We start from the raw sequence: 72,089 nt of genomic DNA on the forward strand, positions 1-72,089 counted from the left end.
CCTTAAACCGAAAAAAAAACTAAAAAAAGAAAAAACTTTATCGATCTCCACATATTTCGGCTCCAACTGTATAGTTACTTGTTAACAAAATCTCCAAAGTTGTTGCACCAACAAAACATGGTGGATGATTTCACTTTCTCCTACTGTTGTTTTCTGTATTTCTTGCCTATATCCTACTACCTATTCTGTCCTACAAACATTATGATCCACTCCAACCCATAAACTTTTTCACCTCATCATACAAAACCAAGATCGCTGCAGCACCAGTACTCCTAAACATATTCGAGAGGGCCCCACGATAAAACGACCTAAACCCCTCCGTTTTGTAAATCACTTTCCAGCAATCCAATGTGCTGCTGTACATAGGCCGGTCAATACCCGACTGCATCATCATTCGTCTCCTGACCGTATCCATAGGATATGAAAACAATCCAGCTGAAGTTGTAACTGCTTGAGCTACAATCCACCGCTTCCATAATGCCACGTCAGACGGTGGACCGTTTGACATTTTTTTCTTTTATTGCTGTCGAACCCCCCAAAATAGAGTCCTCGATGGACCACCATGCTTGTAGGGACGCCGGGAGACCTTTGTAGACCCCACGGATCCCGTTTTTGGCCCAGATGGTGGCGAGGAAGTGACGGATGCCTTGGAATTGGCGGGAGTCGGTTTTCCCGAGGTCGGCTGCGAGACGGGTGTGTGCGATGTCTAGAGGATAGATTAAGACTAGTGTGGTGCACCCGGCTGCAGCCCCGGCTATGAAGTTGGCAGATGGTCCGGATATGAAAGTCGACTGTTGTGAGTTGTTGCCACCTCGCAAGATGCTTTGTAAAGATCCTACAGGGTGTAGATATTTATGATTAGATAAACAATTTTGTTAAAATATAATGTTAGATTATCTGATTATTTGGTTATCTTTAATGTAATACTTTCTTGTAGAATCAGAATTTGACAAAACACGCAAACAACTAATTTGAACAGCAAAATGTCTAAACACTATCTCCAAAAGCCCGCTTTATTATGGCTGATTACCATATTATGATTATTCAATATCGCATAATACTTTCAGAAGCTAGAACACACATCCAAACGCCGTATAAAGGCATGTCCACTTCTAGAAATAAATGTTATCTTCCGGTCATTTATTTTGTTTCCAATTTAGATACCATCAAAACAAGTGGGATTACTGCATATGTTTAAATGTTAAGAAATATTGCCAAATTATGTCATCTAGGGTCTAGTAGACACACAATTAACACACTCAATTTTGGTTAGTATATCCACAGCCTGGTACAAAGAAAAAAACATTAAAAAAAAGATTTCACATCCCCATACAGATTAGTCAAGCAGATTTACCAAAATGCCATTTCTGTAAAGAGTCCCGACTAACTACACCTACAACATAACAATTCTACCTAGCTCCTCTTATATACTTCATTATCCTGCTTGATCATTATCACACAATACTCGAGTGATCCTCACCACTTTGACTAGTAACTAGTCTTTAATAAAGCATGCTTGAGGTGTATCTTGAATCTTTTTTGAGTAATTTCATCAATGGTACAATGAAACTAGACATTTGGAAAGGCAACTGCAACATAGTAGCCTATGTTGTTAAAATCCCTTCAAGCATGCACTTAGGCCCTCAGGCGAGGTGAGGCGCAGGAAAGTGCCTAGTTGCCATCCAGGCAATCTGAGGATCTTTGGGTGAAATTCCGGCCAGGTTTTGGTTAGATTCTAGTGAGATTCTGGCCGAATGCTGAAAATTCTAGCAAAATTCTACAAACTCCAGGCACATTGGTCTAAACATACACAAATGGCATGGAACCATTATAAACTATCCCTAAACAAGCCTAAAACCTGTCTAAAACCACCAAACCGTATGCAATGAGCCTTGTTTATCTTGGGCCCTTGCTTTTGAAGCGCCTTGCGCCTAGATCCTCTCTTGGTAAGAATCTTTCAAAATGGTCCTTATATTCTTAACGCATAAAACTACCCATAAGAATGTCACCTAGCATACACACTCAATTTTGATTCATAGATCCACTGCCCGGTAGAAAGATAAAGCCGTTAAGTCTGACTTCACACCCCCAAACAGATGTCCTTGATATATAGCTAGTCAAGCAGATTTACAATATACCCCATATTTCCGTAAACATATAGAACACACGCATCATCATCTTGCTTGATCATTATCAACACAGTGCTTAAGTAACCTCACCACTTTAATTAGTAACTAATTGTTGAATAAACGATACTTAAGGGTAAGCTTGAGTATTCTTTGAGTAACTTCATCATAGTACACTGAAACTATACATTTACAATTTAGAAAGTAACACCATTTAAAGAGCAAAGATGGTCATACTCTGCATATGTAAATGACCCGTTTATGCTTTTCGTTAATCCCATTTTTGGTGACTAAGCTCTTTTAACACTTTTTTAAGTCAACATTATCACGTAAACTTCACAATAGATTCTACCACTATGAGAACATTCACTTAAATGCTATGCTATAAAAGGTACAAAAAAAAGGCTTCAAAGTAAGAAAACTTGTCTTCCTCTTGATAGATACTTATCATTCCCGCTTATTAATATTCTTGAAGAGCTTGTCAGTTAACAATGATTAATAAGAGAAGTCAATAAAAATTCCTAAAGTGATTTGTATTCAACAATAATCTTTATCTTCATCATTCACCAAGCATACAACAGTAGCACCGTGAAACTAATTAATAACGTGAAAACTCTATATCATAACTAAATGGCCACGTAAACTGCATCTAGTTCTTAGAGAGCAAAGACGGTCATACTCTGCATAAGTAAATGACCCCGTTTAAGCTTTCTATAATCCCATTTTTGGTGATTAAGCTCATTAAACACTCTTCTAAGTCTGCATCATCTTATATACTTCTCTATAGCTTCCACCACTATGGAAAAATTCACTTAAACGTTACGCTAAAAAAACCCTTCAAAATCTGAATACTCGTCTCCCCTTGACAGACACTTATCTTACCGGAGTCTTATTAATCTCAAATTCTCCATGAGTTTTGTCAGTTAACAATCACTTCCTAAAGTGATTTATGTTCACCAGTAATCTTCATCTTCACCAGCTGACAGCCGTAACGTGAAAACTCAATAACATGACAAAAACAACCAGAATAAACGCATTTCAACCGATGTATCCATTTCCAGAAAATCCTAATGACACGCTAAATACTGAAAATTCAAACTAAAATGCCCATTAAACCACACCTAGGTCTTACAGTCTTTCACTTTATTCCTTAAGAACCTCAACAATAAGTCAATAACTACCCTGTTTATCATCTCGGTTTTAAGCACTACTACTAACTACCTTTCCTAACACTTGAGAGTTATTGTTTCATTTATCACGCACCAAAGAACGCCCAATCCCTAATACGAAACAAACCCAATTCATGCTTCCAGACACAAAATTAATTGAGCCAATAAGTCTAAAACAATCACATCTACAACAACTTCATTCTCGGGGATCAATGTTTAAACTTTTGATAGCCTATTCCATACTGTTCATACATACTACTAGCCCTAGATACCAAAATCACTTATAAAAACAACAAAATCTACAGTAAATAAATGAACTTTTAACCACAATCTAGTATGCAAGAAACAAAAACTCAACAAAAAAATGTTACCTTGAGCGAAAAATTAAGCGCAACAGACGGATAACACCGAAGAACACTACTACCGTATTTATCATCTCGGTTCTAAGCTACTACTACTACCTTTCCAAACATTCGAGTTACCGTTCACTTAACAAACAATACGCACTCCCTAATAATAATAATGTACATCAAAACCATTTCATAAAAATCAAAAACTTTAATGAAAAGGGCGTACCTTGAGCGAAAAATTAAGCGCAACAGACGGATAATACCGCAGAACACTGCTCCCATTACCCCTCCAAAGCGACAAAACCCCTTCTTCCTTAACAGTACGCACAATGCAATCGATCATACCATTAAACCTCCGATGACTGCCAGCAACAATGGCGATATTACTCTCTTGGGTCTGCAAGAGCAGCTTGGTTCTCTCAATTGGAGCGACGACGGTGTGCACAATCCCACCATGATCGCACCAGCCATTAGATCTCTTGGGAAATTGGTTAACCAGTAGGACGACTGAGAGTGCATCATTACCATTTCTGAATTTGAATATGGGGGTTTTGAATTTGATCCACCACCACCACCATCATCTTCCACCGCCAACGCCGCCGCCGCCGAAACGAAACCCTCTGTTAGATAGATTAGATAGATTCTTGGAATTGATTCCACAATTGTTTGTTCGATTGATTGATCGATGTTTAATAATAATTAAAGAAATATGATTCGTTTTGTTTTATCAAGTGTGTTCTGAGTCTTGATTTATTTCTTTAGCTGTGTTTTACCACTCATCCATCCCAAACTTTCCGTCTTATGTTATCCATATTTATTGTATTCAATAAATATTTATTATTATTATTATTATTATTATTATTATTATTATTATTATTGGGTAGTGTATTAAGTTTTCTAATTTTGTTTATGGGTTATTTAATTGCTATAAAAGAAGTAATGAAAATCTCTCATTGTGACATACTAATAATAGGCTTGGGTTATTTGATGGTGATCTAAGTTTGATCTCAACTTATGACATTTCAGATAGATTTGAGTTAAGCCTTGTGATGTTGTCAGCTTGAATCTCCGGCGCATCCGGGTTTTTGTCTCACCGTATGTTACGCCAGATAGTTCTGCTTTTGTGGTAGCACAACAAATGTCCGGTAGTATGGTTTCTCGGGGAATGCCAAAGCCAGACCCTGAAAGCCAACGTGGACCAGGTTAAGAAAACATATTCTGATTAGAGTGGAGCAATGAGGCTTTCCAAATGGGGAAGTGCGGTGGCTTAACACATAAGAAAGTTGTCGTTCTAAAAATAGTTGTTGGTGGAGAGGTAATAATATACTTGGTGTTCCATGTGACAAGGTTTGATTCCTGCCTTCAGTTAGGGGTGTAGACAGCTTTAGAGGAACGGGTTCAGCCGAACCCGTACAAAATTCTGTTTTATTGTTATATATTAGTGTATTTTTGACATCGAACATGTAGAAATTTCAACATCGAACCCCTAGAAAACCCGATCTAAGCGATAAACAATCGGTTGTCCGTCCCTCGAAATTTCCGAACTCGTAGGGAAAAATTTATGGCTACGCCACTTCAGTATTTAGTTTCAGCGACATCAGGGTGATGATGAGAGACTAGGCAGTATGTGGCGCGCTCACTAGTTGGTTCCTTAAATTGAACGGATTTTATCTCATCGCATTGTCTTGCATTCAAAACGAGTTTTCACGGATAATGGCCTTAGGTGTGGGTTTTCTCTGGATTGAAAGACGAGTGTATCCCGCTATGATGAATTAACTCGTAACTTAATTTGGAGGATTCGTTGACCGTTAAAAAATAGTGTATAAAATATTCTAATTTTTGTTTATGGTTATTTAAATGCTATAAAAGAAGTAAGAAAAAGGTTAAATGCATAACGTAGATATCATTTCCACCACAATTTTTAAAATGCTATGAATACCTCTATGTTACACTTTTTTTTATATTCTTATTAACGTTACATGTTTTTATTATCTTTTATGTCTAACCAGCAATCTTTATTGTTGACGAGTTTCTGCCACCATCGCCGTCCCTCATCGCTCTTCCTCCATCATCCAACGTCCGTCCTCTTTTGACACTCACGATTCACCACTAGAGCAACAAGAATTTAAAGGGGGTGGGAGTGAGATTAATTCCTTTTATATAACTTAGTTTATTGTTTGGAAGCAATATTTTGATTTAACGAATTTGAGGGAAAGTATCAAATCTTAATTTTATTCATCCACTGTCAGATCATGTTGTCATTTGATTTCAATTTTCATTTCTAGGGAATTTTTAGCTATTGAAAATGTTAGGATTTATATTCTATTTTCATTGAACCATAGTAAACCAAAAATCCCTTCATAACCGATTTCGATTTTCCTCATTAACCTTCGATATTAAATTCAGTTATATGCTTTGTACAGATAACAATTTAGTCTTTTACGCTTTTAACAAAAACTAAACTGTTTACAAAGTTAGACATTAAAAGCGGGAATCGTCTCTCTCTACTCTCTTTTTCTCTTCATTTAAAGGTTAAATAATTAAATCGTCCTCATTTGTTAAACTTAAACACTTAAATCTAACGTTCATTAGACCAAAGAGCGAATGATTGACATCATACATTCATCCAATCATCCATATATAAAAGATGATTGATATATGTAGTTTTTTAAGTTTTAAAAATGAGATTCAATTCTAGTATAAAACTGAAGTACGAAAGGTATAGTTTACTTTATTTTTTTAAGTTCCCATTAACTATAATAATCTTCGAAAAGGTATAGTTTACTTTATTATTATTTTTTAATTTCAATTAAATATAATAATCTCTTACGTCACTATGAATTTTTAAATAGCCAATAGGTCCAAAATGTAGTACAAATAAAATAACACACAAAAAACAATCTCATACTCATTACTCATGACCTAGCTAATTCTATATAAAAAAAAGGTATCGTATTTGATTCTTGCTACCTTCAACCATTTGTATGATCATGCCTTATAAAAAAAAGGGAAGAAGGAATACTATATTAAATAGAAGGTCTTGTATGATTTAAAGATTTACACTGAGCCTATTTTAATGAGAACGAGAGAAAGGAAAGGAAAGAAAAGTGAAAGGAATTAAGAAAAAAGGGTGTTCCAGAGTTGTTTTAAGGAAGGAAACAAAAAGAATTGAAAGGAAAATTGACTCATATCTCTTTCCTTCCAAATCGGGAAGAATCCAAGAGAAAGAAAACAGAACAAGTTTAACCTAACTCAAATTCCATATTCCTTATTAAGCTTCGTTGTTTTAGTAACTATAAATCAAATTGCCGTCCATCACCACCCTATTCCGACGCCACCTGCAACTCCATTCTGATTTCTGAACGCCTTTTCTTTTATCTGCTACTCATTTGTAGTTTATGCACTTTATTTAAGATTAGGATTGTAGTTCTCAGTTATATTATGTAAGGCTTAATACTAGAAATTGAATTAATAAGTATGCAATTCAATAGCTTGGTTAATGCAAATTTATTTATTACACTTTGATTATGGAAGAGTAATTGATATATATGCTATTAAAATAACTTATACAAAGGGTTGTTTTCCTTTTTTGGAGTAAGATATGAGAGACTTTTTATTTAGAATCCCATTTATAAGGTTACAGTGAGTGATATTTTCTTTTAAACAGCTTATGTAGGAAGGGAAAAATACTAGTATTTTAAATTTATGGCATACGTTTCGGTTATGATAAAAACCATAACCGTAACCGACCCACAGTTTCGGTTAATCGATTTTCGTTTAACCGAAACATCGGTTAATTATTCTGAATAAACTGCAGCTGCATTGAATTAATTTTCCGCATCTCAAAGAAACTTATGCTGGCTGTCAATTTGCAGCAACTTGGTTTTTTTTCCTGTTAGATTGATCTAGCAATGAAATGTTAGCCTATTACATTGCATGCGATTAAATTAATTTTCAGTTCATAATCATGTTAGAATCAAGTTTTTAATGCTTAAGTGAATGCAAATTTCTTGTTGAATTCAACTAACAGACATCCGTCATATGGTTGCATATTGGATATAAACAAGGGTAGCCAAGAAATGTTATCAAATGCATCTTTTATTATAATTAGCTTAAAGGGTATAATAGTAAATTTGTAACTTTCTTTTCTTTTTCACCAACTCAGGAACACACAATATGTTTAATTTCCTTTCATTTTCATTGAACTCTGGAACACAAAAAAAATCACTTTTTTTCCTTTCATTTCCTTTCTTTTCTCACCTAATTTCCGTTCCTTTATTTTCTCTTGTTAAATGAAACTCGAGAACAGAGTGTTAAGGAAGTTAAAGTTTATTTTCTCTGGACCATTTTTTTATCCTTTAGCTTTACTTGAACTTTATTTTGTTTTGATGTGGCTTTCCTTTAATGTAGTTTTGATGTATAGATATTAAATGAGTGTATTAAGTATTTTCAAGAGGGTTTTCGCTATCTTATCTTTCTCTTTGCTTTTATTCCTTTTTATGGTATGCTATTAGTCTTTCATAACTTTTCGTTATTCGTAGTTTACTACTATTATTATCAACATTTTTTTTGTTCTCTTGTTTTGGTTTCCTTAGCGATAGAGGTGCACAAAAAATCCGTACCCGGAACCGGACCCGAAAAAAATACCCAGAACCGGTTTTTTTATACCTGGGTATTCTATACCCGAAACCGGAACCGACCCTACCCGCAGGGAATGGATAGGGTATGCATTTTGAGGTCAATACCCGTACCCGGAACCGTACCCGATTTATACCCGTAAATACCCGGACCCAGTCATACCCTATACCCGATACCCGATACCAATTTTCTAATACCCGAAATAATACATGAGTTTTTATAGTATATTTTTATGTTTACTTCACAACTTTTATGTTTAAGTTTTTGTAAAATGCATATTACTAAGTAAATAATTTGAAATTAAGTGGATTTATGGTTTTTGTAATATAGTTTTAAACAAATTATAAAATGTATAAAAAGTTACAAATTCAAAACCGGGTATTAATACCCGGTCGTATCCGGTTCCAATACCCGAACCCGATCATACCCTACCCGGGTATATAGGGTTGAGTTTTTCTCCTCAATACCCTACCCGATTTATCTCAATACCCGATTTTCCAATATCCGATCATACCCGGAACCGGTTCCATACCCGAACCCGGGTATAAATAAAACCCGATTTGTGCACGTCTACTTAGCGATACTTTTTACGTAGATTACTATACGTTAAAAAACTTTTGAAGCAGGGGATCTCAACAAGAACAGCCTTTCTATATTTAGGGATTGAGGAAAGACTCATCACACTCTCCACGACCCTACTATAACTTTGCTATGAGTGTGATTTTATTGGTACTTACGATTATTAAGTATTTTCAGAACTAACTCTAGTAAATAAATTTATTCAACAATTCGCTCGTGTTAATAAAATACATTTGAATGAGTAAAAGAGCCGTATAACCAACTAAGATGTCAAAACACACCAACTCACTAGTAAAATAAACGACGATGTTAGAGTAGTTGAATTGTTGGTAGTTGTAGACTTGTTACACTTGTAGTGTCAAGTGCGACTTGTCATCTAGCTCAGGGGCGGACCAATGGGCTTAGCCCTAAATCAATTTGATTTTCACAGCCTAAATCAGAAAATATTTCTTGATATCCGACAATGCCACATTTGATCATTAGGTTTTAATGGATGTTTATATTCACGTTGATCGTTGTATATATGTGTCTGGATTAAGCTGGGTTTCTTTTCATGTCTTGTGTAACCAATTTAGATTTAAGCATCTCTTTATGTGGAAGTGTGATTTAAGCTTTGTAACATTCTTACAGCAGCACCTATGAATGCCAAGCATTTGAGAGTTAAAAAGTAAGTGATTTTTATATTTTTATAATGTTTTAAAGTAAATTTGATTTTGTTATATAGGATTTCAAGCATTTAAGGAATGTCTTCAATGCTAACCATTTTGCTTGAGCTATTCTATATTTTTAATGCATCACGTGAACCCATTATTCATGAACCACTGATCCTACTAGGCCACTAATATGGCCTCGTACTAGCTAGTTCATTTTAATATGAAATAGAAATAGTATTTTGTTGGAGTTTCGGGTTATTGGTTTCAACATTTCAACTTGTAAAAACCAGCTAATTTGTTGCAAATATTCAAAGTGGTAGCTTCTTTTATTGCATATGAAATATTATATATTATATAGATGGTTTGTAAAGTTTTATATTTTACGTTTTACCTTGTGAAGTTTATAGAAAATTTAAAAATTATACATGAGACGTTTACGAATTCATAGTAAATATTATTGACGGTTTGAGGGCCCACTATTTGGAGTTCCTTAATGCCTTCGATATTTAATGGTCGCTCTAACAAAACTATGTTAGGTAATGGAGATTTATTTGAAGAACAAATGAGAAATCATAATAAATATTGATATGAGTTAGAAAGTGTAAAGTACACATTGGTCAATGTTGTTATAATGTTGTTATGGCTTGTTACTAAAGATCCTCCATGAATTTTGTACCATGAAAGGGTTTCAAGGGGCACTGTCCATTGGCGGGTCCGTGACAACACCTAGATAGGGTTAAGGGGCTAAGTTGAAGGAATGTAGCCATTGAGCAAGGGCTCTTTGAGTGTTGAATTTGATTAATTTTGTTTTTTTTTTTATTATAAATAAACTCACTCATTATACTATTTTCTACACGCTATTTTACGACCGTTTTTGCTCTCTTGTATTTCTATCAAGTTTTTACATTTTTCCACACCCAGATAGTTATTATGTATATTTTAAATGAAATTTATGCACTTTATTTATTTTTATGTTTTAAATTTATAATTTGCTAGTATTTTTTAATTAAAAATTAAATATTTCAGGGTGATTGAAAGGAATGATGTCACCACTTAGACCATACGTAGTGATGCTCGTTGTGAGCTTTGTTTTGGGGCAAAACAAGGCACACACCGCCCCTCCCTAGTTGTGATGCTCATTTGGGTTGTATCGTTGTATATACAACAGTGATTTGTGAGATAGAAGGAAGAAATGGTAATGATTGCAAAGGACGATATGCTCATTTTAGGTTGTATCGTTGTATATACAACATAAATGAACTTCTCGTTATTTGTAAATTACATTATGCCATATCCAATTGTTGATTTCATTATACGTAAAAACGGTTCAGCCTGAAAGTGAACTCTATACACGATTCAAAAAGCTGTCATGAGAACACGAAACCTATATGAATACTCTTACAAATAGAAATTTATCCGGCTATACCATTTACGTTAAGTATTACCAAGTTTTTAAGATGATACTACAAATTAAAAGATCTGAAACTAGTCCAATTTAACATATGAAATAAATGTTGTAACATGTATTTGTATATTATTAGTTAGTTAAAGTTAATTAGACCAAAGATAGACATAACATACGTTATTGAAAAAAACACACTCCCACGATTGCCAAATGCAACATTCCTAGACAACATCAATCTTTGGTTTCATCACCATAAAAAACACACATTAAAATTGCCGGCCCAATATACACGTCTTTGTCTGGACCTACCAATATCTAGCATCCTCCCTCCTTAAATAACTCAAAACTAATTATACTAGAATCATAGTACAAGTTATACCCAAACTAACATAACTGAAATGCAAAGTGGTCGTGAGCGACGAAATATGATCGCACCAATGTCAAACCGTTTAAAAGACAAAGACGAAGATCTTCTTTTGTTTCAAGAGATGTACAAGCGTGACAAAAACCGAGTTGTTAGCCTTCTTCAGCCTGTTTCCGATGAGTTTGAACCCAATGGTGAGTGTTACAAGCATAATATTGATCGCTATGTGGTGTTATTACCGGTATCATTTTTTGAATGCAGGGAACTATCCACTTTATGGGATGGCATCCACGAAAAAAGGACCGGGGTTCGGATTCCTAGGAGAAAGCGAGAAAAACGACTACGACTGGTGAGTCATTGTTACTTTTTAGGAAATCAGTTTAATTGGATTATGTTTTATAAAATTTATGTCACAACTCACAAAAGGTGTGTTTTGTACTAAAAGTTACATGCTATATATTTGCTAGATAATTCATCTACTTTTGTAATCTTTGTTGATTAACTTTTGTGATTGTAACGAAGGTTGAAGACGCCACCCGCCACACCACTCTTTCCATCCATAGAGATGGAAGCAAAAAACGCACATGAACTCGTGGTTCAACGTGAATTGCCAGTCACCCATCCACTTTCGCGGGTATGTACATGTAACAAACTAATAACTTGTTTATGTTTCTTCTAAAGGATAACTATTATAACCATATGTCGCAATTTCGACCTATATACTTATCAACGGGTTCTTTGGGCTTAGTTTTAACTTTCACTAGTCAAACCAACAAATTTTACGAAACACGTCAAGATAGGATAAAAGTCGTCCAAAGTTTATTTTTCACGCATACAGCCTTCTAAATCATTTTTATTGGAAGATTATTAGTACTGTAATTATATAGTTTTTGTATTCATACTCAAAATCATTAACTAGTAGTCATGTGTTACAGTGTTAGAAATTATTTTCTTGGCCTAACACCTAGTTCAGTTTGCAGGAAAACCAGAAGAGAAAGAAACAAAACAGACAACCATTGGATCCAATACAGCAAAGGCAAAAACAACTAATCCTAGACCAAGGATTCCCGCAAGATCGGTAACCCCTAGTGGGAGGTCAAGTGGTTTGTTCATCGACCCGAAAAAGAACATAAAAACCGCTCCAATCCCATTGATCACCACCAGTGTCAACAAGCTTAGTGTTACTGATCTCACTAACAAACCTATCATTACTCCAACTTCAAAACCATTAACTGAAAGAGACAACCGCTTCAATCACTCGGGTTTGACCCAATCAAGAACCACACAGAAACCAAGAGGTGTTTCGCCTCTTGTAACATCTCGGGCAACCCAAATTCCTGGATTTTCAGATGAAACACCACCTAATCTAAGAACGGACCGATCTGTTTCGGCTACAAGAGGACGAGTGGTTAACCAGACTACTCAAAACACTCTCACAGCTGCTAGCCAGAAGCCTGAGGCTTCCAATATGAGAGCATCAAGAAGGCAGTCGTGTTCACCGAGTGTTACCAGAGGTCGAAAAGTGGCTCCCACCAGTGACGAAAGTGTGGCCACCGTGAATGCTCAAAAGGGCAGCACTAGAATGTTTCAATCAAGTAACGGAGGGCAGATTCTTGGAAGCCGGATGGTGGATAAGCTTATGAATGCCAGAAAATCAGGCTTCGAAGAGAAGAAACTCAACGGTTCGATTAATGGCTATGGTAGGATCATATCCCAAGGCTCACTAGATCTGGTATAATTTAGTTTTGTTCATCATATAATTCTATTCCATAAAGAGATTCGGCTAATAACCGATCAATGTTTTATGATTCATAGGAAACAAAGAGAGATTCGGTTCACTACCGTCAACCTGGAACATCGTTGGGAAGGAAATCTACGTCTACAACCTATGTTTCTAGTACAAGGTCAAGCGGTGGAAACTATCGATTTTAGTTCTGTTTCAACATGGTTGAAGTGTTGGTATTATGTATTTGATCACTCATATAAAAATGATTTGAACTATATACTTAAATGGCTGATAAGACAATATAATACTTTAAAGTACTGACTGTAAACTGAAATTTATCATCATCAATTTGGGTTTTTTGCATATTGAGCATGGAAGCTCATTATATTTAAGTAATGTAGTACCGATAATCATCAATAAGTATTCAAAAAATTCAAATCACATAATTAATATCCAAAATAAGATGCCAGCCATCTTCTGTTAATCTGTAAACCCAAGAGTTTCCTCAATGTTAATACTTGCTTTCTTCATACTCCAAGCGCTCAGCTCAGAGATCGTCACACTTTCTGTTCCATAGTTAAATGCAAACAAGTGGGCATCATCTCCAATGGCTAGTGTCGGATAAACCCTAGATGTGATGCAAGTCTTTCCTCCTCCTCCAAAGCTCTCAACGATCGAGTGATCTATCTGGGTATATCCAAAACAAAATTACATTAGATCTTAAATTAAAAAATATTTAAAATAAGTTTTTTATTTACACACCAATGTTCTGAGTGAAATTTCATCTTGTTGAGGATCTATATCAACAAATGCTCCATACGTCGTCTTCTCAAGCCCGTTCCTTGTAGAAGACCTGGAATATGTAAGGTTTTGGATAGGTTAATTGGTTAGCATTTAAATTATAGAATGGAGAAAACATTTTTTTACATAACTATGAGAACTCGTTAAAAGAAAACTATGCCAACTATGCTAACAAATGGCCACCCCTTGAAGGTTAAATAGAGATAATTGAGTTGGAACAAATAACTAACCGGCTTTGATCACTACACATTAGCACAAAGTATCGTCCTTTATTTTGAAAAACCCGAAAAAAGATTGCAGTTTGTTCACTCAAGTCATGGGAAGCCAAAGCTAATAGTCCAAACGGCCCGAATTTGCCTTTCTTTGATGCACCCATTTCACTGCACAGAAGCTGCAGGTCAATCCCACTCGGGTCCAATTCTTCAGCCTCTTTTAAGTTACTTAGTTTGAATGATATCATCACATCAGCCTGTAAAATAACAAATTAACACGAGTACGTACGAAAGAACCCAAAACAAAGTTGGACCATTAAGTTAAAACATCATAGCTTACTTGCGAAGCAGTAACGCCCTGAATTTCATGTAACGATCCACCTTCAAGAATCTTATTTTGAAAACTAACTTCGTTTTCATGTAACTCTTCAATCTCCTCAATAGGCCATTGTATGAGTTGCTTCTGGTTTTGATCCAACCAAATACTCCTCGGAAACGTCTGCATGATTTCATTAAAAAAAGTATGATTAGCATAATTTTTTTAAAAACGATAAGTAATAAATAATGTCAATATATCTATCATTACCTGAAGTCCTGCCCAACCTCTAGCAATAAAATCAGCATCAGAATCAGATTCATGCACCCAAGCAATTAATATCCTTCTGTTTTTGGCAGGATCAAAGAAAGATTTCGAAGCGTAGTACTTCCCGTAATCTAATCTTAAGGAGTCGAGTGTCAATTTATTGTGAGGAACATAGTTTTCATTATCAGGATCGTAACTACCAATCAAGTAGTAGTCTCTTTGACCCTCAATTATTCCCACCTTCAACACATGCTTTACCTTAGCATTCACTAGATAATTTTCTTTCACAGACGTATCGACTCCATTGGTGCTACCAACCATCACGGGAAAGAAATCCGGGCATTCCCATACCCCAGTGTCCACAACTTCATAAAGTGATGATTCGTGTATACTCCAATTAACAAAGTCCTCAGACTGGTAAAGAAACGCGATCCCTGTCTTACCCTTCTGACTTCCAACAATTATCCTCCATTTTCCATCGTCTCCCAACCACGCCGTGGTTGGGTCTCGGAACTCGTCGTGTTTAACCCCTTCAGGGAGGTTTATGATGGGATTGCCGGTGTACTTGACCCATTCTCGAAGATACGGATCAGATAAGTCTTTTGGGACCGCGAGGTTTTGGACTTGATGGTTTTCGGTATCAAGTCCTGTGTAGAGAATAACCGGTTTGTTTCCTGGGAGAATCGTAGCGGATCCAGACCAACAGCCCTTGACGTCGAAGGGTTGGGTTGGTGCAAAGGCGGGGTCGAGTTGGGTCCAGTTTATCAAGTCACGTGATACCGAATGGCCCCAATACATTCGACAATCGAAGAACGGGTTAAATGGGTTGTGTTGATAAAATAGATGGTACACTCCATTGTAGTACATTGGTGCTGAATAAATTATTAACATATTATACCCATAGTTAATCATACAAAATGTTTATATGTTATGAACAATGAAAACTAAAGAAGATATTAAGCCTAAAATAACAATCCTTTGTTAATTTTTTAAATCACATATTTTAGAACTATACTATGATTAATTATTAATTAACTACCTTATACATATATATATATTGTAAATAAACAAAAGAAAGTAGATAGGAACAATAATTGACAACAACAACAAGTGGTGAGAATTAAGTACGTACCATTAGGATCTAGAATGATCATCCACCAATCAAACCATCATTAATCATGCGTCATGTTCATCATCATCATCATCATAACATATCAATATTTAGAAGAAGAAAAAATTAAGTAAAAACATGGAAGAAAATGATTAAGTTAATACTCATACCGTTCATCCAGTTTTTGGGAGGCTGAAAATGAAAGGCAGTCCTATACGGCTGCTCCGATGAGATGGCCGGAAGTGATACCGATAGGACTGAAGAATGCATTGCGGCTCGTTGTTGCAAGATTAAGATCTTATTATTATTATAACTACTGTGAAGTAAATTATATAATCCTCTCTTAAGACTGTGTGTGTTGCCCACCAAAGTCATCATCTTATATATTATCCCAAAGTCATCATCATCTTATATATAGAAATACATTAATTTGCTATCTGTCTTTTTTTATGTATTATATTTATATTCTGAAACACGTAAAGAAACAAACGTCACCTATTTTACTTCATCATTTTGATATGTATATTTAACGAATTTAATACGTTTTCTTGCCAAGTATTTCAAAAGTAAAAATTTTAAAATATTAGAAAAGTCAGTCGTTTTATATATAAACATTTTTTAAAGATAAATAAATATAAAGAAATTTGTTTGCGTATTTTCCTAACTTTATCATAACTATAATATTGTTCAAGATGAATATTGCCGTACGTAAATATATCCTAACATTGACATTATAATTTTTTTATTGAGACAAATTACTTGTTAGTATTAAAATATATAGTTAGAAAAATAATCTATGAATGATGAATCTATAAACTGTTTATTCAACATTTAATCTCATAAAAAATCGGACAGATCTAATTTGGATACCAAACCAAACTTTGTTACCGTGTATTATTGTGCAAGTGTGCAACTTTCATGATGAATAAGCATTTCGTATTTTATTACCAACAAGTGGCACATCAAATGCCTTCATATGCATACTTCTTTCACGACTAATGAGATGCAAGATATTGTATACAATGCAATCAATATTTGTATATTCACGTGGGTGACTCATTGTTAAGTCATGACTTAAATAAACTAGATAGATAAGGTAAATATAGAACCATGTTCACGCTCAATATGTTAATAAAACACGTCTTATTTGATTATTTGTTTGATTATAAAAAAATGCAAAAAAGTTTGATTGCGGGTTTAATAATTAAACTACGTAAAACTAAGGAAGCGTTTGGTATGCTGGAATTGGTGATGGAAAGGAATGAACCACATTGTGCAGTAATGAAAAAACAGGTGTTTCGTTAATCAATGGAATTGAATCACTCGTTACCATGTTCATTCCATTCCCTCTAAAATACTTCAAATCTATTCCATTCATCACCCTTAGGTAGCGTTTGTTATGCAGTAATGACAGGCGGATTGGAAAGATTCATTACGTGAGAATGAAAAAGAAGGTGTTTGGTTGCACAATGGAATGAAATCATCCATTACACATAGAATCCCATTCCATCAAAACCATTCATTCACACCCCCTTCTTTTTTCATTCCATTCATCATTCAACCTACTTTCTCAACAACACCATCATCTAACAACAACCAACGCCACCACCACCACTACCATAGCCACCACCATCATCTGACCACCACCGCCACCGTCACCACCACCACCTTCTCCGCCACCACCACCTGACCGCCACCGTCGCCATCACCACCTCCTCTACCACCACCGTCGCCATTTCGTTTTTTTTTTTGTAAAAAATATATATATTTTGGGATAGGAATATTTTTGTTATTTCTATTTCATTCATAAAATTTTTTTCGGATACCAAACAACATAAAGTAATTATTCATTTCATTCAAATATGTTAACCAAACAAGACAAAGGAATGGTAATGAATCATTTCATTCCTTTTGTCCATTCAATTCCTTCTCCCATTCAATTCCCCCTTTATTCCATTCCTTTCAACCAAACATACCCTTATTTTTTTTCAATCTACATTTCTTTCACATTATATCACCTCCAACACCCTCCCACCACCACCGCCCATTACACTCTCACTACCACCACCACCACCTACCGTCGCTGTCGCCACCCACCGTTGCCGCCACCACCAACCACCCACCAACCTCATCAACCGCCTACCACCGCCGTCCACCACCACCAACTATCGCTCTTGGTTATCACCACCATTGCTCGTCGCCCACCTCCACCAACCATCGCTCTCGGTCATCACCACCATTGCTCGCCGCCCACCTCCACCAACCATCGCTCTCGGTCATCACCACCATTGCTCGCTGCCCACCACCACCTGCCACCACCCTCCGCCCACCACCACCACCACCACCTGCCACCACCCGCCACCAACCATCGCTCTTGGTCATCACCACCATTGCTTGCCGCCCACCTCCACCAACCATCGCTCTCGGTTATCACCTCCATTGCTCGCTGCCACCAACCTCCGCCCACCACCACCACCACCAACCATCGCTCTTGGTCATCACCACCATTGCTCGCCGCCCACCTTTACCAACCATCGCTCTCGGTCATCACCTCCATTGCTCGCTGCCACCACCCTCCACCCACCACCACCTGCCACCACCCGTCACCCACCACCACCACTTATCAGTACCACCTATCCGCCCCATCGCCACCAACCATCACTCCCGGCTCTCGTCCATGCCACCGTCGCTTATCACCGCCACCACCCACCACCGTTATTTCTCATAGTCCACCACCACCATTTTTATTATATTCCGGTTTTTTCTAGCATACCAAACGACACATAGTAATAATTCATTTCATTCTAAAATGGTAACCAAACATCTCAATGGAATGGTAATGGTTCATTCCATTACGTTGTCCATTCCATTCATTTGCTCATTCCATTTCATCACTCATTCCATTACTCCATACCAAACAGATAAATTGCAATGAAATTAAGAAGCAAGAACACGAGATCGATTCACAAATACGAAGAACAAACACTCACTTCCGGTACCAGTATGGCTATGACATTGCAAACTTAACTTAATGTAACATTGATTAATTAATTAGCTACATAGACGTAGCTTAGTTCATACTCACCACTAACCTAAAGCATGATCTACTGCTAGTGTTTGTTCGTTAATTATGCTAACCAGGGGTCTTTTATGCACACTCAAACGACGTATGCTAAACTGTCTATCAAACTAATGCAAACAATGACGGATCTAGACATTAAGTTCAGGGGTAACATTCTAAAATATTTTTTACCGAATTTCATACAATGTAAACCAGGGCCGTCACCGAAAATCGTGAAAATGTTTTAGGTCGAAGACAAAAAAAATTGGGCCTTAAATTAGTTGAGTAATTGAGTTTAAAACAGTAAAAATACGTATTTTTTAATATATATATATAATTAAAAAAGATAAAATTAAGGCCTATCGGGGTATTGGGTCGAAGCCGGTCGACCACGAGCCCGACTTCATAGCCGGCATGATGTAAACCGAACAAAAACAGAAGCACAATAATAAATAAAACGTTTCTCTTTCGGTTTTTAAAAGCTTGAAATCGAGTCATTACACCCTCTTCTTTTACTTTATCAAACGCTTCTCTTTCGACCGTACAAATTAAAGCATTGTTCAAATACTCATCACCCATTCGATTGCACAAATCCGTCTTGATAAGCTTCATTTTAGAAAAAATATCTTTCAACGGTTGCGGTTGAAACCGGTAAAACCAACGCTAACTTCAGTATTTGATAAACCAAAGGAAAGTGGCGTGCTTTCCGGTTTCCACCATTATACAAGCAATGTCACACATTATACCCAATTTTTCAAATTTATCATCTTCCTTTAAAGTGTGATAAAAGGTCTTAAGATCATCACCCAAAATACACTATCTTTCTTCATTAATAAAATAATTCGGTTGCATCTCATAAAATGTCACTATCTTAGATATATCAAACATAGAAATTGAATCGCAAGGATTTAAACCAGACATATTTTTTAACAAACTAGTCGAGACCTCACTGAATCTAAATTCATACAAATATATTGAATTGTTTGAATTTTTATGTAAAAGATTTATATTTCTATGTTCTTGAATTTTCAATTCCAAAACCATATTAAAAACTCCAACCTCAAAATGATGTCGAGTGGTGGTGTTTGGTGCTACGTTGTTTGATGTCCGACTAGTTTCCAATTTCCAAACGAGTATAATTTTTGAAAATGACTAATGGGATTTAATTGATTTGGGCTTTAAACTTTGATTGGACTTAATTGGGTTGAACTTTTAAATTGGTTGAGCTTTAAACAAATAGGGGTAACACTATATTTTTTCAGGGTAACGAAATACAAAAACCTACCCAAAAAAATATTTTTTTACAATACCAACGGGTAGCGGAGGCTGCCCCTAATATAAAGCTAGGCCCATCCCTGAACGCAAAACTAAACTTATGCTGATAACTACTTACATTCACATGCTTATGGTTAGACCATTCACTATGGTCGAGATTGGGGGCGGCAAAGGGGTGATATCCCCTCGGAACACCGTCGAGGGACAGTCTGAGACGGGCGATAAAGAGTCGGGCGATGATGTGAAGACCGGGCGACTTTGGGGTGGAGCTGTGGGCTTTTTGATGAGTTGGACAAGTCCAACGGTCATATGACCGATATTTAAAAAAAATTAAATAAATAAATTAAATTTTTATTTAATCACCAAAAAATATCTTCTCCAACACACATCTTCTCATCCAAAACATACCTTATCTTTCAAAAATTTCTCAACATTTCACAACAATGAAATACAAACCTGAACACAAACCCAATCCCAAACCCGAACCCGTGGGATCCGACTCAAATATGGTGGAGTAGTTTGCTGTGAATAACGACCCTACTAACCCTTTTTATGCCAACCAACGAGGTCTTTATCGACCCGTAATGCAACCCCCGCAAACGTCGCAAACGTTCTCCGATATGTTATTACGACCAATACTATCATATATGTCTTCGCAAGTAACCGAAACCCAAGTACGCGAACCACAAGTAGCTCCTATCACGTCAAAAGAGAAACGAAATCATAAAAAACTCAAGGTGAGACAACCAAAGCTAAAGGCGATTGAATGAAGTGGAAAGCGGATGAGGAGATTACGTTGACACGTGCGTGGATTGACTCGTCTGAAGACTCGGTTCAAGGTAAATTATAAAAAAAGTTATTTATATATGTTGTGACATTTGGCAAAAATTTGCAACTAATGTGACAGTGATTAGGCTATAAACTGATATTTTATAAATAAAACTTCCTTTAATAAGATCTAAAATTTGTAAAGTCATGGATAAATGATAAAAAGTCTAAATTTTAGTCACGTAACGAACATTACGTGAAATGACCTCGGGTGACGATCTAGAAAACAAATAAAATCCTAAATATGACTAAATGACCTCGAAAAATTAAAATGTATGTTAGAATAATAGAGTCAATGTATAAACTAAATTTTAAAAGGTTCGAATCGCAAAAATTAGAAAATAAGTAATCCATAGCCAGTAGCGGACACTGTAAGAACCCGACACCAACTATTTTCAAAATAATAGTTTCTTTAGCTTATGTTTTCGGGAATTTGATTTCGTTTAAAGTTAAAAAAAACGACTAGAAACGGGATCCGATTGATTATCTAAAACTCGCAATACGTTAAACCCAAACATGGGACTTTGTTTTAAAACCCCAACCCTTTCACCTCCCCACCCCAAGCCAGATACCTCACATCCCCCACCTCCATTTTCTCCAATCCTAAACTAACAAGAAGTTTTCCTAAATGATTATGATCTACAAGTAGATTAGTGTGTTGTAATTTACCAACACAATCCATCTTGCAATCTACACTACACATCACAACACTACTCCTTCCCTCTTCATCCATATAACCCACGGAACCACCACTACCCTCATTCACCACTTCCATCCCAAATTTATAACCATAATTGTTCAAGAACACACACACTACAATGGGAGATTAAGCTTCTAGGAAGCAAGAATGAAGCTAGGAAGCTAGGTAAACACCCACACACAAAATCTTTCTTTTCATCATCTTACTAGTTCTTCAAAATCCAAGGTAAGATATATAATTGATTTTTGGTTAATCAAGTTTGATTACGTAATGTTTCACACAAATGGGCTAAAATGATACCTTAGAAACAAAAATTAGTGAATGCATGTGTGTGATTGTGCCGTGTGTGTGTGTGTGAGGAGTGTTGAACGCTCACATACATGGATACACTCATGTTAATAAGCTTGTTTGTATTGTTGAAATGGATTATGACATTTGGATTTGATAATAATCTTACTTGATTTGAATACTTACGAAGTATTCATAGATTGTTTTGATAAGTGGGTTTTGATGTAAAAATAGATTTTTATTTAACTAATGTCCAAATGGTTACTTGATGTAATCATAATATGAAAAACGAATAACTGATAATAGTTGATTTCCTAGAGTTATAATGAAATTAGATGAAAATTGATAAATGATTCATCATAAATTGAACTAGCAATTTGGGAATTTATTTGAGTACCTGAATAAATTGATGATTGCTAAAAAGGATTAATGTAACTTGAAATTAATATTGATGATAGGTTTCATGCTAGAATTTCATAACTTGCTAGTTCTAAGACAATATTCAAAGTACATTGTTGATTATTATAAATAAAGGAAACTTTTTGTTAAATGCATAGTTGATTTTGTTCTTGACATGGATGTTTAACATATATGAACTTGATAGTTTTTAAAATATTGACTTGGATTATGATAGAAGACATCATGCTAGTATTTATTGGATTTTATAAAAATATATGAAGAATACTAACTAAAAATAGAAACTTTGTAACTTGGTTAATATAAAATCTAAAATCAAATAGCATAGTAGGTTGCATGGAACCTTGTCAAACTAGTTGAATGAGATTACTTGAAAATTTGAATTAAATGAAGTTATTGAATTCAGAAAAGTTACTATTAGTAGAAACTTTTGTTATTGATGCTAGGAATGCGATTACTTTAGGTAATGTTAAATAAGCAAATAGGACCATATTATAATTTGTTACAATTTGGAAATATTGATGTCTAAACATTATATTAACATGTTAGAAATAATACATTCACTCGTTGCTAAAAATTAGTAGTTAAGGCTTGAGCATGTTTCGTTGAAATTTGGTTTGGAGTGTATATTTTTGCTATATGATTTAAACTTGAAGATAATAGTGAATTACATGTTATATTGTGCATATTTTCTGTATAAAATGATTTGGTTTTGGTAATATGACTTAAATAGCTTGTCGGGAACATTAACAGTCGAAAAGTTTGATTTTTAACATGAACCGACGTAAGTTTTTTAAACTGCTTTAGAACAGGCCCTAAAGTCATAAAATACTTGTACATAACTTAAGTTAATGTACAAAAGAAGGGTCAAGATAGCAAGACTTGATCCAAAACGGTTCGTGTCGCGAAACCAACACGAAAACTTTACAATCGATATTTTTAAAAGAACGATAATTAAAATATAAACCAAACCATTATTATTGTAATACTAATAGAACTTGACTGAAACATATATAAAAAAGTGTTCCTTTCAATTTAAAAACCAAAGCATACACGAAAAGTTGACCGGTTCGCTTTTAAATGCAAAACCAACAAAAACGACTAAAACCGACTAAAGCAAATTATAAATCTTTAATTATATTTTCTTAAAAATTTTCCAGCAACTGAAACTTTATATTTTATTTTGTATTATTATTTTATTTTATTAATTGTATAATATAATAGTTAATAAAACAATTGTTAATTGTTAGATAGAGATTATGTGCTTGTATGCTTGTATGGTCACCTAAACTAAGACTAGATAAATAAAGGTTCTCAACAAGTCAATTATCAACCGGATTCTTTCTAAAATATAATAACAAACGTGTACTGATATAGGACACGGGATTGTGGACATCAAGCAATTACGACTGTGAATTTCTCTAAAAACTCCTTGTTTTTAATAAAGAAATGTTTTATAAATATTTATGGGAGAAAAACATATTTTGTTCTAAATTCATTTTTAATTTACAAACTGTACTAAAGTGGGATGAGTCAAATTGAGTAAATAACTGTTAATTGAAATAAATAAGGACACAGAAATATTGGTAGATCTATTGGGGTGATGCCCCTCACTTTCAATCGCGTTGGGTTAAAAGTGGGAATATTTTGAGTTTGGTAGGTTTCGAGTTATCAACTTTATAGTCATACACTTGTTGTATTCTTTGTTCGTTTACAACAATACGATTTGTTTAAGAAATAGATACTATATTTTCATAAAGAATTGTTCATTTTGATATAATGGTTGAGGACTATTATATCATGGAATTATATATGTGTATGTATATATATATATATAAATATATATATATATATATATATATATATATATATAAGATATTTTCGTAAAATAAGAGAACTCACCAACATTCGTGTTGACAAACATTTTTAATATGCTTTTCAGGTAAATAAGGGCTTCGTGACGGATGGGAAAGAAGAAGGCGTGGTGTTTGAATATATAATAATATAGGCATGTAATAAAACCGTGTCTATGACACGTAACTCTAATATGAATAAAAGTCAAACTTTTGTTTAATAAAGTATTTGCTTTGTTATGATTGGCTAACAGCGTCCGTCACAACCCGAACGACTTGGTCAAAGTCTTCCGTTGTTTAAGTTATGGTTTTCGAGTGTGACATATGCTATATATTATATGTATTTGCCGACTAATACAAGCCTTTTATTTTCATCTAAGATGACGGTAAACCTTCCCCTCATTTTTGGGCGACCATATGTGCTAAGTTATATGAGACAATGGGTCGAGGTGAATACCGTAATGACAATACCGTCTATAACAAATGGAAGGCAATACGAACAAAAATAACCAGCTTCGCCAACTTGTGCAACCAAATTGAAACCATCGGTATAAAAGGCGGCATGAGCGATGCCAACGTGACGAAGTTTGCCTTAAAACAATACAGAGCCGAAAATAAAACCGATTTTAATATGTTGAAAGCTTGAAGGCAATGCATAAGCTCGCCCAAGTAAGCGCCTGTCCCGCTACCTTTTTCGCGACTGTCCAAACGGTCAAAGACAACGTCTACTTTGGCCGATCAAGCATCGTTTCAAGCCACGTTAGATGCTCGTTGTCAATTCAAGTTAAGTGATCAAAATCCAAAATTTGTTTTTTATAAAATGGATGAGTTACAAAAACTGGTCGGAAGAGAAAAGTCCAAGGTGGCGAGAGGTGGAGAGTCTTCGTCCAGAACGACATCCTCGATGAGTTCCGAATTGAGCTCGCGATTTGACAACTTGGAGCTTAACTTGTCGAGATTGTCACGCTTAAAATAAAGAAACAAAAGAAGAAAATAAAAGGATGCACCAAGAAAAATGATGCATGCGCAATATAAAGCGATTCGTGATAAAAGAAATAATTTGCAATTGATATGGGAACGGGATAATGATTTCAAGTTCCTTGCAAAGGATCTTTCACATCTAGAATCGAACATGCATGCTTTTTTGAAGAAGAAAACAAAAAGAATCCTAGTCAAATTCGTGATCGAAGACGAGGCCGAAGAGGCAGACGAGGATGACGACGAGTTTTTGTTTTATTTTAGTTAATTAAGTTGGTTTATGTTTTTAATTGGTTTGTATGTTTTTTATTTTAATTTAGTTTAAGTATTGTTATTCTTTTTAATTTTATTAAAAAAAGAGTTTTAGCCCCTCGGATCAGCAAACCACAGAGCGGTAACATAGGGAGGGGTTATTTATTTGTTGCCCTCTGTGCCCACGTGGCCAGTGATGTGACATTGTGGAGAGGCTTTGTTGCCCCCTCCACAAAGAATGGTCTTACTACTGTTAAAATGGTTAAGCATAGGTAGTGTTGTAAAAATCGCCAGTCGCTAGTCGGGCGGTGGGGTGAGGACTAACGATTAATCGAGATTAATCGGATCAGACTTTAATGTACAAATTTCAATTTTATATATACATGCACACATTTTTATATGTAATTTTCAGTTTTACATATACATAAACACATTTTGGCCGGAAATTGACTTGATACTTGCCAGAAACCGCTGGTTTATTTATGGAATCTCGCCGGAAACCACGAATTTTGGTCGGGTTATCGCTGGAAACGTTGATTTTCGCCGAATTTGACCATTAACCGATTAATTGGCCGATTAGCCCAAAATTAATCAATGAAGTGGGGACTAATGATTAATCGGGGATTAATCGAGGCTTAGTCGGGATTTTTGCAACACTGCATAGGGGTGTTCAACGAATCAAATTTCGAATATTCGAATAGTTTCGAATCGAATTATTCGAATTTTGAAATTTTGAAGCTAGATTCGAATTCGAAATAGAATTGACAAATTCGATTCGAATTCAGAAAAGCTAACTCGAAATTAGATTCGATTCAAGAATATTCGAGAATGAAGTTCGAATTCAAATCGATTCGAATTCAGTTAAAAAAATCTTTTAAGTTTCAAAACCACTACAACTTTAAGTTTTTTAACAACAAAAATACAAACACATAAAATAAATAAATAATTTAATGTTATCACATCCTAAATATTCTAAATGGTAAATGTCCAGTTACATTAATTATTGACCAAAGTGATGATGAACTTTCAATTTTTAATATGTATAATTCAAAAGATTTATGTGGCTTATCTTTTCATAAGTATGCATATAACAAAAATAAATTTATAACTTGAATTTGAATTTCGATTATAACTTGAATTTGAATTTCGAATCGAATTTAAAATCATCAATTCGTATTCGATTTGAATGATTGAAAATTGAACGAACTTTAAATTCGAATGCGAGCTGAATCGAATTTCGATTTATTGAGTCTGATTAGAATACTAAACACCCCTAGTTAAGCATAGTATCATTCAATAATGTTGTGTTACCATTTGTTTACTTGATAATATTGATGGAGATATTCAACTTGTATCATAAGTAAAAAAAATAAAAATCATAAGTATGAACCCAAATAACACAACTCAATATAAATTTGATGGTCGAATACAACAATCAATCAAAGTTACACAACACAATTGAGTAAGTTGTATATATCCTAGTTGTGATTACGTGGCTTTTTGGACATGGACCATTAGCAGGCAAGCATGGTGTTAAGAAACTCTACAACTCATCTCTCTGATAACCCCTACAACTCGTTGTTTTGCGCCAGACTAACACTAGAAAAATGAGCTTTGGCATGTTTCAAAGTTGGCCAACACTCTAGAATGGAGAGTAGCCTAAATACAAGAAATTCTAGAGTAGCCTAAATACAAGAAAACCGTCTTCATAAAAGAACTAATTTAAAGATATTTTTTTAATGGTAAATAGACAACATACTCTTAAATTTATCACTTTGTTAACGATAAGAATCTAAGATTTTGTCCAATATCTTAATGCTATTGGACTATAAACCTTTTGTGGATAAAAAGTTATGGGCAGCGTGGATAAAGAGTTATGGGCAATGAAACTTCGTGACAATATTATTATGCAACCTTTGTGATTAATAAGCATTTCTATTTTTATATTTTACTATTTTTTACCTAGTGGAACATATGAAGCCTTCAATATATATTTTATTTATTATAAAAGTAATCGTTAAAATGGCCATCAACTTGTTTAGTATATTATTTTTCTCTAAAAAGCCAATTCTATCACGACCAATAAGATGTATGATATTGTTTAAAATGCGACCAATGTTTGCATGCTCACGTTGTCAGGCATATTGATCAGAGCAAGTATATAAAGAAAATAACAATCACACACGCACAACCAGAAAAGTAAAAGAAGAACACAAATTAATGTGTGTAAGTCAATGTGATTTACACAATGCAACTAGTGTTTTCTCTTTATTGCTTAATGATACAAATATTACTACAATAAATAAGTATTTATAAATACCTAATTAGTGTTTCTAACTTACCAACTTAGTCGCAAAAATAACTCTAATAGGTCTAACTAGATTAGCCCAAAAGGCCTTCATCAACCTTAGCAATTTCTTTACTAGTTATCTAGTTCTCTCTTTAAAATGAATTCTCTCTAGATCCTACCACTATATATATAGAGAGGGAGGGCGGTTACTGTACATTAATCCCTTATCGTACGAAGCGTACGTGACAACTTCGAGCGTCGATCAAGAATTTTAAAACACGCGCTGGTATTCTTCAAACAGGGTAAGATCGTCAAAAATAGTTTCCATTACTCTCCCTAAAATCACTCGCAATAATCAACCTCTAATAAACTGTTCCCAGTGACGAACTATACTACATTCAATCGTAACAAAAAAGATGGATAAAAAAGAAGAACCCTAACTTATCTGCTTCTAGCAAGGAACGAAGATCAAAACAAAAACAAGATAAACCTCAGATTAGTGATAAATTAGGTGTTTGTTTATTATTCGTGTAACGTTTTAGGTTTTAGAGAGGTTTTAACCGCTGTTTTCGTGAGCGTTTGACAACAATCTGTATATGTAATCGTTTTAGGTTTTAATTTTAAGTTTATTTGAATGATTTGTTTTTAATTATTGGTTATTACGATGTCAGTTAATCTGTGATTGTAAGCGTTTGATAAGCGTTTGGGATAATTGCAACATATGAGTCTGTGCAATTACTGTGAATGTAATTATGAACGCTTGACAAGCGTTTGGTAAGGTTTTATATGATAAATGAACAACTGGTTCTGTGGCTAGTCTTGTGTGTGTTATGAGCGTTTAACAAGTGTTTGGTAATGTTTTTTTTGTGATGAATGAACAACTGGTTCTGTGTCTAGTCTTGTGCGTTTGATGAGCATTTTGACAAGCGTTTGGTAATGTTTTTTGTGATGAATGAACAACTGGTTCTGTGGCTAGTCTTGTGCGTTTGATGAGCATTTTGACAAGCGTTTGGTAATGTTTTTTTGTGATGAATGAACAACTGGTTCTGTGTCTAGTCTTGTGCGTTTGATGAGCGTTTTGATAAGAGTTTGGTAATATTTTTGTGATGAATGAACAACTGGTTCTGTGTCTAGTCTTGTGCGTTTGATGAGCGTTTTGAATCTGAGTTTTACGTGTGATCCAGTTAAGCGAAAGGCTAAAATAAAACAAGTTGATGCCGGAGTAAAAAAGCTTAAGACAAAACATGTTGAAGCAACCTCTAATTCGGACTTTGAAGTTCCAATCAACAAATTTTTAACAAATCATCTTTAGTTGCACCTACTTTTTCAAAACCACCATACTGTGTTCTCATAAGGTTAAACGCTTTAACATGTCCCAGGTTCATATTAGACAGCTCATAAATAGCTTCCTCTTGGACATTTGTTAACTTCCTCGCAGAACGAACAAACTGCATATCAGAATCTGCTACCATCCTATGATTATGGCCTTCAACAAAATCATGTACTTCAAAAATTACACCATCAACAGATTTTAACTGTAGATGTGCTCTACAACCACATCTAATTGTCGGCCTCTTCCTCCTTTTATAATATGGCTTGCTTGATTCATTACAATCACCTTTTGAATCATACATTTTGGCTAGCTTGTGACCTTCTTTACAACATGTAAAATACTTGGTCTTTAGCACACCATCATGCAAGTAAGATCCACCTTTGCGAACCCCAAATCCAACTTTTTTAGCATATTCACTATAAAAATCAAATGCTTGATCAATTGACGAAAAAATCATTCATTTAACAGGTATGTAAGAAGAAGCAACTTCAGGAATGATATCAACCCTTTGACCTTCAACCAAAACACTTGAATCATCTACACAAAACATAAAAAAAAACGTGTTAACACCAAAAAAAACCTCATATTATATAACATTATAATCAATCATAATAACAAAATCATGATACGCTCATAGTCTCATAAAGTAATCCAAACATGCTCAAAACACGCTCATATTATATAACATTATAATCAGTCACAGTAACATGCTCATGATACGCTCATATTATAAACACCAAAATTCACCGTATTAAACACTCCTAATATGAACACGCTCGCAAACTAAACTAATCAATTATCATGTGATTCTCATAGAAATTAAAATACAGGTTACTACCACGATTATAAACATAGTATACATATACTGTTGATTAGTTCAAACAGAGCAAAAACTTACATTCACGATCGTCTTCCATTTCGAAACCCTAAATCACAAAATCGATTGAAAAACTGGTTCGCGAACTCAAAAGAGCTCAATTGATAGTTTTCGGTACCAAAATTGTTTCGTAAATAAGAAATTGATTTTGATTAAGCTAAATATCATGATCGTAACCATTTATACGCACATTACCAAATTTAGATTACGAATCAAAAAGACAATCATACCCTTCTCGCTTAAAATACACGGGATCTTCTTAACCGCTCTCAACTGAATGGAAAGTGTAGATCGACGCTCCAAGATGTCGCATACGGTTTTGTACGATAAGCATTTGCGCATTCCATCCTTTTTTTCTCTCTCCCTATACACACACACACTAGTTTTTATCCCCCGTATTACGGGGGTTGTGTTTCTTTTTCGTTTATAATATTTATATTTCTTTAGATTTTAATTTTATTTATTGTAAAGAAGTTAATATATAATTTACTTAGGGCTTTATGATAAAAGGGGTTTCACAAATAAGTGAGATGTTACAACTCGTTTAAAAGCTATGGGTTTGGTGAAACCCATGGCCCGCTTATTTTTTTTTTCTTTTTACTACAATTTATTTTCTTAATATAAATAATATCTTTTTCTTGAAAAAAATGAATATTAATTTTTAGTATATTTCTATTTTATAAGAGTTTCATATCAAATATCTGGTGAGATTAAATTTTAATATAATGAGATGTTATAACTCGTTTAAGGTTATTTGGGTTTGGTGAGACCCATACCCGAGAATTCGGGTCAAATACATGAGAGATCTACATTTACAAATAATGCAATCTGGTGGCTTAAGAGAATGTAATAAGCAACCAGAGAGCTTTTAAATGTTTCGTTTATATATATTTAAGATTAAAACTCTTAGTTCTATAGTTTTTCTTTTCTTTTCCTTTTCCATTTTTTTTGCACGCAACATGTATTGTAATTTATTTACATCCTCGTATGTTGTTTTACATTATTCGTTATAATATATATATTTTTTTTTAATTTTAATTTTATTTATTGTAAGGAAGTAAATAATATACTTAAGATTTGATGAAAAAAGAGTTTCATAAATAAATGAGATGTTATACCTGTAACATTTCGGATCTTTCGTTTTGTATTTATTGTAATTATACCTGATTCGTTTAAGGGTTCGGGTCACTCATTAATGAAATGATCGCATTTATTGAATATTTTATTATTTAATATTTTAAATATTTAAAGTTACATGAATTTACAATTTTTATTGCCTAAATTCAAACTTTAACCCAAAGATGTTTCCATCTTAATAGTACAGGGACTAGTTGTGTAAATTTGCTATAATAGTATATTTATTTAATATATAATAATAAACTAAAAACCCTAAATCAGGCCTGGTCCGACCGGAAAATACCCAAACCCGTATTCTACTCATTTCATTCAAACCCTCACAATCCGCGCGTTTTGGTCCAATTCAATTTAGGAAAATAGCATATTCGACCGTATATTACTCTAATCGGCTATCAATTTTAGTAAACAACGCGTTGTTAGCCGTAATTGAATCATATTTACCAAAACCAAACCGTAGGAACCCTAAATTTTGGACCCTATAAAAATCGTTCGAATTAACTCGATTAAAGACACCCAAACCTTCTACTCCCTAGCACCTACCATTCCCCTATACTTAATTCGATTATCATCATCACCCCGTAGCCGAATTAAGGCCAGGTTTGGCCGAACACCTCTTGAACTCAATACCATACGATTCGGCCGAGTTACATGGAGTGTTATATACGGATAGATTCGCGTTTGGAAGGAGAATCAAAGCCCCATACTCAATTGAGCAAACATGGTACGGTATTCTCGATTCAATATCTAGGGTTCTTGGGTTCGTCTGGGTTCGTGTATTTATTATCTCGAATCCGACTTTTAACAACTACTGATGTTGGCTCAGTTGGTTAATCACTAGTATAATAACGTCTGGGTCGCGGGTTCGAACCCGGCCCAGCCGATTTTGGTTTTTATTTTTTTTGTTAATATTATTTAGTTATCTTATTTATTTTAACCATAATTATCCTCTACACAAATAATCATTTAAATATTATAACCGACGTAAATAGTCGTTTTTCCCCGTCATCCTAAACCCGATTTGATTAAACTTATATTAAAATTTTTATCATTATTATTATTAATGTTTATTAATTACTATTATTGTTATTAGTATTATTATCATTATTATTACTAATTGTTATCAATATTATTAATATTATTCGTTACTAACAATATTATTATTAAGATTACTATTACTATTAGTACTAACATCTATCAACAATCTTAAATGTTATAACTAAACCATAGTTTCGTCAATAAACTAAAAAATTTACGTCTAACTTATTTATTTAAATACGAATCTCTCAATTTTTCTTATTATTGCTTTTAAGTTAAAAGCAAGTAGAAATCAAATAAACGCAAGAGAATTATTATTTAATAATAATTCTCTAAATCTCAAGTTCACAACATTCCCTAAACTTCCAAGTTCGTTACGTTTTATTAGTGTTACGTTTATAATACATTTATTGTATCTAGGAACTCTCGTTGACGTATCATAGGAAGTTTAAATGTCTTTTGTATTGTTCCTCATCCTCATCAACACAATTGCAAAGTAAGTAAATATACATCCCCCTTTTTACCGATTTACATTTTTGGGGGCGTTATGCGTTCACAATCAAATTATTGTTTTCACTACGATTCCATTATATGCGTAATTGAAATTGCTCGATTAGTTGATATGTGCAAATGTGACTATGTGTTTACTGTTTTATGTTGGTTGGTATCCTCATCCTCATTAGTATGATTATACGCCGTCGGAGTAAACATTTATCTATGTGATTCGGTTGAAAATGCAACTTTTATTTATTGTTATACTGGTTGTAGTGATTTACAATTATCGCATGGAATTTTCATTTTATTACTATACATACTCAAAAACCGTGGTTTACTTGCTCAAATTCATGTTGACAAATATAAGTATTTTCACGCATGGCGCAAGTAGCTTTATTGGATGACTTCAAGATTGTTGAAGTAGTGATACCTTAGGTTGCTCGATGATGTGAAAAATGCTATTTAATTTAAGTTTATTATTGATATATGTATCTGTTTTGAGAACTATGTATTATTGTGCTTCAATGTATGGTTTATGTGAAATAATAATTTAGATATTGACACGTGCAATTACATAGTGTCTTCTGAGCTATGATACAATTAATGTCGCGCCCTGGCATGTTCCGCCGTAGGTTGGGGTGTGACAGATTGGTATCAGAGCCGAAGGCTATAAGATAGATGGTTAGACGTAATGACCTAGTAGCATGATTAGGATCCCTATACGTGTTTCCTATACGTGTGCACCCTACTTTTTTTAATTTTGTACATGGCTTATAATTATTTAAATTGTTTATGATATGCAACTGTACACAAAAAGCACACACATAATCAGAGGCTATGCCTCAAAATGTTTTCAAAATTCTAGGTCAATATTTAAAAAGAGAAATTCCTTAAGAAATCCCCCCTTTTTCTCTCTCCTCACCTCGAGAAGGATTCGTGTGACGGATATGTAGTAACTGTAAGAGGGACGCACTTGTTTACCGAACACTTGACACCAAGGCTTGCGAGCCTAAGGTTGTGCAATGCGCATAAATGTCTATCAGCCGCGAGACCCGGTTGCCTACCTGGAGTGTTCGGTAAGGGTGTGAAACTTATTTACCCAAAGCATATCACACCATACGTAACCGAATCATATCAGATGTGGTCATATGACGATCACACTATGAAATTATAAACTGAATTCACGGTGATTCGTGGCTAAACTCGGTTTTTTCGTATTGTGTTTTGTTGAATTGATGGATGAAGTATGTAATACGGGGTGATCCCCGACTTACTTCAACCGTCTACCTCAACACCCCCTCATTTGATTTTAAATGATTTTATTGAGTTTTCAATGTTTTATATTTTGTTGGAAGGACCCGTGGTGATACATGAAGCCCTAACTAATAAATGAACCCCGGTTACATGTTAAGTTATGATTTCTCAAAAGTTAAAAATGATAAGACTTGTATAATTCAATTTTTCATCAGTATGGGGAATTCTCAATCTCAAACACAATCCTAACCTCAAACTACTAATATAATACACGAGTATCAACTTACACCAAATATTTAAATCACTTTTGAATTAAGATTTATTGATTCAAATTATCCTTACAATCAGAAATATTTTCATCCTAGTAATTAAATACAAATTCCTCATTTATTAAGACTCGACTATCACAAGTTAATCAAACAACTTACACTCTATTATTGAGTGGATTTACAAATTCCTCATTTGTTAAGACTCGACTATCACAAGTTAATCAAACAACTTACACTCGAATATTGAGTAATTTACAAATTCCTCATTTATTTATCTTATCACATTATTAAAACATCAACAATATTATTGCATAATTTAATAATCGAATGGTCTTCTTGTACTTATGGTATCATTCGGATAAAATTTATTCAAGTATTTAACCTAAAATTTTTAAATTTGTTAATACTTATTAATTTATCAAACTTTAATAAAACGCATTTACCCATCAAAATTATCTGATTAAATCTCAAAATAGATTCTAACTTTTTCTTAAGTTAGGAGTAGACGCTAGCTCAACATATTTTAAGCTCAATTTCCTTAATAAGTTCATTTGTGGGTTACACAACTCATTTCTTTAAAAAAGTGTCCTTATTAATCGTAAAAGGTGTTAAACAAGAAATTTCTTGTAATCAAAGAGTTAATCAACTGGTCTCTCGCATAATAACTCCAATTCAAGAGATTGAAACCAAAACAACTCAACATTGTGCGCCATACAAACTTTTGAAAATTTTAACTCAATTACCCCTGCTTATCCTCATCACCAATCGCACTGGCAAAACGCAAGTAAAATCGTCAAGTTGTACTATTCCTCGACAATCCACCTCAACCCAAACATAAATGAGGAAAGGCTTACGTCAAAATTCACCGTCATGCTCCTCTTGTATCTACCATCATCCCATTTCATTCTATGTTCTCATAGGAAACCATCGTTTCATCGTCCTTTGTTGAATTCTCACGACTGCCTTATGACTACTATGATCACCAAAGAGTTTGCAACTGTTATACGTGACTCAAGTTTAAAGCCTCAACTCTAATTGTGTTGTTTCATCACTTGATCCTGACAAGACCAAAACCGACTCATCTGCTGACGCTTAAACCGAACCTAAAATCTGTTTCAAATACCAACAACAAGCGTAAGGTCAACCACCAAAGCTATATTGTTAATTAAAACAACCCTCAACCTCGATACAGAACGAGACGCCTCAAGAAGGAAACCATGCACTAGTCCTCACCTGTTGTGCTTCACCTGTAACCGTTGTCGCTCTGCTAAATCCTTGTGCCAGCTATACACATCGCTATGGCCACCTTGCTAACTTTTGTCGTATCCTGCCTAGTGTACAGACCATCCCACAAACAGCCTACCGCTCATACTCAACCTGGTGTTCTTAATAACCACACTTGATACCATCATGGAGACCCAAATCATCCCCGGAGTATGTGCCATCAACTTGCCCTTGTTCATCAAGTCAAACCTATCAACCCCACATCCTTCAAGTCTCCTTAGTCAATCAAGGTCCTTATTACCTCACCAATTCCGTACCCACAAGCTCAAGTTACCCATTTATACCATATTGAAAACCCAAATTACGCAACCCCAAATTACAAACTCAACCTATTTGAGCTACTCCAAGATAATCTACTTTGACCTTTGTGAACTGAATTTCTCATGGTACTTCTTGTCACATTAACCCCTTAAAAGACCCGAAGACTTGTATTGCATTCTTTAGTCGATCTTAGTTATTTTTAGTCTTTTCTCAATTATAAATTTATAACGCCTTTTATGGCATCAAATTATTTCAGTATAAACTAATAACATTTCACGTATTTTACGAATAAAGTTCACATTAATTAATTTTATTAACCTCAACTATTAATAAATTATTTCTTTACAACTTTAAGGACTTACATTTAAATAATGTCCTAGAAATTTATGAACTTTTTCCTAATTTATAGTCATATATTTTTAAAACTTGTGCTCCCTCACAAATTGATGTTTTCAAACGCTTTTGTAACCCACACGATGGAACGAATTATGCGGACCATCCGACGACCTAAGTAATTATGGATGCATACATAATTACCCAAGTCCTCGCATGGAAATCATGATACGTACAATCGTGTGTCATAATCCTAGAACCGATGGTAGTTTGGGATAACGGTACAATGTTGAGATGATAAGAACATGGTGGATACGCCGCTGGTACATCCTATATATAAATGTTCTCATCGGATTGTCATTAGTAGCGTTATTCTATTACTTTAAGTTCTGGGTTATGATAAATTTTAGATTTGTAAGTTTTCTTTCTCTAATATGATTAGATTAGTTTTATATTTCAACTAACCCAAGTTCTATATTATTTTAAATCATAATATAATTTTAAATCATAAGTAACAATTCCCTTTACGGTATTGAAATAATATTCTTTAATTTCGAGACTAGTCGTAAGAGCCACATTAAATCCATTCATGCTCAAATCGTATCGTTTCAACCTGCCTGATGAACTTTCCAATGTTCATCCAACCTCCTTCATATTTCCAATATCAAGAAGTGCTTAACCGAGGGGAACCTTCAAATACCTCTTACCTCTTGACAAAGTACAAATTGCTGAATCTAAATGTGGTTCCGAGTTCACGGGGGAAAGAAAAGACCAAGTGGAGTCCAAGAGCCCGCATCTCCTAGTTACGGCTTAATTTCTAAATTCGGGACGAAATTTCCTAAAGTAGTGAATGCTGTAACATTTCGGATCTTTCGTTTTGTATTTATTGTAATTATACCCGACTCGTTTAAGGGTTCGGGTCACTCGTTAATGAAATGATCGCATTTATTGAATATTTTATTATTTAATATTTTAAATATTTAAAGTTACATGAATTTACAATTTTTATTGCCTAAATTCAAACTTTAACCCAAAGATGTTTCCATCTCAATAGTACAGGGACTAATTGTGTAAATTTGCTATAATAGTATATTTATTTAATATATAATAATAAACTAAATACCCTAAATCATGCCTGGTCCGACCGGAAAAGACCCAAACCCGTATTCTAACTCGTTTCGTTCAAACCCTCACAATCCGCGCGTTTTGGTCCAATTCAATTTAGGAAAATAGCATATTCGACCGTATATTACTCTAATTGGCTATCAATTTTAGTAAACATCGCGTTGTTAGCCGTAATCGAATCATATTTACCAAAACCAAACCGTAGGAACCCTAAATTTTGGACCCTATATAAATAGTTCGAATTAACTCGATTAAAGACACCCAAACCTTCTACTCCCTAGCGCCTACCATTCCCCTATACTTAATTCGATTATCATCATCACCCCGTAGCCGAATTAAGGCCAGGTTTGGCCGAACACCTCTTGAACTCAATGTCATACGATTCGGCCGAGTGACATGGAGTGTTATATATGGATAGATTCGCGTTTGGAAGGAGAATCAAAGCCCCATACTCAATTGAGCAAACATGGTACGGTTTTCTCGATTCAGTATCTAGGGTTCTTGGGTTCGTCTGGGTTCGTGTATTTATTATCTCGAATCCGACTTTTAACAACTACTGATGTTGGCTTAGTTGGTTGATCATTAGTATAATAACGGCTGGGTTGCGGGTTCGAACCCGGCCCAGCCGATTTTGGTTTTTATTTTTTTTGTTAATATTATTTAGTTATCTTATTTCTTTTAACCATAATTATCCTCTACACAAATAATCATTTAAATATTATAACCGACGAAAATAGTCGTTTTTCCCCGTCATCCTAAACCCGATTTTACTAAACTTATATTAAAATTCTTATCATTATTATTAATGTTTATTAATTTCTATTATTGTTATTAGTATTATTATCATTATTATTACTAATTGTTATCAATATTATTAATATTATTCATTACTAACAATATTATTATTAAGATTACTTTTACTATTTGTACTAACATCTATCAACAATCTTAAATGTTATAACTAAACCATAGTTTCGTCAATAAACTAAAAAATTTACATCTAACTTATTTATTTCAATACGAATCTCTCAATTTTTCTTATTATTGCTTTTATGTTAAAAACAAGTAGAAATCAAATAAACGCAAGAGAATTATTATTAAAATAATAATTCTCTAAATCTCAAGTTCACAAGATTCCCTAAACTTCCAAGTTCGTTACGTTTTATTAGTGTTTCGTTTATAATACATTTATTGTATCTAGGAACTCTCGTTGACGTATCATGGGAAGTTTAAATGTCTTTTGTATTGTTCCTCATCCTCATCAACACAATTGCAAAGTAAGTAAATCCACATCCCCCTTTTTACCGTTTTACATTTTTGGGGGCGTTATGCGTTCACAATCAAATTATTGTTTTCACTACGATTCCATTATATGCGTAATTGAAATTGCTCGATTAGTTGATATGTGCAAATGCGACTATGTGTTTACTGTTTTATGTTGGTTGGTATCCTCATCCTCATCCTCATTCTCATTAGTATGATCATACGCCGTCAGAGTAAACCGTTTTCTATGTGATTCGGTTGAAAATAGAACTTTTATTTATTGTTATACTGGTTGTAGTGATTTACAATTATCGCATGGAATTGTCATTTTATTACTATACATACTCAAACCGTGGTTTACTTGCTCAAATTTATGTTGACAAATATATGTATTTTCACGAATGGCGCGGGTAGCTTTATTGGATGACTTCAATATTGTTGAAGTAGTGATACCTTAGGTTGCTCGATGATGTGAAGAATGCTATTTAATTTAAGTTTATTATTGATATATGTATCTGTTTTGAGAACTATGTATTATTGTGCTTCAATGTATGGTTTATGTGAAATAATAATTTAGATATTGACACGTGTAATTACATAGTGTCTTCTGAGTTATGATACAATTAATGTCGCGCCCTGGCATGTTCCGCCGTAGGTTGGGGTGTGACAATACCAGTTTAAAAGTTATCTGGGTTTAGTGAGACCCATGATCCGCTTATTTATTTTACTATAAATTTTTTTCTTAATTATAAATAATATCTTATTAAAAAGATGGATATTAAGTTTTAGTATATCCCTATTTTATAAGATTTTCATATCACATATTTAATAAGATATTTTTTTAATATAATGAGATGTTATAACTCGTTTAAGGGCCATCTTGGTCTGGTGAGACCCATACCTATGAATTCGGGTCAAATGTATGATAAGCCTTCATTTAAGAATAAAACAATATGGTGACTTGTGAGAATTTAAAGAGCTTTCTTTTATATATATTTAAGACTAGTTTTTATCCTCGTATTTCGAGGGCTGTGTTACGTTATTCATTTTTAATATTTATTTACTTTTCTGGAGTTTAAATTTATTTATTGTAAGGAAATTTATAATATATTTAAAGTTTGATGATAAAAGGGTTTCACAAATAACTAAGATGTTATAACCCGGTTTAAAAGTTATCTTGGTTTGGTGAGACCTAAGACCCGCTTATTTTTTTTATTATAAAACTGAATCTTAATTATAAATAATACATTTTTTTTAAAATCATATAATGATTTTTAATATATCATATTTTATAGGATTTTCACATCAATAATTTGTTTAGATAATTTTTAATTTAATGAGATGTTATAACCCGTTTAAGAAATATTTGGGTTTCGTATGACTCATACCCGTGAATTCGGGTCAAATATATGAGAAGCCTTCATTTAAAAATCAAGCAAATCTGGTGACTCCAAAAAAAGGGGGAACGACCACATCGCGACACGTAGGATTTTTATGCTTTCGTTTATATATATTATCTATAGTTATACTATGTATAATATAGGAGTGAAGGACCTCTTAAATTTTAAGAGGTACCACTATTGTTGCATATAGTACAAATAACAATGCATATAATTTTAAAAATGTAGGGGTAAAATAGTCTTTGCATATTCCAAAATAATATACAATAATAATCCTTCAACTTTAATCAAGTTTTGTTAATATATTAAATAGTTACACATTTCCCTCCTAATTATAAACCACATACCACACTACTTTTAATGGCCGTAACTTTTTCACACGTTAATATTTTTTCTAAAAAATTACACCATAAAAACAAGCATTTTGTTCTCTTTAATTTGCGTATAGTATTGCTATAGTTTATTAATTTTTAAATAACTAACATGTTACGTGATCAGTTATTACTGATAACGAGTCGGACATGTTCCACTAATGGTGTTGGAACGGGTTAGGGTTGGAACAAGTTAATACAAAAAGGGTTAATTTAGTTCATGTCGGGATGAGTTTAGATCGAAAGGGTTCATGTCAAAACGGGTACGGGTTAAAACGTTTTCGGGTCGGAACAGAACGGACTGGGTTTTGAAATTACTATACACTTCCATCTTTGCTTCTTGCTTGCCATCACCAGCTACGCATGTTCAAGCATTAGTTACGTGGATGACATTGCTTATACATACTGGGTTGCTCGCGTATAGGCATTATGTGGCGCGCTTACCGGCATTGGTTACACGCCCGAAACCACGTTAAATGCATATCACCTTCGAGTTACGCACATACCGTTGCGAGGTTACAAACATACTAACACCGGTTGTGTTTGCGCATACACCACTACATCGCGCGGGCAACTGAGTAGTAGATATATATTCTTGAAATACGTAAACAAGCAAATGTCACTAAATCACGAATTTAATATCTTACTATATATGTTTTCTTGCCAAGTATTTTTTCAAAAGTTAAAATTTTTAAATATTAGAAAAGCGAGCCGTTTTATATATTAAAGCGTTTTTAATCTATAATATATATAAACGAAAACATAAAAATCTTACGTGTCGCGATATGGTCGCTTCCCTTTTTTTTGGAGTCACCAGATTTGCTTGGTTTTTAAATGGAGGCTTCTCATGAATTTGACCCGAATTCATGGGTATGAGTCTTACCAAACCCAGATATTCCTTAAACGAGTTATAATATGTCATTAAATTAAAAATTATTCTCACCAAATTATTGATGTAAAAATCCTATAAAATAGGATCTACTAAAAATTAATATCTTATTTATTTTAAAAAAGCTATATATTATTTAAATTAAAAAACCAATTTTATAATAAAAAAAATAAATGGGACTTGGGTTTCATCAAACCATAAGTATATTATTAACTTTCATAAATATTATTTATAATTAACAAAACCAATTTTATAGTAAAAAAAATAAACGGGTCTTGAGTCTCATCAAAACCATATAGCTTTTAAACCGGGTTATAACATCTCATTTATTTGTGAAACAATTTATCATCAAACCATAAGCATATTATTAACTTTCATACAACAAAAAATTATAATTTTAAAAAATAAATAAATATTTATTCAAACAATATAAAACAACCCCCGTAATACGGGGGATAAAAACTAGTGATAAATAAATATAAAGAAATCCATTCGCTTATTTCCTAACTTTATCATAACAAGCTAAAATATTGTTCAAGATGAATATTGTCGTACGTACATCCGAAAATTGACATTATAAATTTTTTTTATTGGGACAAATTACTTATTAGTATTAAAATATATAGTTAGAATAATAATCTATGAATCTATAAACTGTTCTTTCAACATTTCAACTCATAAAAAATCGGACAGATCTAATTTGGATGCGAAACAAACTTTGCTACTACTGTATTATTATGCAAGTGCGCAACTTTCATGATGAAGCAGCGTTTCGTATTTTATATTGTACTATTATTACCAGTTGGCATTTGACACAATGGCACATCTAATGCATGCCTTCAGATACGCACTTCTTTCACGACTAATGAGATGCAAGATATTGTATACAATGTAATCAATATTTGTATATTCACGTGGGTGACTCATTGTAAAGTCATGAAACAACTTGAACAAACTAGATAGATATGGTAAATAAAGAACCATGTTCACATGCAATGTGTTAGTAAAACACGTCTTATTAGATTATAAAAGAAATTGCAAAAGTTTGATTGCGGGTTTAATTAAACTAACGCAAAACTAAATTGCAATGAATTTAAAAAGCAAGATAACGAGATCGATTCACAAATAGAAAGAGCAAACACCCACTTCCGGTTTCGAGTATGGCTATGATACTTTAAACTTAATTTAATGTAACAATGATTAACTAGCTACGTAGATGTAGTTTAGTTCATGCTCACCACTAACCTAAAGCATGATCAACAAACTTACATGGCGAGTGTTTGTTCGTTAACTATGCTAATTAGGGGTTTATTGGTCACAATCAAGCGGCGTATACTAAACCATCTATCAAACAAACGTAAAACTAGACTCATACTAATAGTCACTTACATTCACATGTAATTGTAGTCGTTTTTTTCCCTTTTAATGACTTAAAATTGTCTTTTGTGCATATGAGTGTGGACAAATGCTCACCGGTGATGAACAACGCCAAGATGTATGCAAACTACTAGAAATGATGAAGCCAAACCTAGCAGTCAAACACAAACTCAAAACATTCGGGTGGTTACGGGACTATGTATGAGATTAGTCTTATATTCTTTTCATGTATGAGATGGGTATGATATTAGGTGACATCTGACTAGATTATCCAAAACATGATACTCATTTTGACAAAAAAATACCCTTAAAATATTTTATTTTTTATTTCATTTTTAATTTGTTACTCGGTAAAAGAATAATTTACTAATTTATTAATTTTTTTGTTTTTATATTTTAAACTGTTTAGCAATAGAATTACATTAAAAAAACTAAAATAGCAAGAAATATATTTGGAAATCCCTACAAGTAAATTTTAGCAAACTAGCGAGTATGTCCAATACTCGCGGGTTTACTTATATTGACACATCCCGTCAGGTATTAGGCCGGGAGACATGATATTATAACCGGGTATATGAGGCCGAGTTTACCATATCCGTCTCATACTTATCTCACCAAAATCTAAAGTTGACCAATAGTCTAGATATAGGGAAAACAATTTACCATCATATTTTTGCTTGATTATTGAAATATATGCATTGAAAATAGGTTATTATAAACTGTTTATTCAAATATATTTATTTAACTCATTAAAAGTCAATAAAGACTTTTTTTTCCTACGATAATCACACATACTACTCTTAAATTTATTTGATCACTTTGTTAACAATAAGATTTAGGAAGACGTACTCACCTTTGGACCAATATCTTAATGCTATGAGAATACAACCACCTACATGGATTAGTGACAAAAGTCAGGGCGGGCCCAAGCATTGTGGGGGCCCAAAGCGAAATAAAAACCCGAGACCCTTTTTCTGTAATTTTATGTTTGTACTTTTGACTTTTATTTATCGTAAAAATTATTACAAAAACACTTGTAGAACGAAATTATATGGTACCTAATTTATTTATAAATAGGTTGTTTATTTCGATTAAGTAAAGTTTGTTATCGGAAAGCAAATCAAGGTTGATTAAAGGAGTCCAACCTAAAATTGGTTTGGTTCGGGTTTAAGAAAACAACAATTTACGATAGAATATGGAACCAAATTCAAGACTTGAAAATGCATTTAACAATTTTAGAAAAACAACTTCAAATCTGCACAAGTAGATATATACTAAGTTGGACTATTATATGCAATTTCTTAATTGTTATCACACAAACCAAGTAATTTGCTAGACATAATTCTTTTATTTTCATTGCTACCACTAGAATAAGATTGAATTATGAATCAATATGATCAAAGGATCTTAAAATAACATATATACATATATTTTATTTTTCAAAATTAAGGCCTCAAATATATGATGGCACTAAGCAAGTGCTTTACTATAATATTCATAAGGGCCGACACTGAAAAAAAGTGTATGATTTGAACCAAATTTTTGTATGTTTTAGTATTACTTAAAACATTAAGATAATAATAAGATGAAAAAAGAAAAGAAATAAAAAAATGCTATGGGACCATAAAAAGTTACGGGCAACGTACCTTTGTGATTAATAGGCATATCTAATATTATATTTTTCTATTTTGTTACTTAGACCACACATAATAGAAGAGAAGAGGGACGGGAAGAGGCTGAGAATGAGGAGGAACACTGCCCCTCTTCCCTTTGAGAAATGACTGAGAAATATTTCTCGCCGTTGTTTATGCCATGTTGGCAAAAGAAATAAATTTTTAATAAAAAATCCGTTGAGTAACGGTAAAAAAAAACTTAATTAATAAACTCAAATATAAACATAAACACAACCATTTTTATACTAAATCAACCCAAACAATCTCTCTCTCTTTCATTCTCTCCCTACTCACCCTACCAACCCAAACAATCTCTCTCTCTTTCATTCTCTCCCTACTCACCCTACCAATTTGGTAGGGTGAGTAGGGAGAGAATGAAAGAGAGAGAGATTGTTTGGGTTGATTTAGTATAAAAATGGTTGTGTTTATGTTTATATTTGAGTTTATTAATTAAGTTTTTTTTTACTGTTACTCAACGGATTTTTTATTAAAAATTTATTTGTGCACATGACAGCAATTTTTGGTAAAGCAATGGGGCTTGTTGGATAGTAAACCCCGGATAAACTAGTTGTGCAAGATTTAAAAATTTGAAGGACCTCCGTAACGATCTCAATCAATAACCAGTTTCTAGGATCGTACGGTGCACATTTACCCCTACTTGACAAAATTTGATGAAACGCAATTAATGATTCTTTTTGTTGGATGGCTTTCTCAAACATATCACAAGTCGAGTTCCATCTTGTTGGACAATCCCAATTTGGCCCCAACCATTGACAATTAGCTTCTACACAAAATTTTTTGTATCTTGAAAATGTTTTATTGTTGCTAAAAACATCTCGTAACATTCTTTTAAAATTGTTTCTTTGCGTTTCGATCACGTTTAACCCATCTTGCACGGCCAAGTTGATAATATGTGCAATGCATCGGCTATGAAAAACGCTCCATCACAAATAGGTTTATACTTTAATTTTAAATGGCCAACCGCGGCCGTATTGTTGGACGCGTTATCAAACGAAATTGAAAAGATTTTATGTTCAATCTTGTATTGTCGAATGACTTTATCCAAGAGTTTAAAAATATTTCTACCCGTGTGCGGGTAATCAAACAATTGACACGTAACGGTTCGTTTCATCATTTGCCACGACTCGGGGTCAACCCAATGAGCCGTCACACAAATGTATGAGTCGGGCGAACCATGAGGTACCGACCACACATCCGTTGTTAAGTTTACACCAGTTTGTAAGTTTGAAAAGTATGAAATTAGTTCGGATTTAGCGTTTTTCCATGCTTTAAGACAATCTCTTCTAAGGGTCGAACGACTTACGTGTTGGTAGCGTGGTTGAACATACTTTTGCATCATCTCTGTGAATTGAGGGTTGTCGAAGTGGTTGAAAGGAAGTGTTTGTTGAATCACAAAGTTTAAAACTTTTGACGTACCGCTTCAAGGTCGTACGTAAACACCGCTCCTTGATTCGTCATCTCCGGCTGCGAACTACTTCCCGATTCGTCCTTCAAGGCCTTGCAAAAGGGCCTTTGTACATGCGCTTTTAAAGTGGAGTTTGCATCTTTGCCATAAAACTTCAAATAATGTTTGCATCGAGCTTTTTGGCTACCGTTAGACATTTCGCATAGGTCGAAATGTTGCCAAACATCTTGGTTTCGTTTCGTGGGGATGACTCGAACGACCGTTTCTCCCGTGTTCGAGGCACCCATGTTGACGGATGAAGCAGCACTTTGGGAGGCCATGATAATCGACTACGAAATAAGAGCGTATGGAGTGGTAATGTGGTGTAATTGAGCGTGAGATAACAAAATAATCGCGTATAAAATAAACGTTTAGAGCGTTTGGAGTTGTATAATCGAGTGTGATCTAACCAATACCCAACCTAAACTATATATAGATGTTTGTGGGGGTAAAATGGTAAAAAAAAAAAAAAAACGGTAAAAAAAAAAACGGCCATATAGCCGTTATTCAACGGTCAAAAACCGGTTTTTAACCGGTTAACCGGTTATGGAGAAACCGGTTAACCGGTTTTTCCACAACGGTCAAAAACCGGTTTTTTTATAAACCGGTTAACCGGTTTTTCCATAACCGGTTATTAAAGAAAACCGGTTTTTTCATAAACCGGTTTGTTAACCGGTTTTGGATCAAAAACTTGTAACCGAAATACGAACCGGCGGTTTGTAAACCGGTCAAACCGGTTTTTAAAAAACCGGTTTTCGTAAAAACCGGTTTCCGGTTTAAACCGGCAAACCGGTTCCCGAACCGGTTTTTTTGACCATCTCTACTACCAAATCAACCAAAACAATCTATTTCACTCTTTCATTTCCATAAAGCAAATGGTTTTGACAAATCTACCGAGATTGAGGATCGAATTATTGAGAATCACATGTTGGTAAATACGCTCACACAAGAGGCGGATGAGGAAGCTGATGCGATTACGAGTGCATTTAGGACCATAGCAACGAGGGTAACTTCCGCTTCTACTAGTCCTTGCTCGCGACAGACATGGGCGTATTTAGTTCGAAACCAACTGGCCGCGAACGATCGTTTGATGCAAGACTACTTCAATGACCCGCCTACGTAGATGGATAATGCTTAAACGTTGTTTTCGGATGTCTAAACATTTATTTTTACGAATAACCGGAGATTTGGAGCGCGAGTATGAGCATTTCCAACAATGACTGGGCGCAAGAGGAATGTTAGGATTCAACGGCATTCAAAAGTTTACTTCGGCCCTATGCGTCCTCATATACGGAAACACGACCAACATCAACGACGACTATTTAAAGATGACGGAGAAAACGACACTAGACGCGTTGGAGATTTTTGCATAAGTATATTATTGCTTATTTTTGCACCTTTATAATATAAATTGTTTTAATTAATTATTTATATAGGAATAATACAACTATACGGTGCTCATTATCTGAGGATTCCAACTATGAACGACCTATCACGCATATACGATGTACATGAAAGTAAACATTTTTTACCCATCATGATAAGAAGTATAGATTGCATGCATTGGGAGTGGTCTAACTCTCCAACCGCATGGCGAGGTCAATACACCCGTGTTGACCATGAAGTACCCATGGTTAGTCTTCAAGCAATTTGTTTACATGATCTTTTGGTTTAGTCGGCCTTCTTTGGCTCTGTTGGGTCCAACAATGACATAAACGTTCTTAACGCATCACCGTTGTTAGATTACTACATCGGTTGAAGCATACAGGTTTTACCTTTTTATGCCACAGTACATTCTACCAACACGTATACTATCTGGGAGACGGAATATATCCGGGGTACTTGATTATCGTGAAGATGTTTAAAATCTATGAAAAAATAAGTTATTTTAAGAAGAGACAAGAGTCTGCGAAAAAGGATATCAAGAGGTGTTTTGGGGTTCTTAAAAAACGTTGCCATTATTTGAAAAACCCATGTCGTGTATCGACGTTGGCAAAAATGAGCTACACTATGTATACGTGTATTATATTGCATAATACGATTTTGGAAGACGAGGGCAGATCAATATGTAAACACTATATATCAGGGAGCGTACTGTAACATCTCGAGAAATACCATATTAATTTTGGGTTAAGAATGTATACTTTGAAAATAAAAGGACCCAAAAATAATTTAATAATAAATATGGTAAAGAAATAATATGGATTATATCAAGTTCGGAAAATTCATAGAAGAAAGAATTCCATCCCACATGGGAAGGAGGAAGAAAATGGAATCCCTTTTCATGGGTATAAAAAAAGAAAATAAATCCCATCCCACATGAAAAATGAGATAATTTTGGAAGCTCTTTATAAGAGATGAAGTTTCCATAGTAATATTCTTTTATGCACAACATGCACCAAGTGGTCCTAGCAGAGGGTGCGGAGCACCCGACGCGCATGCGCACGGGCACAGGCTCGGGTGAGGAGCGAGGACGAGGACGCCGACGCCGACGAAGGGCGTTGGGCACAATGTGGCACTTCGCACGCTCGCATCGCCGTGAGCCACTTGAGAGCCGCCTTATTGTTTTTGGACAGTGGAAGCGAGGCCAGGAGGTGACAAGATATAAATTTACAAGGATTAAAAGTGAAAATTCTTGACTTCAAGACCCATCACGATATGCAATGGATCAAAGGAGTAACCCATCGTATCGCGATGGGTACATCACAGTGCCCCAAGACGGGCGGTGTCGCGATACGCGATTGACCAACCTATTGGGTCATCGCGATACGTGATGATCAGGCAAAGCAATCGTGACAAGTGTCCAGCCACGTGGTGCCACGTGTGGTCTACTAGGTGACCAATATAGCCTAGTGTGCGGCGTCGCGATACGCGATGGTCGAACCTAAAGTTCCATCACGATACGCGATGGAATATAATATTCAGAGGTGGTTATCGCGATGGATCCCTTTTTGACCCATCACGTATCGCGATGGGTCGCAATCTCAACCCTAAAAATAGGGGTGTTGGGCTCTGCTTTATGCATCCCGAAATTCTCTCTTCACTAGTCTCGATAATCGTTTCCGATGATCCGTTATCAAAGTAGGTGCAAGTGTTGATGTAATACCTGAAATTTTAAGACATATAATTTAAAAATACATACAATTAAATAAATAAAGTAATAATAATAATAATATATGTATGCATATAGTCTACGTAATATATATGTATTAGTTTAAACAAATATAATAATATTTATTGTGATATAATATATTAAAAACTAACTTCACATACGTAAGTCAGTTTAAAATAATAAAATATAAATAAATGAATAAAAAAAACACAAATAATAATAACAACAACTAAACATTCAAGAAAGAAACAAAGAGATTGTACATGCTTTCATCTCCATGACCATACTAGCATCATATCTTGTTTTGACTTCATACCATCATCATGCCTGCTTTTCTTCTTCCTTTTCTTGTACGCAAAATGGTGTATCACCATACTTTCTGCATCATCTTTTATTCAGTCCGTTATGTCCTATACTGTTGAAGATATATTTTTTTTTACTCCTTGTCTTCATCTCTTTAAGTCACTTGTTATAAAAACCTGATCATGCTTCAAAGTTCAACCCCACACCTCTTAAACCCTCTCAACACTTCTCTGCAGCCCGTTCTTAACTTTTTCGGTATCCCTAATAGCCATCTCAGACCAACCCGTCTCCGCCATGTAGCTGGCCACCTCCGCATCACCTCTTGACCCGCGTAGAGAAGGCCACACGTCAGCAGAAAGCTCCAACTGACGCCATATCCTGTCTAAACAGCGACTTGATTACGTCTTAGGTATACCCGAATGCTTAATTTACGTTCAATATTGTAGATTATGCTAACAAACAATACGAAAATAAAGAGTCAAAAAAATAAAAAAAATCCGGTGACCTCTTAATGTTTAACTAAGAAGATGACAACGCGCGCCCTATAAGCAATAATATGAAATTAATGTTTAGTAATTGGTTACTTCGTAAGGTTAGTTAACTGGTGTAATTTTGGTGCTTTGAAAATATAGATGTCATGCATGCTCAGGCCGAAAGTTAAACTCCTACCAATGTGACCAAACATTATTAAACCCATAACTAAATATAATATAATATGTTAATGTATATTTGTGAATTTAAAATTATATCTATGTCTCTGTCAAGTATATAATACCATGTTCAAGGTCCTTTCCTTAACCTTTGTTGGAACATGGATGCTAGTAAACTATATAATGATCAAACTATAAATGAATAATGGCACTGCTTATAAATACAATACAGTTGATGTAATATTATTAGTAAGTATATGCAAATAATACATATGAACCATACCAGAAGAATTAACTATAAATATGGGAGTATATGTTAGGTTCGGACATAGAGTAATATTATTAAACAATCTGAGGAACATAAAGGTTAACTTATGACTTCTAAAGTCTCGGTCACCGGGAGATTTCAACAAGTAAACCATAATATGGCAATCTGGATCTAATACTTCTACTTTTAACTACAACAATATTGTAGGGTTCCGAGGTCATCTTAAATAATTTGTCATCTCAGTTGTGGTAATCGCTTAAGGTACGGATAGTCTATACCCCTTTCAATTGATACGTGTCGTTTGGCCTTCGGGCATCTGATTCCGTATTTATATACATTTACTCATCAAGCTTCCGTTTTGAATATGTTTTTAGAAAACGTTTCACATCTGTTATTATTCTGAAAATGATTTATGAAATATGTTATTTACATGTTTACGAGTTTGCATGCATGTTTGTGAGTTACATGTGTATGAGTTTACGAGTTTACCCGTCGGCATGGTTTACGGGATTACATGCTTACGAGTTTACAAGTTTACGAACTTACACGTTTATGAGTTTACGCGTTCTGGAACTTTACATGTTTATGAGTTTCATGTGTTTGTGAGTTACTTGTTTATGAGTTTACAAGTTTACACGTCAACATGGTTTACGGGATTACATGTTTACGTGTTTACAAGTTTACGAATCAACAAGTATACGAACTTACATGTTTACAAGTTTTATGTTCTGGTTGTTTACATTATGTTACAAGTTTGCAAGTTTATAATGCTTACAAGTTATATGTTTTGAATAATTATAAGTTTGCAAGTATGTTTACATCTGTACATGTATTATGTTACCCAAGTCAAAACCCTTCTATGTGGGGACCACAGACCCATCATTGTGGCATAGAATGATGTGGCACCTTCCGTGACGGTGGGTTGAGTTCACGGGGTCTCTATTTCTGTTTAGTCTTTAGATTGTCTGTTCTGTTATGTTTAGAGGCGTATGGATCGATCCTAGTAATCTGTTATAATGTCTGTTATCTGGTGAATGATCGGTGTGATTTTCCCACACTCCATTCACAACCTGGATGTATGGATTAGCTACCCTGCATCACCTCTGTAATTAAAATGAACCATCTGGACTTCGGGTAAATCTGCTTTTATGTTTCTGATTATATTAGTTTATTTATGTGTTATGATTTCTGAAAATTTTTAAGCATTTCCTTTAAATTTTTTATGTTTGAAAAACTTAGCCTTTTTTGCTCAAGTAAAATTAGCCATTTTTATTACCCTCTCTCCGCTCACTGGGCAAGTTTGCTCAGACGTACTTTTTGTGTTTTCCTTCTTATACGTCAGGTTATCAAGACATTTGGGGACGGGTTATGGAAGAGTGCTCGAGAGTATGAAAAGATTTGTACAAGTTAATGAAAAGAAATAGATCGCGCTTCCAAATAAATTTTTAGGCCTTGTAATGTAATTAATTAAACATTTATGGAATTATGTTTTTGATCTGATTCTGTAATAGTGACACGTCAGCCCTGACTAGATTGGGGTGTTACAATTGAAGCTTTGTTTGTTTGTATTCTCGTTTACCCACCGATAAGTAGAAGTGCTGCCCGTTTCAAGCTTAGGCATTTCTTATAAGCTAGCCATACAAGGTAGGGGTACTACCCGATTATTTTATTCTAAATGGATCAGACCCTAGTCGGGGTATAGTCTATACCTTATAAGATAAAAAGGTGAAATATAGTTTTATAAGCCAAGGGTATAGATAAAATATCATTTCTTTATAATTATAAAGGATTTTATAATGTTTTTTAACAAAGAAGAAACTTTATATATACGTTTCTTCATGAAGAAGAAACATAGTGTTTTATTAATACATGTTTTGAACTAAAGGTCAAAGTATAAAGAAATCATTATCAAGGCAATGATTATGCAAATAAACTAAAGGTCTAAAGCTAGATCGTTGATCTAGTATTTATAAAAAGGTTATTCTCGTACTACAGGTCCGAGGTAACAAGAAGATTAAATCAGTGTGTTACGCTGATCATAACAAAGGTGAATATGTCCAACTCTTAACAACTTATTTAATCGAGTCTTTTACAGGATTACATGAGATTGCGTATCCCTAAAACGTTATAAACAAAAGTAATCGCTGGCCCTCAGGCTATCGTATACGTTTGTCTAAATCCTTTCATATGTGGTTAGACGGTGGGCACACCGCACCACGCTTGATTATGCCTCCGCCACGTTGGGTCGGATCTACGATGTTCGAGAGAGGATAATCTTGTGTATATAGGCAGTGGCTACGATCTCGAACGCTGCGGTGTTCGTTGAGCGGTTTCGAGTTGAGCCGGAGTTTGTAATAGTTATTCATACTTTTAGAACTCTATTGTTTCCTAAGCCACGTTGGGCTGAGGCCTACGATATCTCGAGGGGATAATTAAGTATCAAAATATTTTGTGTCAACATATTCACCTGCATGCATTGCTGACGTATTTTATAACTGTTTTTCAGGTAATCGAGATTAGGGGTTTGGAGATTGAAGAATAGTCATTAGACGATCTGATGGCTCAGATGAATTTTTGTTATTATAATAATGTAAATTATGGTTTTTATGTTTCAAAGACTTTTGTACCAACTATTGGGTGTTTAATTCCCGACTTTTGAAATATATTAATATTTTAATTGAAACTTCCGCTTTACAACCTTAAACTCTGATATATTTATAAAACAGATACCAACTATTGGTCACACTACTAGGCCCTTAATTGGGGTTTGACACGTACCATAACAATTACCTTAACCGACCGAAGAACAATTAACACAAAACCAGCATGAGTTCAAATCAAGTGAGATACATAATCAGCTTAAGGCTGATTTGGTTGAACATGTTTGATCGTGTCGTCCCGTTAAATACGAGTCATAAGCTAGTTTTTTATTTTTATAGTTTCTATGTATTTTTTTTAAATTTTTTCGTGTATTTTTGTTTTAATTTTTTTTTTATTTTTTTCGATGTTTTAATTTTTTTATATAGTTATTTAACTTAATGAACTTTTGATTATTTATTTTAATTATAAAATAAAAATAAAATAATGTGGTGATGTGACACTTCTCCCCCAATCTCTTTCCCACCACTACACCCTTAAAATACAATCTATATTCTTTGTGACTCGGCGTCACGTGACACACTTCTCTCCTCATTCTCCCCCCTACCACAATGTATGATCTTAGTCAGTGGCACATATGAAGCCTTCAAATATATATATTTTATTTTTTAAAAAAGTAAACATTCAAAATAGCCATCAACTTGTTTGATGGTTTCATGTAGAAAACAGTTATGCCATGAGCAATGAGATGTATGATATTGTTTAAAATGCAACCAATGTTTGCATATTTTCATTGTCAGGTATCGATCAAAGCAAGTAAGCAATGAAAATAACAATCACACGTACAAACGGAAGAATAAAACAAGAACACGAGATTTACGTGATTCAATCAATATGACATATTCACATACTACAACTAAAGTTTATTCTTTATTTCTCAATGGCATAAATATTACGATCACAATAGATGAATATTTATAGAGACCTATTTAGGGTTTCTAACTTAGTCTGCACTATAACTCTAATGAATCTAATTAGAACAAGCCCAAAACGCCTTCCCCAACCCTAACAATTTCCCACTTGAATGCCTTGGGAGTACTCAGCTCGCCATGCAAGCACAAAACAACCCATCAACAGTAATTTCGGTAATCTTCAATAACATAATTTCACAAAGCCCCTTTTCCAAGAAAAAGCCAAAACTTCAACAATAGAAGTTCTCCAACTCTTCAGTTTCCCATGAACAAGCTAATATTTCAAATATCTTAGATCTAATTCGTGTTGACCCGTCATTGTAACGCCCTGATATTACCGACCAAATTCATTGCACAACGCGTGTAACATCCCGAATTTTCTAATCCCGAATTTTCTAAGAATAATATTTAATATATTTATTTATGAATTTATGATGGAAAAGTTTACTTGAGTTATTAGATAAATAATAATAAAATAATAAAGATGGAAGGTTAAGTAGGCTAATTAGATGAAAATTAAATATGGACCAAAAAGTAAAGATAGACGGGGTCCATGGGCTTATAAATACCCTTTAAACCCTAATTCTTTCTATTTTCATCCATCTCTACACCATAGCCTACACCTTCAAAAACACACACTTAGGCCAAACAATCTCTACACTAATCATTTCAATGACCCGAGACCAACCGAAGGTAATAAATGGTTTATCTCAGCTGTACCAACATAGTAGAACCCGACACCGCAGCCCCGTGATGCCGTACGAGCCGTTTGAATCTAGATCTAGCTTTATTCGGGCGTTTAATCAACCAAAAAAGAGCTTAAGGACCACCTTAGCTCAGATCTGGACACCCCGAAGCTACCTAAGTCATAAACGATCAAACCCCAATCAACCATGGTGGTTAACAACGGCTGACGGCGCCAGAATCGAAGAAAAACCCCAAAAACGCGTATATAAGAGTTGAACAGGACTTATACGGCGTATAAGTATATGCGCCGTATATGTATAGCAGCGTGTATGTATACCCGCGCATATGTATAGCAGCGTGTATGTATACCAACACATATGTATAGCAGCGTGTATGTATATCCGTATATGTATAGCAACACATATGTATAGCCGTGTGGCGTATATGTATATGTAACAACGTGTATGTATGCCTGTATATGTATATGTAACAACGTGTATGTAGGCCCGTATATGTATATGCAGTGACGTGTATGTATGCCTGTATATGTATATGGCGTGTATGTATTCATGTGTGCCATATATGTATGGACGTGTATGCACAACTTATACGCAGGAATAACTTATACGCCTAGCAGGACTTATGCGCTAGATTGAATTTACAAAATAAACGAAAGATAAACGGTGTATATGTTGGTAAATGATAGATGTGGACTTATATGATGATTAAGATAAGAATAAGTAAGGGATTGATAATAAAAAGTAACGTTTAAAATGAAATTCGAATTGATTAAATAATTGAACTTCAATTTTCTGATGAGGTTTTTAGTAAACACTTATTAATGAAAATAAAATTTTTTCAAGCTGAGGTTATTAACCCCATCTAGGGGCTCTGCCCCTTGGACCCCACTAGGGGTTGCCGCCCCTAGAACCCCGCTGCCAGGGGCGCTGCCCCCGGACCCTCGTAGATAGGGGATTATTATAACCTAGAAATATGATATGGATATGACTAGTTAATTGATACATGTAATTGTTATACAATTAGCCGCCCCCAATTAAGGAAAGGAGTTACCATTAACTCTGAAAGGAATCACTTACAGGTGAGCTTCTAGCCCCATTTTCTTGTTATGTTTTCGGGGCTATGTGCATACTCTATGTGATTAGTTAATACACTTACCTTAATTAGTAAGTGTATGACATGTGAATGTTTGATACATAATGTATGAATGATGTATGTATGCTATAGAAAAGATTAAGAGTATGTATGAAAGTTTATAATTATAAATATATAGAAAGGTATGGTATTGTTGTATGGAAGAAAGGGAACCAGGCCCTAATAATACTCGAGGAAGAAGGGCGAGCTCTAATAATACTCAAACAGATAATAAAGAATGGCTAAACTATTGTCATGCGAATCGGGCATTGGTTATCAAAATTGAGTTGTCGGTGAAACCATTGTCATGCCATTGGACGCCGGCCACTACGACAGTCGTATGATCATACTAAAAATATGTTGGACCTCTCCGAATGCGTTCAAATAAGCAAATTCACAAGCTAGCCAATGGGTATCGGGTTTTCGATACGGTCGGGTTGGACTGATGGGTATGGTATTATAATAATATAATATTATTACAGATTTTGCAAAATAGTCCCTCTAGTTTGGATATGGAAACAAAAGAGGATTGAAGTATAGTTTAGGGGTCAAAATGTATATCTTTGATAGTTATTTATATATTAAATAATATACTAAACAAGTAATAATAAATACTCAATAAACGTGATATTTTTATTGATAAAATAACCCGAACATAAAAGCGGGTCGGGTAACAGTTAATAAAATAATAATATCTGAGTTGTTACAATAAGTTTGTGTGGGTATATATATGCGCACACATGTATGTTATGAATAATAGAGAAAACCATCAAAAGAGGAAAAAATTGAGGAATACATAACCAAATTTGGTTGTATTCATGTCGATTATCATTATTTCATCGGCTTGGATATTTTTATTTATTTATTTTATTTAGTTATTTATTTATTATTCCGCATCTTGTATTTCACCTAATATTTTGCTTATTCAAATAAGGGATGTGGCTGAAAACAAAGGCGGGTGCTGTAGTTTGGGTATACTGCAAGTTTGGTTCTACATGTGAGGCAATGAAGAAACACTAACCGGACCCCGGGCAGATTACTGGTAACCTGGGGGTTGGAGAGATGTTTCCCACGAGGGGTTAGACCCTTGGAAGATGGTTCTTCTGATAACCTGCAAAACAGACACCGTGAGCTCGTCACTGAGAAGGGGGGGGGTTCCTCCTTGTGACCACCCTCCGGCGTGAGAATCAGACTAGATTGCTCTTTAAATATAAAAGTATATTAAGAGATTGCTAGAGCAGATATCAGGTATAATATGATGATAATGTAGTAAGATATGATAAGATGAGATGGTCATACCATTTGTGGTATTTATAGCCGAAGGTAGGTTTCCAAAGAGGTATGGCCGGCTGCAACAGTATTCCTGTTCCACCAACAGTAGCCTACGCACGTGCCCTGCTGGTAGTTGGTGGGTAGGTAGCGGCTGATAGTGACCAGGCCTGCTGTATACTATTCCTGTTCCACCAACTGACGGCTACGCACGTGGTATGGCAGTAGTTGGTGAGTAGGCAGCGGCTAATAGTGATACAGTACAGGAGTATGCTGCTCGCCATACTGTATCAGTGAGCTGTCGTATCTCTGATCAGATCTTTCGCCCATACCTCGTCAGGTACAGTAAAAGATCCTTCAGTATACGGACTGGCTTATTTGGGCGGGAGTATTCCCCCTCCCGCCTCTGTGCGGGATTGCTCCCGGCTTGGCTCATCTCTTCAGGTGACACTGAACGAGAGCTAAGTGCTTTGTGCGTGTAGCCATGCTGCGCGGGTGGCCTTCCCTAATGGCTTGTATCCGAGGCTGCGGGGACAGGCGGAGTCCTTCACCATTGGGAGGCATTTCCTGCGGGACCAGCTTGCGTACTGCGCGTAAGGACGTCACGTCTCTGAGCATGGTTGGTCCTGCGGATCCAGTTGGTCTCTGCGCAGACGTCCCTGTTTAAGGTGAGTCTTGCGGGTCCAACTGGGCTCTGCTGGGACCTACCTCTTCAAGTCCCCCAGTCCAATGTTCTTCTCATGAGTGTTTAATAAAGTGAGGTGAACTTTTGGACTTGAGCAAAGGGTTTTGAAAAGGGTTTTGTAAGGTTTTCCATGGGGATTCTTTCCGCGGAAGTCCTTGTCACTTGCAGAAATGCCCGAGTTTCCTGCTTGGTCTTTGGGTATGATGCGGGTAGGTCTGTAACCTCCTCGCAAGTCAGGAGCATTGAGTCCCAGTTGTATGTATTTTCCATGAGGTTTTGGTAGTTTTGAACATAGTGATCAATTATGTTAAGACCACCAATTCCATCTTGGAGCTTCAAACAACGTAGTTCTCGACGTTCCCGCTATGCGGGGATGTTATTTCCGTTTCCGCAAGCATTGCCCAGAAGATCCTTCTTGGTTTCAATTCCCAGCGGAGCGCTAGGTATGTGAAGGGTTTTGCCTTAACACTGTACCTGTGCTCGTCTTACGGTTACTTTACTTCCAAGGTATTCCTGGCGTCAATTCCCTGCGGGTGCTAGGTATGTGAAGGGTTTTGCCTTTACACTGTACCCGCACCCGTCTTATAGTTACTTGGTTGCCGAGGTACTTGGCTTCAATTCCCTGCGGGTGCTAGGTATGTGAAGGGTTTTGCCTTAACACTGTACCCGCATCCGTCTTACGGTTACTTGTTCACCAAGGTTTTCTTGGCTTCAATTCCCTGCGGGTGTTAGGTATGTGAAGGGTTTTGCCTTAACACTGTACCCGCAGCCGTCTTACGGTTATTTGTTTGCCAAGGTTTATTTGGCTTCAATTCCCTGCGGGTGCTAGGTATGTGAAGGGTTTTGCCTTTACACTGTACCCGCATCCGTCTTACGGTTACTTGCTTGCCAAGGGGTAAGGGGTATTTTCCCGCTTACTTTTTAATATTTTCGAATTTTGAATTTTGAAATTCGAAGAGTTGGTGAAAAGATAAACCTCTGAAACGTCGTGCGACGGTTTCTTCTGACTGTGTCAGGACGTGCAGGAAGTTATGGTGACGTGACAGAACATGGTCATTCCAGTCGCTTTTTCAGGCGCGTGGGAGCGATTTTTCGGGCGCGTGGCCGCGAAATTACTGGCACACGTCCTTTCAATAGCTGTTGCCAGCTTGCTTTTTGCCACGTGTCATAGTTTCATTGCACATTTGATTTCTCTCTCCTCCGCATTAAATTCACCGCATTAATTGCGATTACTATATAAAGGGGGAGAGGGTTATTTGCAATTCACACTTTCCACTTTCATCTCTTCTTCTCAAGTAATTTCCGGCGAATTTTTCTGTTTAGTAAAGCATTACCCTGAAATCTCTTTTCGTCTTTCTTCCACCATGTCTTCTCATGATGCTGATGACCAGAAGACTGCTGGCGAATGCCAGTGCTCTCTTCCTGTCGATCTGTACCAGTATATCATCAGGAAGTTCATGCTCGAGTCTCTCGAGCCTGAGTTTCCTGAACCCCACCATACTGTGTACGATGCCCCTAGTGGCAAGATCGGGGTTTATGCTGCATTCTTTGTCTACGGGAACCTTAGGTTTCCGTTGACAAAGTTTGTGTACCGTGTCCTGGAGAGGCACGGTGTGCACCTGACAGAGGTGCACCCCATGGCCATTGCCAAGGTCCGGCACTTTGAGTGGGTGTGCCGGATACTGGGCCTTGAGCCCCTCGTTGATCGCCTGATGACCTTCTATACATGGAGGTGCATCCAAGGGTGGTACACTCTTACAACCCGTATCAAGGGTTTAAAGATTTGTACCACCGAGCGGAGTCTTCGCTCCTGGAGAAGAGAGTTCTTCTTCATATCCGCTCGCGCCATCCCCATTGCCATGAAGTTCAAGAATGGCCAGGCGCTTCCGAACCTTCCCGCCCTCAACTACGAGGAGGCGGAATGGTTCTCGAAGATTTCCCGGGTCCAGTCCCCGGTTTTCCGTTTTCCGGAGTCGGCGATGGTGATGCTGGGGATGAGCCGGGTGTGGAAGGCGGCGAATGCGGATAAGGTTCCGATCGTCCTTGAATATGGTTCGAACTCTGTCCCTTATGGTACGTCTTGTTTCATTTTGCTGACTTCGATTTTTACTAACTTTCTTGATTTCAGAGGGGAACGATCTTCAGTCGCTCCTGAACCCGCGGGAGGAAGATGGTCCTGCACGGATGGGTACTCGTGCTCTGGACGAGAACGAGTTGCCCATCTTAGAGCAGACCGCGGGTCGGTTCGTGGAGGTTTACCCGCCAGGCCAAGAGATCCTGAGCCACCGACGGCCAGGTAAGCCTATCTTCTACCCTGAACCTCTCAATGCTGTGCCTGCTGCTGGAGTTCATGACATTTCTTCTTCTGAGGAATCCGCAGAAGGTCCTCCACTGGTGCGGAAGAAAAAGGCTGCCGTCGGGAAGGGCAAGGAGAAGGTGGCCTCTACGGCCGACCCGGTAGTCCTATCTGACTCGGAGTCAGATAATGTAGAGGTGGCGGGGAAGCCCGGTGGTGAGGAGACCACCGCTCCGGAGGCTGCAGGTGTTACCTCCGGGGAGGCAGCGACGACGACGGTTACCGGTGTCAAGAGGCCGGCTCCATCGGGTTCGCCCCCGCTCGTCCGTGCGTTCAAGCTCAAGAAACCCCGTGAGTACCCCCATAATTCTTGTCTAGATTTGTTGTTTCAAATAAATTTTTCTAACACTTTTGCTTGTGCAGGTGTGGATGTTGACGCATTCCAGGGTGGAGTTGGAGCAAGTATTCCCCCGCCAATGACGGTAGGCTCGGTCAGCCTTCCCGAGGCGTCGACCCAGGCGTCTACGCCTGCTTCCGCTGGTTCCAGCCTTCCTGAGGCTGTTCCAGCTGAGAAGGTGTCTCCGCCGGCCGTGAGTGCAATTTTTACAGCATCTTTCACGGAGCCGGCGGTTACTGTTGCTGAGAAGGTGGCGCCAAACATGGCTACCACAGCGGCTGCCACTATACCTGCGCCACCGCCATCGACGGCCGGACCATCAGGTATGCGCCAGGCTTCCCGCCGATCTATGCCACCTTCCCGTCTGCCTGACCTGTTGGATGGATTTCCTTTAGGTTCAGGTGATGGGTTTGGCGGCTATCGGCCTGTTATTGACCCTACAGGTACGTAGGGTTCTTTTTCCCTTATATATTTTTATCATCTTTTCCTAACTGCCTTTGTTTCTTTTGCAGTGTCGGATTCCAATGAAGTGTATGTTCCAAGGTGGAACATACGCCGAGGAACAACCCTTCGCACCCCTGTGGAGTGCGTGGACTGGGCTCGCCACGCTGCTCCTCCTGGTGCGTTGGGGGAAGCCATGGCTAGCTACCAAGAGGGTAGGCTAACCAATGAGCTTCGGGTTCTCCAGGCCCGGACGCAGCCCCGCGTCGAGCTGCTTTGTCGTGAAAACGACAAGTTAAAAGCAGCTCGCGCCAAAGATGTATCTGAAGCGCGGGCTCTTCGGGAGGAGAACCGGCAGTTGGCCGCTGCCGCAGCCGAGAAGGAGAAGGCATTCAAGGCCCTCGAGGTCGAAGTCCAGGCGCGACTCGAGGCCCGCTCCAAGGCTGCCCAAGCTGTGAATGAACAGCTTCGGCTGGCCAAGGAGACTGCGCGAAACTCAACTGAGAGGGCTGCCAAGGCTGAAGCTGTTGCTGAGCCACTTCGCGAAGAGAATGAGCAGCTTAAATGCAAATTAAAGGCTCTTCAGCATGCTCATGATGCCTTGGCAATGGAAGACGCCAAGAAGCTGCAAGAGATTCTTGACCAGAGGGGGGTGCTTGACCAAACCGAGCGGAAGCTTAAGGGCGTCGAAGAGGCTGCCGCAAAGGAAGTATTACTTGCCAATCTGAACCAAAGCGAAGCCGAACGCGCCCGTGACGAAGTGCAAGCTACCCTCCAATGGCTACTTCGAGAAGCGTTGCCTCAGGTATCCTCCTTTTTTTCTCTTTTCTACTTGTAATTAGAAAATGTTCTAACTTGTAATTTTCTTTTGTAGGTTGTGCGTCGGGTCCTTTCAGAGACCTCTTACGACGATGCAATGAGCGCAGCCCTCAACGCTTCTCATGAGGATGGGGAGAAGACTGGTTTCCTGCTTGGTCTAGGGTTTGCTGAGAGAGGCTTTCCGCCCTCCAACTTCCCTTTATTCAATGTTAATACTGAAGTTGCTTATGACCAAGCTGTGAACCAGTATGCTGCCTTCCCGCATCCAGTGGTGGAGAAGGTGAATGAAGCTGCTGCTGCTGATGATGGGCTAAACATCCTTAAGGCTTTCCTTGGGCAGCCACGCTCAGACGGTGCTGGTCCAAGCGGAGGTGGCCCTGAAGCCTGATCCTGAAGATCTCTTCCCACCGTTAGGATAGACAGCTTTGTATAGATTTCTTTTAGGCGGGTAGTTACCCGGCTACTGTTGTAATACATCATTGAAATATTAATCTTTTTGCGTATAAGACTGTTATTTCCTTCTTTGGGTTCCTTGCTTTATAAACTTTATGACTTGCATACTTAGTTTAAATTAGCAATTTTCCAAGTGTTCAGAATAAGAACCTTTGAACGTGGTTGATAGTGGGTTAAAGTTTCGCTTCCTCCTTCGTGATTGTGCGGGTAGAACCGTCACTTGCACTTAGTAGGATGGCAGAACTTTACCCTTATCTGACCTGCGTGTAGGTTTCTCATCTTTTGAGGATAAGTTAACCTTTGAACGTGGTTGATAATAGGTGTGAAGTTTTGCTTCCTCTTTCGTGATTGTGCGGGTAGAACCGTCACTTGCACTTAGTAGGATGGCAGAACTTTACCCTTATCTGACCTGCGTGTAGGTTTTTCTCATCTTTTGAGGATAAGTTAACCTTTGAACGTGGTTGATAATAGGTGAGGTTTTGCTTCCTCTTTCGTGATTGTGCGGGTAGAACCGTCACTTGCACTTAGTAGGATGGCAGAACTTTACCCTTATCTGACCTGCGTGTAGGTTTTTCTCATCTTTTGAGGATAAGTTAACCTTTGAACGTGGTTGATAATAGGTGAAGTTTTGCTTCCTCTTTCGTGATTGTGCGGGTAGAACCGTCACTTGCACTTAGTAGGATGGCAGAACTTTACCCTTATCTGACCTGCGTGTAGGTTTTTCTCATCTTTTTAAGAATTTTGTTTTGAACCGTTCGACGCGCGGTTGTCGATAGGTTAGTGTTCATTTTCCTTTCATGATTCATGCGGATAGACCGGCACTTTCATTTAATGGGATGAACTCTTTCAACTGACCTGCGTGAAGGTTTGCCACGTTATTGGGTTCGTGCGGGTAAGACCGCCTTCCCACGCGACGACTTCACGTAATGTGAATGTCGTCACCAGTGTTGGATAGTTTTAACCGTTCGACGCGCGGTTGTTGACAGGTTATTATTCAGTTTCCTTAATGATTCATGCGGATAGACCGGCACTTTCATTTTTGGGTGCTGAACTTTTTCCCCTTCAACTGAGCTGCGTGAAGGTTTGTCACGTTATTGGGTTCGTGCGGGTAGGACCGCCTTCCCATGCAATGACTTCACGTAATTATGCGGTGAAAACCGGCATATTAGTGTTCAGAAAAGTATAAATGTAAAATCATCAGCTTCGATATTCTTAAAGAGAATCATTTCCATTAGAAGTGGCTCTTGGCCTTCTCTTTACAAATTGGAATTGATTACATGCAAACTGTGTAATTGAACTCCCTTCCATGTTGGGATGGGAGTGCCATCGAGCCGATACGCACCTGGTTCGGGATCTCGTTCTTTACGCAGCATGTAGTCTCGATTTTGAAGCTGAAATTGGTTCGTGTTTTCCCCAGCTGGGGTTCTATACGCACTCGCCTGCCTAGCTTTTATTTCGCCACGAGGTGCGCGAGCGTCCCATCTCTGACGAATGTTTCGACCATGTCTTTTACGTCTATGCATTCTTCGGTGTTGTGGCCTTTTGTTCTGTGATAGTCACAGTACTTGCTCCGATCAGCATCGTGACGATGCCGGATTACTGGAGGCTTTGGCCATGGGAGCTCCTCAGTAGCAAATATGTCAGTGACGCTTTTGGTAAGTGGCGTCCACCTGGAGTTCCGGTGCGGCTTTACATTATCCCTTTCACCCAATCGGTGCTGTAAGCCGGATGAGGTGTCAAAGTTTACCCTTGACTGCCAAATGCCTTGCTTCCGTTTTTTGTTCAATCGGGCGGTGAGGACGTTGTCCTCTCTCGTCCTCTGGGTGTAAAGGTTTGTGTTCTGCGGAAGGTCTCTACCCAGTTGCTTCTCCGTTTCCGCATAGCGTTTGGCTGCTGTCATGATGCCATCCCATGTGGATGGCATTCCATCTTTACCCGTTAGGGTGCGGATAAGCTCTGGGTCTTGCGCGCCCTGGATGAAGGCTGCGCGAACAAGATCCTCGCTGATATTGCCCAAACTTAACTTCTTTGAGTTGAAGCGAGTGATGAAGTTTAGCAGAGATTCATCTTCTTCCCGTGTGCATTTGAGGATTGTCCATTGCTCCTCGGTATACTTTCGCTGCTGGCTGAAGTGCTGGCTAAACTTCTGCTGGAAGTCTGCCCAGTCGTAAATGTGGTTAACCGGTAAACGATCGAACCAAGCCCTAGCAGCCCCCACCAGCGTCATTTGGAACATGTAACACCACGTGGGTTCCGTCCAATTGCTAACGGTTGCCCCCGCTATGAACCTGTTCAAATGATCGTCTGGATCAGATATGCCGTCATATGTGCCTATGTTAGGCATTTGTTTAGCACTTTTCGGGGCGATTGCTTCAGCAATGTCCCTTGCAAATTTGGACGTTCCTGCATTTGTAACGTTTGGTCTGAACGTTTTAGAGAAGTCTCGTGGACCTCCATCTATGCTTTTTGGTTTGAAGGCTTGTCCAAAATGCCTTTTCGGTTGGGTTTCCGTTTCTTTACGCTTCCCTTTTGCCTTATGACGAGGGTTCGCGTCGGAGTCGGATTCCTCCGAGTCATCCTCCCAGTATTCGAATTCGTCGGCCTGTTGCACGGAACGCAAGCGTTCGTTCAACTCAGCCTGGAATTCCTTTTGTCGTGCCTCCGCCCATGCCTTGACTTCGTCGAGAGTCTGGCGGGGGAGTCTTCGTTTTTCAAACTGGGTATCGGTGGATCCCAGTAGGCGGTCATTTACTGCACTTGCCCCTGCTTTAGTAAGTGGGGTAGTGTTCGTAAAATTTACTTCACTTGCTCCGGCTTCGGTAGCCGGAGTAGTGTTTGTAAAAACTGTGTTGCCGGTATTCCCCCCAATAGCTGGGGTTGTGGTTACCGGAATTTCTCTAACCATCTTTTGTATAAAGTTTTGAAAAAACTGGAGAAAATTGTAGTTCTAGCTTTATGCACGGATGGCGCCAATGAAGAAACACTAACCGGACCCCGGGCAGATTACTGGTAACCTGGGGGTTGGAGAGATGTTTCCCACGAGGGGTTAGACCCTTGGAAGATGGTTCTTCTGATAACCTGCAAAACAGACACCGTGAGCTCGTCACTGAGAAGGGGGGGGTTCCTCCTTGTGACCACCCTCCGGCGTGAGAATCAGACTAGATTGCTCTTTAAATATAAAAGTATATTAAGAGATTGCTAGAGCAGATATCAGGTATAATATGATGATAATGTAGTAAGATATGATAAGATGAGATGGTCATACCATTTGTGGTATTTATAGCCGAAGGTAGGTTTCCAAAGAGGTATGGCCGGCTGCAACAGTATTCCTGTTCCACCAACAGTAGCCTACGCACGTGCCCTGCTGGTAGTTGGTGGGTAGGTAGCGGCTGATAGTGACCAGGCCTGCTGTATACTATTCCTGTTCCACCAACTGACGGCTACGCACGTGGTATGGCAGTAGTTGGTGAGTAGGCAGCGGCTAATAGTGATACAGTACAGGAGTATGCTGCTCGCCATACTGTATCAGTGAGCTGTCGTATCTCTGATCAGATCTTTCGCCCATACCTCGTCAGGTACAGTAAAAGATCCTTCAGTATACGGACTGGCTTATTTGGGCGGGAGTATTCCCCCTCCCGCCTCTGTGCGGGATTGCTCCCGGCTTGGCTCATCTCTTCAGGTGACACTGAACGAGAGCTAAGTGCTTTGTGCGTGTAGCCATGCTGCGCGGGTGGCCTTCCCTAATGGCTTGTATCCGAGGCTGCGGGGACAGGCGGAGTCCTTCACCATTGGGAGGCATTTCCTGCGGGACCAGCTTGCGTACTGCGCGTAAGGACGTCACGTCTCTGAGCATGGTTGGTCCTGCGGATCCAGTTGGTCTCTGCGCAGACGTCCCTGTTTAAGGTGAGTCTTGCGGGTCCAACTGGGCTCTGCTGGGACCTACCTCTTCAGGCAATTACCGGATATTGTGAGCATTGCAAAACACTTTACCGTGAAACCTGTGTTAATAGCTATCTTAGCCCAAGTCAATATCTCAAAAAGAAACATGATTTTAAGGGAGAATCAAATCAACTATAAGGCCTTTTATGCTTATTGTATTCAAACTTTATGATAAGAATTGTGGTTTCTTTTCCTTAAAATATATTAAATGAATGCAATATGTCCTTCTTTGATAGCTTTTAAAGAGCCCATAGGCTAAAGGCAAAGTCTGGAAATCGACATCCCTAGTAAATGTAGTCATTTTTGCCTTTTAAAGATCTACAACTGTGTTTTGCGTTGATGATCGTTGACCAACACTCATTAGAGGGTGACTAACGGGAGAAGTGTATGCAACCCACTAAGAATGGCAAACAAGTCTGAAACTGACGGGCAAACCGGAAGTTCGAAACATTCAAACATTCAAGACAAGTATTCGAGTTTGGGAATAGTATAAAACTAGTATTAAAACTTATCATGGGTATGAGACGTGTATGATATTAAGTAATGAATCAATTACACAAAACATACACCCTTTTACATGGATCATAATCATATTTTTTTATTGCTTTCAGTTGTCGTTAGGTAATAAAAAAGTTTACTAATATTTAGTTTTATATTTGTAATTTTGTTGGGTAATTAAATTATATAAGAACAAAATAGTAAGAAATATATGTGAAAATCCCAACAAATCACTTTAAACAAACTAACTAGTATATTGATATCCGCAAGTATTGGGTCACGTGTGAGACACAGATTTACAATAGAGTATGGGGCTAGAAGTATCATGCTTTTCCCGTACTCATCTCATTGTGATCCCTCAAATCCATTGTTTGCAATCGGATATGTATCGACGTTGATTAACGTCTAGGATGTTTCGATTCACTTCTCGTGTATCACCAATTTTCTTCTTATTCAGCTCATGTTTGGTCTCGTAGTTGTTACACAACTTAAGTCAAATGTACCTGATCCATAGCAAATGTAATGAGGTTAATCACGATTTACAAACATTGGAACATATATAGTTTGACTTAATTAGTCACTGTCAAACTTAGAGACACAACATGGATCCAACGAGTAACATTGGGTACGGGGGTTTGAACATAAGACCATATATAAGATTAGTATAAAACATGTTACGGGTTTAGAACAAGTATGGTATTAAGTGATGCACATGGGTAATCTCAAACCCATTTTCCTGAACTGTAACCAAATATATAAATATAATCTACAATCTTACACAGTTATAACGTCTACGAATGGTATTTAACAAAATTGATAAGAATCGTTAAAAGTGTACGATAGAATGAGATTTCAAGATGGGTTTATATAGGTGAGTTAAATACAAGTTTTTGGTAACAGACATTCTAACATATAAATTTTAACATCATATGACCATAAACTAGTGTACACGTAAACTCAATGTATGATAATCATGAATAAGTATTCAAATCAAGTAACTAAGTAAGTAGAATAATTGCTTTCAATATGATAAAACAATTCCTTGAATAAGATGCGAGCCATCTTTAAATTATTGATCAGTATACCCAATAGTTTCTTCAACGTTAATGCTTGCTTTCTTCACACTCCAAGCTCTCAGCTCAGAGATCACTACACTTTGTGTTCCGTTGTTAAATGCAAACAAGCGGGCATCATCTCCAATGGCAAGTGTTGGATAAACTCTAGATGTGATGCAAGTCTTTCCTCCTCCTCCGAAGCTCTCAACAATCGAGTGATCTATCTGCATATATCCAAAACAAAACTACATTAGACCATAAATTAATATATATATATATATATATATATATATATATATATGATTAAAATAAAGTTTACCCATTACCCACCAGTGTTCTTAGTGAAATTTCTTGTTGTTGAGGATCAATGTCGACAAATGCTCCGTATGTTGTTTTATCAAGCCCGTTCCTTGTAGAAGACCTGAAATATGTAAGGGGTAATGGACAGGTTAATTAGTCAGCATTTGAGTTATTTAGTGGAGATAATCTTTTTTCACAACCATGAGAACCCGTAAGGAAAAACTCTCAGATCCACCAAAACTAGTGGGACCAGCTTGGATAAGGTGGGACTTCAAGGGGTGAAACAAGAGGATTGATGTGTCATGTGTCACCCCCTTGAAGGTTAAATGGAGATAACTGATTTAAAGAATACTGACCGGCTTTGATCGCTACACATTAGCACAACGTATTGTCCATTATTTTGGAAAACCCTAAAGAAGACTGCAGTTTGTTCGGTCAAGTCATGGGAAGCCAAAGCTAATAATCCAAACGGACCAAATTTGCCTCTCTCTAATGCATCCATTTCACTACAGGTAAGTTGCGGGTCAGTACCACTCGGGTCCAGTTTTTCGGCCTCTTCTAAGTTACTTAGTTTGAATGATATCGTCACGTCAGCCTGTAAATAATAAACATGAAATATATATTTACGATTCTAGAAGAACCATATTCGGAGTTGAACATTTAAGACTTGATGGTTTACCTGCCAAGCAGTAATGCCCTGAATTTCATGTAATGATCCATCTTCTAGATTCTCATTTTGAAAACTAGCTTCGTTTTCATGTAACATTTCAATTTCCTCAATAGGCCATTGCACGAGCTGCTTCTGGTTTTCGTCCAGCCAAATACTCCTTGGAAATGCCTGCATGTTATTAGAAATTCACGATTTCATTAAAAAAATTGTATGACTAGCAAAATGAATTTATAAATAAAAGTGTCGATTAATCTATGATCACCTGAAGACCCGACCATCCTTTAGCAACATCATCTGCTTCAGAATCGGATTCATTCACCCAAGCCATCAAAATCCTTCTGTTTTTCACAGGATCGAAGAAAGATTTGGAAGCGTAGTACTTCCCGTAATCATATCTCAAGGTGCCAAGAGTTAATTCATTTTCAGGAACATAGTTTTCTTTCTCAGGACTGTAATCACCAATCAAGTAGTAGTCTTTTTGATAATCAAACAATCCCACCTTCAACACATGCTTTACTCTAGCGTTCACTACGTAATTTTCTTTTACAGATGTATCAACTCCATTGGTGCTATCAACCGATACCGGAAAGAAATCAGGGCATTCCCATATCCCAGTGCCCACAACTTCATGAAGTGGTGATTCGTGTTTACTCCAATTAACAAAATCCTCAGATCGGTAAAGAAACGCGATTCCCTTCTTATCTTTCTGACTTCCAACAATTATCCTCCATTTCCCGTCTTCTGAAAGCCATGCGGTGGTCGGGTCTCGAAAGTCGTCATGTTGGATCCCTTCAGGGAGGTTTATGACGGGATTGCCGGTGTACTTGACCCATTCTAGGAGATATGGATCTGATAACTTTTTTGGGACCGCGAGGTTTTGGACTTGGCGGTCTTCGGAGTCGATTCCAGTGTATAATATAACAGGTTTGTTTCCTGGGAGGATTGTGGCAGAGCCTGACCAGCAACTGTTGATGTCGAAGGGTTGGGTTGGGGCAATGGCTAGCTCGAGTGGGGTCCAGTTGATCAAGTCAAGTGAAACCGAATGCCCCCAGTACATTTGGTTAGAAAAGAGCGGGCCGAATGGGTTTTGTTGATAAAACAGATGGTAAACTCCATTGTAGTACATTGGTCCTGGATAATAATTAATAAAAAAAGGTTTATCTATTTAGATCTGGTTTTAATTAGCTCCATTGTAGTACAGAATCATGAAATGTTTTGGGAAGACAAGATGAATCATGAACCAGCTGCAACATAACTGAATATCCCCTAAAATGGGACTGATACGTAACCGGTGTCGGTATGCGTGCAATCAGGGCTGGTACAGACGCCTAATCATTGCCGGAATGCACATAACCGACATTAAACACACGTAAGCGATGGTGCGGACGCACGTTTCCTGACCCGTTACGCATAACCAGTTCTTCACAAGTAACTGGCACCAAAATGCACGTAACCGGCATTTAAACACACATAACCTACGCTGCACGCGTAACTGACGCTTAAACGCACGTAACAGGCAATTAAATGCGCGTAACCTACGTCGCGCGCGTAAGCTGTAATAATTTCAAACATACCATTAAAATGCACGTAACCGGAATTTAAACACGCATAAACTACGCTGCACGCGTAACTGACGCTTAAACGCACGTAACTGGCATTTAACACGCATAACCTACGTCGCGCGCATAAGCTGTAATAATTTCAAACATACCATTTTTTTAACCAACCCGGTTTGACCCAAATCGGTTCTAACCCAACTCCTTTCGACCCGAACCCGTCCAGCCCGAACCAAAACAACCTTTTTACGAATCGACCCATTCCGACTCTAATCTATTCTAACCCATGACCTGGGCCCGCCCGACCTACCTGTTTGCCGGTCCAAAAATCAATAATTCTATCATTCTTTGTTTCAATCTCAGATTATTTATAAATGATTTTTTCTTCCTTTTTGTTTTTTGTAGAAATATTCTTCGTCATTAAAAAACAAACTGATTACGTTAAAGTGGCAAGTAAACGGTCAACAATAAGCTAAGAAAATAGTAATTTGTGAACAAAAAAGACAAGTACAGTAATTAACAGCCTAATTTAGTAATTATTCAATAAGCAGAGGAAAGTAGGAAACAAACAGTAATCAACAGCAGGTGGTGAGATGAGAATTACGTACCATTAGGATCTTTACTCATTGAATCATCCATCAATCAATCATGCACCATGTTCATCACAGATCAGTATTTAGAAGAAGAAAAAATAAAGTAAAAACATGGAAGAAAATGATTTAAGTTAATTACATACCGTTCATCCAGTTTTTGGGAGGCTGAAAGTGAAAAGCCGTCCGGTGAGGCTGCTCCGGTGAGGAACCAAGAACTGATTCCGATCGGACATGGTGAACCAGAAATATTATTAGAAATAAAATGGCAGTTGTCCTCATCAAGCTAAGCTGGCTGAGTGTTGCAAGATTAAGATTAAGATTAAGATAAAGATTAAGATTAAAATGAGATGATTAGATTAGAATGATGTTAAATCAATCCCATGTTTTGGTCTGTCTGGTCCACCCAAGTCATACATATAATTATAACAAATTGTTTGTTTTTGTACACTTGTAAAAAATTATATGCTTTTAAGTTTAATATTGCTTGAAATATGTGAAACCATGAATGGGGATTACCTGTTTACTTTATTTTAACCAACATATGTGTATGCATATGAGAGATGACTTGTCATATTCCTATAAAAAAATTAGTGTATGTTATAATATTAGCCTTAATTATAATAATATTTTTGAATTAATAATTGAACTTGAATATAATTAAGAAATAAGCAAGTAAAGAAATATGAGATTTGTTACTTCTACTAGATGCATTTCTTCATCATACACACATGGTATTTATAATACCAAGATAACTGTTCTATATACTATTGGGGGGAGGGGACAAGAGTTAATAATTGGTGACAATAATGAAAATGTGTCATACACAAAAAGTGTCGGTGTTCATAACACTCCCCCTTGGATGACACCTTTTCAAAACTTCAGGGTCTTGAAGTACTGCCTCATTAAACACCTTGCTAAAGAAAAACCCAATGGGAAAAAGCTTTAGCTAAGGGAAAAAGAGTGCAGTATATAGCTCCCCCTCAAATTGCAGGTCGTTACATTGTCCGTACATGGCGCATGCCAATATCATGAACATGTTTCCTGAATGTTGCTGTGGGAAGTGCTTTTGTGAAAAGATCAGCTGAGTTGTTGTTGGACTGGACATATCTCATCTCAACCTGATTGTCTTTAATAAGGTCCCGAGTATATTCAAAGTATCTTGGTGGTATATGCTTTGTTCTGTCACTTTTGATATACCCTTCCTTCATTTGCGATACACAAAGCTGCATTATCTTTATAGATAGGAGTTAGAATTTGGTCTTTCTCTAGTCCACAAGAAATCAATATGTGTCGTGATATAGATCTTAACCATACACATTCTCTTGAAGCTTCATGCAGTGCAATGACTTCAGCATGATTTGAAGATGTTGCAATGAGTGTTTGTTTCTGAGAACGCCATGAAATCGCAGTTCCCCCATTCTTAAATACGTATCTAGTTTGAGATTTTGCTTTATGGGGATCAGATAAATAACCTGCATCTGCATAACCAACTAACCCTTCTTTTGAATCGTTAGGATAAAATAAACCTAAATCAGCAGTTCCTTTTAAATACCGAAAAATATGTTTAATGTCATTCCAATGTCTTTTAGTAGGGGATGAACTGAATCTTGCCAATAAATTAACTGCAAAAGAAATATCAGGTCTTGTACATTTAGTAAGATACATAAGTGCCCCAATTGCACTGAGGTATGGTACTTCGGGACCAAGAATCTCTTCATTATCTTCGCAAGGACGAAATGGATCATTGTCAACATTGAGTGATCTAACAACCATTGGTGTGCTTAAAGGATTTACTTTGTCCATATTGAAACGCTTTAAGAGTTTCTCAGTATAAGTTGACTGATGCACAAGTATCCCATTATGCATATGCTCAATTT

The 72,089-nt window shown here is 36.6% G+C and overlaps 4 protein-coding genes and 1 pseudogene across 5 annotated transcripts; 1 reads left to right on the top strand and 4 right to left on the bottom strand.

Moving 5' to 3' along the window:
- Positions 1–126: 126 nt before the first annotated feature.
- On the bottom strand, positions 127–4,173 carry LOC143613703 (putative ADP,ATP carrier protein At5g56450 pseudogene; annotated as a pseudogene).
- A 6,970-nt stretch (positions 4,174–11,143) lies between these two features.
- Positions 11,144–13,231, top strand: LOC143613701 (uncharacterized). Its single transcript, XM_077087339.1, has 5 exons — positions 11,144–11,478; positions 11,546–11,633; positions 11,807–11,918; positions 12,258–13,016; positions 13,100–13,231. The coding sequence occupies exons 1-5, from the start codon at positions 11,319–11,321 to the stop codon at positions 13,214–13,216; spliced, it is 1,236 nt and encodes a 411-aa protein (XP_076943454.1). The 5' UTR covers positions 11,144–11,318; the 3' UTR covers positions 13,217–13,231.
- A 249-nt stretch (positions 13,232–13,480) lies between these two features.
- LOC143613705 (fructan 6-exohydrolase-like) lies at positions 13,481–16,107 on the bottom strand. Its single transcript, XM_077087342.1, has 7 exons — positions 15,888–16,107; positions 15,739–15,747; positions 14,610–15,478; positions 14,364–14,522; positions 14,042–14,280; positions 13,773–13,863; positions 13,481–13,697 (listed from the first exon to the last, which is right to left on the bottom strand). Exons 1-7 carry the CDS (start codon positions 16,093–16,095, stop codon positions 13,491–13,493), a joined length of 1,782 nt encoding a protein of 593 aa, XP_076943457.1. The 5' UTR covers positions 16,096–16,107; the 3' UTR covers positions 13,481–13,490.
- A 12,835-nt stretch (positions 16,108–28,942) lies between these two features.
- Positions 28,943–29,449, bottom strand: LOC143613698 (protein FAR1-RELATED SEQUENCE 5-like). The gene has a single exon (XM_077087336.1). The coding sequence runs from the start codon at positions 29,447–29,449 to the stop codon at positions 28,943–28,945; it is 507 nt and encodes a 168-aa protein (XP_076943451.1).
- A 37,633-nt stretch (positions 29,450–67,082) lies between these two features.
- LOC143613704 (fructan 6-exohydrolase-like) lies at positions 67,083–69,209 on the bottom strand. 2 transcript variants are annotated; one of them, XM_077087340.1, is made up of 5 exons: positions 68,326–69,209; positions 68,073–68,231; positions 67,750–67,988; positions 67,424–67,514; positions 67,083–67,317 (listed from the first exon to the last, which is right to left on the bottom strand). In XM_077087340.1, the coding sequence occupies exons 1-5, from the start codon at positions 69,187–69,189 to the stop codon at positions 67,108–67,110; spliced, it is 1,563 nt and encodes a 520-aa protein (XP_076943455.1). In that variant the 5' UTR covers positions 69,190–69,209; the 3' UTR covers positions 67,083–67,107. The 2 variants fall into 2 exon arrangements, with proteins under 2 accessions (XP_076943455.1, XP_076943456.1); XM_077087341.1 differs by lacking the exons at positions 67,083–67,317; positions 67,424–67,514 and adding an exon at positions 67,548–67,580 and having other exon boundaries at positions 67,731–67,988.
- Positions 69,210–72,089: the final 2,880 nt, after the last annotated feature.

The sequence above is a fragment of the Bidens hawaiensis genome, unplaced genomic scaffold, assembly GCF_021521415.1.
Source record: "Bidens hawaiensis isolate Kalapana, Puna unplaced genomic scaffold, B.hawaiensis_p1.1 tig00038053_1, whole genome shotgun sequence".
NCBI classification, from domain to species: Eukaryota; Viridiplantae; Streptophyta; class Magnoliopsida; order Asterales; family Asteraceae; genus Bidens; species Bidens hawaiensis.

Bases quoted from the DNA above. Each gene is read 5' to 3' on its own strand.
- LOC143613701 (XM_077087339.1), top strand. From the start codon at position 11,319: ATGCAAAGTGGTCGTGAGCGACGAAATATGATCGCACCAATGTCAAAC. The intron at 11,479-11,545 runs GTGAGTGTTACA...TTTTGAATGCAG, and splicing joins CGATGAGTTTGAACCCAATG to GGAACTATCCACTTTATGGG. The intron at 11,919-12,257 runs GTATGTACATGT...CACCTAGTTCAG, and splicing joins TCACCCATCCACTTTCGCGG to TTTGCAGGAAAACCAGAAGA.
- LOC143613705 (XM_077087342.1), bottom strand. From the start codon at position 16,095: ATGATGACTTTGGTGGGCAACACACACAGTCTTAAGAGAGGATTATAT. The intron at 13,864-14,041 runs GTTAGTTATTTG...TACATATTCCAG, and splicing joins ATGTGTAGTGATCAAAGCCG to GTCTTCTACAAGGAACGGGC. The intron at 13,698-13,772 runs GTGTGTAAATAA...GGATATACCCAG, and splicing joins AAATTTCACTCAGAACATTG to ATAGATCACTCGATCGTTGA.
- LOC143613698 (XM_077087336.1), bottom strand. From the start codon at position 29,449: ATGATTTTTTCGTCAATTGATCAAGCATTTGATTTTTATAGTGAATAT.
- LOC143613704 (XM_077087340.1), bottom strand. From the start codon at position 69,189: ATGTACTACAATGGAGTTTACCATCTGTTTTATCAACAAAACCCATTC. The intron at 67,515-67,749 runs GTCAGTATTCTT...TACATATTTCAG, and splicing joins ATGTGTAGCGATCAAAGCCG to GTCTTCTACAAGGAACGGGC. The intron at 67,318-67,423 runs GTGGGTAATGGG...GGATATATGCAG, and splicing joins AAATTTCACTAAGAACACTG to ATAGATCACTCGATTGTTGA.